At 44.3% G+C, this 71,448-nt stretch overlaps 4 protein-coding genes and 2 pseudogenes across 5 annotated transcripts; 5 read left to right on the top strand and 1 right to left on the bottom strand.

Annotated features, from left to right (window-relative positions):
- The first annotated feature begins 29 nt into the window (after window positions 1-29).
- On the top strand, window positions 30-2,036 carry LOC136488509 (uncharacterized; annotated as a pseudogene).
- Window positions 2,037-24,601: 22,565 nt separating this feature from the next.
- Window positions 24,602-28,784, top strand: LOC136488510 (receptor-like protein EIX2; annotated as a pseudogene).
- Window positions 28,785-29,456: 672 nt separating this feature from the next.
- On the bottom strand, window positions 29,457-33,387 carry LOC136490116 (uncharacterized). The gene is made up of 5 exons (XM_066486597.1): window positions 32,903-33,387; window positions 32,041-32,277; window positions 31,500-31,583; window positions 30,545-30,674; window positions 29,457-30,189 (listed from the first exon to the last, which is right to left on the bottom strand). The coding sequence occupies exons 1-5, from the start codon at window positions 33,232-33,234 to the stop codon at window positions 29,764-29,766; spliced, it is 1,209 nt and encodes a 402-aa protein (XP_066342694.1). The 5' UTR covers window positions 33,235-33,387; the 3' UTR covers window positions 29,457-29,763.
- Window positions 33,388-36,389: 3,002 nt separating this feature from the next.
- On the top strand, window positions 36,390-38,769 carry LOC136490117 (prefoldin subunit 2-like). Of its 2 annotated transcripts, none has more exons than XM_066486598.1 (2): window positions 36,390-36,569; window positions 38,121-38,769. In XM_066486598.1, the coding sequence occupies exon 2, from the start codon at window positions 38,171-38,173 to the stop codon at window positions 38,603-38,605; it is 435 nt and encodes a 144-aa protein (XP_066342695.1). In that variant the 5' UTR covers window positions 36,390-36,569; window positions 38,121-38,170; the 3' UTR covers window positions 38,606-38,769. The 2 variants fall into 2 exon arrangements, with proteins under 2 accessions (XP_066342695.1, XP_066342696.1); XM_066486599.1 differs by having other exon boundaries at window positions 38,151-38,769.
- Window positions 38,770-39,380: 611 nt separating this feature from the next.
- LOC136490118 (uncharacterized) lies at window positions 39,381-45,354 on the top strand. The gene is made up of 6 exons (XM_066486600.1): window positions 39,381-39,716; window positions 40,396-40,896; window positions 41,736-41,875; window positions 42,014-42,134; window positions 42,857-42,997; window positions 44,906-45,354. Exons 1-6 carry the CDS (start codon window positions 39,507-39,509, stop codon window positions 44,993-44,995), a joined length of 1,203 nt encoding a protein of 400 aa, XP_066342697.1. The 5' UTR covers window positions 39,381-39,506; the 3' UTR covers window positions 44,996-45,354.
- Window positions 45,355-50,253: 4,899 nt separating this feature from the next.
- Window positions 50,254-55,142, top strand: LOC136486544 (uncharacterized). Its single transcript, XM_066483460.1, has 11 exons — window positions 50,254-50,365; window positions 50,902-51,106; window positions 51,423-51,544; window positions 51,737-51,845; window positions 51,924-51,963; window positions 52,585-52,674; window positions 52,938-53,037; window positions 53,153-53,292; window positions 53,593-53,695; window positions 53,888-54,420; window positions 54,514-55,142. Exons 2-11 carry the CDS (start codon window positions 50,965-50,967, stop codon window positions 54,782-54,784), a joined length of 1,650 nt encoding a protein of 549 aa, XP_066339557.1. The 5' UTR covers window positions 50,254-50,365; window positions 50,902-50,964; the 3' UTR covers window positions 54,785-55,142.
- Window positions 55,143-71,448: the final 16,306 nt, after the last annotated feature.

The following is a 71,448-nucleotide window of genomic DNA, read 5'->3' on the forward strand; positions in this document are numbered from 1 at the left end:
TCTGTTGAACGACTTCTATCCATCTCCTTTTACAAAATGGTGTCCTATATACTGAAGATGACCATAGATCAAGTGATTGAGGATCCATCTAAACTCATAACCAAGCTAACAGCATGGTTTGACGCGAACCAGCAATACCCACTTGCTTGAGAACACACTTATGTAGATTTCCCTGAACACTGGACATGGCATACTGATGGGAAATTTTGGAAGGAGCGCCAGAACAATCGACCAAAGGTTGGACGGCTAGCTAATGTTGCTCCTAATCAAGGAGAGACATTTTACCTACGAATGTTGCTGCATATAGTCAAAGGATCACAAAGCTATTCTGATATACGCACCATCGTTGGACAGCAGCACCCGACATTTCGTGCAGCATGTGACGCATTGGGTTTACTCGGTGACGACCAGGAGTGGTTCCATGCTATGACTGATGCAGCACATTGGGCATTTCCATATCAGCTAAGGCAGCTATTTGTCACTTTACTACTTTACTACTTTTCTGCGAACTCAAAGACCCCCTAAAATTATTTGAAGAATATGTAAAGGTAATGGGGGAGCACATGGCCTACCGTGCAAAGCAGCTAGCTCCAGAAGCCCCAGATGTAATCATACAGCAACACATCATGTCCTATGTCCTACAGGAGCTACAGGAACTCCTCAGAGATGCTGGATATAGCCTAGAGCACTTCAATTTGCCACAGCCAGACAAAAGTTCTACCGAGCTACTCATAAATAGATTGATAATGGAGGAGCTTTCCTATGCTTCAAATGATACGACCGCTGAAGTAAACCAGCTGATCACTCGGCTCAATTCAGAGCAGAGGCATATCTACGATATTATAGAGCATTCAATCTCAAATGAATCTGGGTATACCTTCTTCATTTATGGATATGGTGGCACTGGTAAGACATTTCTATGGAACACTTTGCTCAGCAGTGTCAGAAATAAAGGCAAGATAGCATTAGCGGTGGCATCTTCTGGCATAGCAGCTTTGTTACTCCCAGGAGGTCAAACACCACACTCGCGTTTCAACCTTCCTTTAGACATCCAAGAACACTCCGTATGTGCCATCAAGAAAAACACACAGTTGGCTGAGCTGATACAACACACATCGCTAATTATATGGAACGAGGCACCTGTCAACCACAAACATTGTTTCCAAGCACTTGACCGCACGCTTAGAGATATCATGTCATCTATCAACAGTGACTCAGCATACAAACAATTTGGTGGTATAACAGTTGTTCTTGGTGGTGATTTCAGGCAGACTCTGCCAATTATCCCAAAGGGCAAAAAAGCACAAGTTTTGGATGCTTCAATCACCAGATCTTATTTATGGCGGAATTGTAGAGTGCTTAGCTTAACTGAAAACATGAGACTTAAATGCCCACAACTCTTAGAATCTGAAAGGAATGAACTGGACAAATTCGCTCAGTGGCTCCTCTCTATTGGTGATGGCACAACTCCTGACAGCATGCCTACTGACCAACCTGACACGTCATGGGTTCAAATTCCGGACAACCTCCTACTACCACCTGACCAAAGGAAACTTGAGAGTTTAATTTCTTTTGTGTATGGCACACCTCCAGAACCATCACAACTAGCAGATTATCTATGCGAACGAGCAATATTAGCCCCAACAAATGAGGTGGCTGCTGCTATAAATGTAGAAATCATTGGTAAGATAACTACCGACGAAATGTCATACTACAGCTCTGACTCCATTGATGATCCGACATCCAACTATTGTACTCTAGAATCCCTTTACCCTCAAGAGTTCCTCAACACCATTAAAATGGGTGGCCTTCCAGATCATCATTTGCAGCTCAAGATTGGGGTTCCTATAATGTTACTAAGAAATTTCAGTCCCTCAAAAGGTTTGTGCAATGGATCCAGACTCATAGTGACACAACTCACACATCGCATCATCGAAGCTCAAATAATTACAGGAAAGGCTAAGGGAACTAAAGCTTACATTCCAAGAGTAATATCCACCTCAGCTGATCCTAAATGGCCCTTTAAGATAAAATAGCGACAGTTCCCGGTCCGTGTATCATATGCGATGATAATTAACAAAAGCCAAGGACAGACACTTAGCAAAGTTGGTGTCTACTTACCAAGCCCGGTGTTCTCTCATGGGCAACTTTATGTTGCATTCTCACGAGTTACATCACCCACAGTCCTGTGTGTGCTTATTGAAAACAACTCTTCTGAACATGAAAATCAAACACACAATGTTGTCTACACTGAGATTTTTAGTGATATATCAACAGCTGCTTACTAAATGCAGGTAATACTACTTCTCCCTCATATCAGGCTCCTTTCTTTGAACTAAACTTTAGAATCCCAATCACGTCATTTACTCTTACTTATGTACTCTAATGTTAGATGTATTCCAATTCTACAAGGTTCTATTGTTACCTCTTTCAATTTTTTGAGGAACTACAATCTGATGTACTGCACTGCAGGTTATGTTCATGCGATACATTATCAAAGCAATAGATAAAATATGGGCAATGGTGTAGAATCTGTAATGATGGGCCATGACAAGGTTGACAAAAGTGGCAAATTATTGATAAATTTGTGTGAATCAAGCTTCAAGTAGGGATGCCACGGTTCACAAATAAACTGATAACACCTCCTACCTCAATATGTTTTCTCCACTCAGTGTCGTTACAATTGCAAAATAAAAAAAAAAGAAGCATAAGCATGAAAAGTTGAATACAGGTATCACAACACAACAACACTAAACACCAAAACTAATCTGTATGCATGGTTGAAATCATTAGCTTCTTTCAATGCCTTTTTATTACTCCGTTTACCATGATGGGAATTTCATACAGTCGTACAGATGGTCAGTAACAATATTCATCCCCTTACCATCATATTCATGCAGTAATTTATTTACAGCCCAAAACCTTTGTATTGTCCTTGCGTGCAGCTATGACCACCTGATTCATTTATCTAATTATATAAACCGTTACCACCTAGGGCTGCAAGAAAATTGGGAGGTATACAAGTTGCACACACCAATCATCTCTGTGACAAAGCAGCAGTGTTTTTGCGGACAAAGAAAACGAAGACAAATGGATGCAAGGATCACCTTCTTACTTTTGAATACCTACATCAGAGTTTTAAGCTTACTTTTGTGTAGCAAAACTGTTATCAGCAGATCATGCCATATTCAATAAAATTGCAAAGTTTAACCTTTGCCAATGTGAATGTTTATAGGCATGTCAAGTACTATCAACAGCATCTTTGCTGCTCTATTAGTTTTCCCTTTGACATGGTCTGTACCAATTTATTGTATGTCCTGACATGAAACAATTGCGATGTCAAGCTCACATTTGATTGCGTTGTAAGGCCGAATATGTATGTTCTGTAAATCTTCCAAAACCTGACATTTGTCAGGTCCATTTCCTACTCAGTGCTTATTATTCATCATTGTATGCTTACCATTGTTTGTGCCTTCTCATGTTTTTTATGCCTTCTACCCCGCGCAGCTCTCATGTTTTTTATACCTTCTACCCCGCGCAGTTGCGTGGGGTTCCTGCTAGTTAGCCTATAACAAGTGTTACTATTTATTACAGTACTATTGTTTTTTTGCTCCGTGGCATGCTTCCAAATGGGATGATTCTAAAACAGAACATGTTTAAGTATAACGTAGTAGGATCTACACAGCTAGACGGAATATCCAATCTATAGGAACAACCTGCTGATGATATAAGATAGGCATTTAATATCCAAAGTGCAGGGCATCTCAATGATGCCAAATGAATAGCTCTCGTTCGCCCCACTACTGCTACATTTGTTTACTGACGTGGTTAGAAAAAAAAAATGTATCTCTGCCTCCAAAAATACCCCATGTTTTTTAGGGCACTTTACCCATTTGTGATTTGTACAACGGCGAAAGCACGTCAACGTCATTGCAGGTTCCCTAGGTCTCAAATGTTGAAATAGAAGTGGGCTGCAATTATATTTTATTTGATCACACATGTCAGGATTTAAGCTTGAGACCTCTGGCCCTCCTACCGTATGAAGTTCCCAAAAATTTGTGCTGATAGAAAAAAAAGTGAACAACTAGTAGACATGCATATGCGACACACACGTACCCACCTTGATACAAAGATATTATGTACATAAAAATTACAAGATTTTTAAAGGTCATTAGATCATTCCTTTTACATCAACAAAAAAGATACACAAAGTGAATCACATCAACCATGATGTCGTGACTAACCGTAGAGCCACACCAACCTGGATGACATGACCGAACCGCTACATCAGTGGCATACGTGAAAATTGTTTTTGAGGCGACACCAGTGTGTTTATTATTTAGTGTAGTCAATGCATTCCAGAAATTTACTTTAGGTGTGCTCCTTTTAATTTTTTTAGTTTAACTAGTAAACATGCCCATGCATTGCTATGAAACATACAACTTATTGCGTAGTCACTTGGATTTGTCCGAGCCAATCTTTTACTATACGAATCTTGCACCAAGAAGCGGGCTACCAGATCAAGCCACGTCGCCCGTTAACCCCATTGTTGCGGGTCGAAACCGCGGCAGGCATGTTGTTCGAGTCGGTGTCAGAGTACGGGTCTCCGGTGGCTCAGGTGGACTCAGGAACACAAGAATCACGCAGAGAAGACGCAACGGTTTATCCTGGTTCAGGCCAATTCGGTCCCTACGTACAGCAGCTGATGATCCTTATACTTAAGAGCACCCAAAATCGGGAGGTTACAACAGAGTGTAAAGGAAGAAGATTTGGTAGGAGGGTTAGCTCAGTGCTAATCCTAAGGTTGCCTTGTCGCCGATGGAGCCTTCCCCCTTATCGGAGAGGAGGAAGATGACAGGATGCGGTGGAGGGGAGGCTCTCGGCACCCCTCTCCGGGTTGCCTTCTCTTTGTCCAGAGCGGAGGCCGATGGAATGGAGTGTCCGGAGTCCAGGAGGGTCCTGCAACGATGCGCCGTGGACCGTGGTGGTGTCTTGGAGCCGAAGAAACCTTGGGCGTCATCTGGCTGTTTTGTTCTGACACTCTGCGTGTCAGGCGGCGTCAGCTTGGACCGGACTCCCCGAGTGAGACCTTCTGGAGTCTTCTTGGTGGCGGAAGAGGTCGGCTCCAGGGGCTGACGAGCGGGCCTGGGAGCCCACGAGCCCCCGGAGGCCATGGGAAGCTTTGTCTTCTTGTGTCACGCCCTGGACATAACCCTGTCGGAGGAGTAGTTGGTAGGGCCACGCCTAGGGAGCGGCGCCGAGGAGCCCTCGAGCATTGGTAGCTCGGGGCCTGTCTTCTTATGCCCGGGCCTTGGCTGACGTCGTGAGCCGGGTAGGAGCCAAGGACCAGGCTTGGTCGTGTCGTAGATTGGGAGCCCAAGGCTCGGGGAAGCCCCTGAGCCCTAGGCGGAGGTTACGGTCGAGTCAGGCTCGGCCAAATCACTTTGCCAGAGGGTGCACGCGAGCGTGCCCGATGGGCATAGCCCCCGAGCCCCTGACGATTCTGATGGGGTCGGTCGGGGGTCTTCTTCCTTCAGGAACCATTGGACCTAAGGCTTAACATATCTGTATGTTAGGATCTCGTCACCCATCAACCATCGGATTGAGTCAGCTCACGACGTGGACCGTTAGATTGCGGATCGGTTTCTCTCCACCCGCTCCTTCAGGGACCCGATATCTCCCTGCTTTTCTCGAATCATCGGCCTGTGGTGGTCACCTCGACGCGAGCGCGGTGCAGCATGAGTTCGGGCCACCTCGCCGATACCGCCGCAGCAAAACCGACGTCCGCCCGAGCACCACATCCACCCCGGCACCGCCGCGTGCCGCCATGGCCATCGCCACCTTCTTCTTCGCAGGCAAGGCAGCGGGGACCCGAGCGTGGCCAGACTGAGTGATATGGTACTTTGATACCCTCGCAAAAAAGTATGGTACTCTGATCCTTTCTCTCATTTGTTTTGATTTAAAAGTTATAGCACTTGCTCACCTTGCAGCACCATCCACCATTGTATTCACGGCTGTAGTTGAAAAAGATATGCCAAAGGCCATAACTAGATACTTCTCATCCCAAGATGTAATATGATCTACATCTCAGCAATTCGGAAAAAGGCTGATATGCTTAATGTAGAAAATTACAATTTCCCCCTAAAGCTACGTGAGTAGCTGTAGAAGTCCTTTTACCAAGTAAGAACCGTAAGTCTGCCACACTACTGCATATTATAACTTCTACACAAATGCAGTGAAATAAACATTGTGGTTTACTTTAGCATAGACAACACGTACAATGTTTGGCTTCTCGATTAATTGGATTTTTAAGATATAACCGTGTGAGCAAATATGAATCTTCATATCTTCTATCATAATCATTAGTAGACAAACCAATCAATTGATTATGGGTCCACAAAAAAGTCATGAAACTCGATATTTTACTATATCAACGCATAAATAGTATGAAAATATCTCGGTACTTTGGAACGGAACAAAAAAATCTATCAAGATTATGTTTTAAATTTGATACAAACTTAATAAGGTATTTTCATATTATTGTCAAAATTAGCTTATATTATGGAATGTTACCATCATCATAAAATAGATTATAGCTTTTAAATTTTGTAGAAATGGTAAACCATAAATAGATATGTACCATTCACGTTGCTGTTTTCATGAATATTTGATAGTTTTTTTTTCTTCCGTTGCAATGAACAGGCGTATTTGTGCTAGTTATATATATTTGTTGATGTCTTTTAGGTAATAAAATCACACAATACATAATTGGAATAAAATATTTTGATTCACCGATTCATCTAAATACAGTAGGGAATACTCACACAGCAATTACAAATGCCAACCCAAACTGGACATATCCAATTAGGATTCTTCTCAGCTTGCAACACATTCTCACCGTACCTGCATCGGTTACAAAGTGAAACAACTAGCATAGTACTTGTAAAAAAAACTATAGTACAGACGAGAAAAGAAAGCGGAGCTCAATTCCGGTTCGGATGCAAGGCATGTAGCCTTTCAACATTTTCCAACTAAGAGCATGGGAACACTTTTAATTGACACAGACCTGTAACATCGTTTCATCCCAAGCATAATTCTGGAATTGCAATTGTTGAATGGAGCAACTGACATAGTCTTCATCGGCCTTCAAAGGTTTTAGGCTCTCTGTTGAGTGTTGTCCCACCAGTACCACCCAAGCACTGCCAGCCCAGTACACGGATTCTTTGTGCGACAGCGTGTGGGACAGGAAAAGTTGACGGACCGGCGGAGACATAGCTAGCGTTTGGTGACACAGGTGTGATAGTAGACGACGTAGCTAGCGTTTGGTGGAGACGACAACAATGGCTGTGATAGTGGGGGCACAGATGGCGATGGATGGCAGTGGCAAGGCAGAGCATGCAGGGGGTTAGGCATGGGTAAGACGTGGCTGCACTGGCATGGCTTGCGGGTGGTACAACTCGGGACAACAGTGATGATGGTGGTGCTTAGGGCGGAAAGGGTGCTGGCTTTGGCGGTGGTGCGTAGGGCCAACATGGCCTCGCCGATAAGGTCGGCTAGAACGGAGGCCAACGCAAGATGAAGTAACTCTCATAAGCCCTTTGCCCCGCCGCGTCCCTTGTCATCTTCACACAGCTCTTGCACATATCGCCCTTGCCCCTGCTAACGACCAGCGCAGACGCCATCACATGTCCCCTAGACGACAACACCGCTCGCACCATCTCCCCCTTCCTGAATGGCCAACGAGCAGCATGGGCCAACCAACCATGGCCATGAAATGAGGTGGGAGAGAAGAGATGGAGGTGACTTGTATGTCAAGTCTCTATGTCAGCATCCTCTTAACATGCCACATCGGTGTGTGGGCATGTGCCTAGACCTGTTTGAATGACCACCGAGACCAAACATAGATTAAGGGCTGAAAAGATGCAATTTGTGAGTAAGAGAGTCAGAACGACACATTCAAACAAGTTTGGAGACCGAAACGACACAATTTGTGAGTACAAGGACCAGATCTGGCGCGGCCTGGAAAGTATAAATATGCATACTAATTAACAAGTAACTGTCGATGCGGGACCCACAGGATACCCCGCAAGGGAGAGAGAAGATCTAGTCCAACTAGGATTCTTCCCATATAATCGTAGTAGTAGAACTATTAGGTAATCCTATTAGAAAATCTCATTGCAAACCGACTAGGACTCTGGCCTCCTGACTATATAAAGGAGGGCAGGGCTCCTGAGAGAAAGGCAGATCATAATCAATCCAACGCAAAGGCTAAGGCCGACTGGACGTAAGGTTATTACTCGATCTACGATCGAGGGCCTGAACCAGGATAAATCGGCTGTCTCTTGCGTAAACCATCGAGTTCGGCATACGCCGAAGCCCGAACATACTGCCCCGGGTACCCCCGTGGCAGGCTATCGGTGGTGAAACATCGACAACTGGCGCGCCAGGTAGGGGCTTTCGGCGACTTTGCTTCCAAGAGCTCGATGGACCTCGACAACATGATTTTCCCGACGGGATCAACTTTCATCTTCGGCTCATGGATCTGCGAGGCAGACAACAACAGCAAGCTTCAAAGCCATCTCCTCGAAGATCCAGATCATCTAAAAGAAGTTCCTATTTCAACAACTACAACGGATCAGCTCACCAGAAGATTCGCGCAGCTCATAGTATCCGAGTCAAATCGGATTTCACGACCACTCGTATCCGATTCGAATCCAAGCTCCAAGACGAAGTTTTATCCGAGTGCTTTCAAGAAACCGAGTTCTTTTTTGGCAAGATTCCAGAGCACAATCCAAAACAACTCGGATTACCCCCAGAATTCTCTCAAGAAGTCGAGTTCTTTTCCATTTGGGCTCGACAACATGGCAAAATCCTATCAAGGACAGGTCGAAAGACTTTTCAATCCAAGATTCGGGATACCACTGACAGGAGCTCAGGAGGGCCTCGTGCTAACGATAACATCGCAGGACTGTATCATCCACTGGCCGGATTCCGTTCCTGAAGGTAGCGGAACCCAACTAGTCGGCACAACAACAACAGCTATTTTACCTTACCAAGAAGGAGACTCGATCTACGACACCGAGGCATCCACTAAAGTTATCAGCGACTCCGACAGTATGAAAACTAACGCCAATAACAGAACGACTCATGCGCGAGAAGTGCTCATGGTTCGACGACCGCGGTCACCATTAAATCCCCAGGAAGCACCCGATGTCAGATCATCAGATGAATCAGAATCCAACATATCACCCTTTGCCCAGGGCTACGACGGAGAAACAGATAGTCAGAAACAAGCTAGAGAAAGAAAAAACAAGTTGAAGCAAGGGCGCCAACACCGTGCTAGGCAGCGCAGGGAAGCTTGGATCAGATACGAGTCAGAATTGGCTGAGTACGACAAAAGAAAATCGCAACGAGAAGTCGAAGGGAGACGCACGGCGAATACGCCTTACGATAAGATTCGAGAAGCATTAGAAGAACTTGGAGCAACTTCGCATCCTGGTGAGAAGTATGAACAGCTCCAGGACTTGCTCCGATCGACAATCCTGAGAATGCATGAAGAGAAAGCTCGATCAAGACTACCCGCCAGATCAACAACCCACCGGCAAGAAGATCTAAATCAAAGGAAATCCGCTTTCGAAAGACTTGGGCCGGGTGGAAGCCATGACAGAGGAAGTAGGAAGGAACATAATCAAGGCCACCAATTTGAACAACTAAAGAAGACTAGGAGCAGGGTTCCTACCCAGACAACCTCGCAAGATTGTTCCCATCAGAATGACAGTTGGCCAGAGGAAGGCGCCGAATCTGAATTCAAAGAAACCAAGGCACACGACAGGTTCCCCTGCTTCGCGAACAGGCTCGCATTGGTGCGATTACCTTACAAATTCAAACCATCTAATCACTCCAAGTATGATGGCAAAACTGAACCAAAGCAATGGCTCAGAATATATTCACAATCGATTGAACTAGCCGGAGGAGACGACGATATCAAAGCCCTTTTCTTCCCCATGGCACTGGAGGCCATGCCCCTCCAATGGTTCGATAAACTAAATCCAGGATCTATCAGAAATTGGGAGGATTTACAGAGAGCTTTTTGTGAGAATTTCGCAGGAATCATTACACACCCAATCACTCATGCAAAACTAAAAGGACTCAAGCAAAGGGGAGGTGAAAGTCTCAGAAACTATTATCGATGATTCGGCGAACTACGAGCTCAAGTGCATGACATAACCGAACGAGAAGTAATTGAAGCTTTCTCTCACGGAATCATGGCTAGATGGCAATTTCAAGACTTCTGCAAAGAAAATCCGAGAAACAATGAAGAATTCAGACGTACAGTAAAAAAGATGATTACTGCAGAAGAAAAAACACGAGAGAGGTTCCCGGACAGAAGCAACCAAGACAGCCAGGACAAGCAAAGTCAACGAAATAGCAGACATCAAGAAAGAAAACGTAGACCAGACAATACTGTGGCAATGGCCGACAAATCAAAGAAGTTTCCCAAACCAAGAAGATATGATGACATTGAAAACATACGTTGCCCATTGCACCCTAGTGGGAGGCACACCATCGGAAATTGCTACACTTTCAATGATCGATACACAAGAAAAGATAGTAAGGAAAACACCAAAGGGGACAATCAGAAAAGAGAAGAAGACAACCACGAGGACAAAGGATTCCAAAAACCTAGGGGAACGGTAACAGTGATTTTTTCAGGGGCTCCGGATTGCAGAAGCAAACATCAAGAAAAACTAGCACTGCGGACCATTATGACAGCAGAACCGGCTACACCAAGATACCTCAATTGGTCACAGTATCCTATCCAATTTACCAGAGAAGACCAATGGACTAGCGTGGGAAACGCAGGCCATTATCCATTGGTTCTGGATCCGACTATTGCTGGTATGACCGTCACCAAAGTACTAATCGATGGAGGAGCTGGGCTTAACATCATCTTTTTAGAAACTCTAAGGAAAATGGGACTACAACTCGCCGGGATGATTACGCCAACAAGCACACCTTTTTACGGAATAGTACCCGGCAAAGCAGCCATGCCACTCGGACAAATTACTTTACCCGTTACCTTTGGAACTCCTTCAAACTACCGAACAGAGTTTATTAAATTTGAAGTCGCCGACTTCGATTCATCATATCATGCAATCCTCGGACGTCCAGCACTGGCCAAATTCATGGCAATACCACATTACCCGTACTTACTACTTAAGATGCCAGGACCCAACGGTATCCTTTCCCTTCGAAGCAATTTAAAGCGCGCTTTTGACTGCGACGTTCAGGCGATCCAAATTGCAGCTAAAGCGCAAACCGACAATGGAAGAAAAGAAATAGCCGCAATCGCTGCAGAAACAAGCCAAGAAGAATTAGAAATACCGGCTAAAAAGCCCAGCATCATCGCACCACCAAAAGAAGCCGACGTCAAGCAAATCGACTTAGGCACAGGCGATACCTCCAAGACAACAACTATCAGTGCTCACCTCTCGGCAAAATAGGAACTCGCGCTCACCAACTTTCTTCGGGACAACAAAGATATCTTCGCTTGGAAGCCAGCCGACATGCCAGGAGTCCCAAGGGAGTTGGCTGAGCACAGAATTGATGTTAACAAAAGCTCCAAACCTGTAAAACAACGGCTATGACGATTCTCACCCGACAAGAAGGCAGCAATTAAAAAGGAAATAACAAAACTAATGGCAGCCGGATTCATCAAGGAGATCCTACATCCAGATTGGCTAGCAAACCCGGTCCTTGTACAGAAGAAAAACACGGACGAGTGGCGTATGTGCGTCGATTACACAGATCTCAACAAACATTGCCCAAAAGATCTGTTCGGGCTACCACGCATTGACCAGATAGTTGACTCGACAGCAGGATCTGCGTTATTATCTTTTCTCGATTGCTATTTAGGATATCACCAGATCGCACTAAAAGAAGAAGACCAGAGCAAGACATCTTTCATCACCCCGTTTGGTGCCTACTGCTACAAGACCATGTCGTTTGGACTAAAGAACGCTGGCGCCACGTACCAAAGAGCTATCCAGACTTGCCTTGGGAATCAAATCGGTGAAAATGTGGAGGCATACGTGGACGATGTGGTGGTGAAAACAAAGAACCCAGACACTCTAATTGAAGATTTAAAGCAAACCTTTGAAAACTTGAAGAAATGGAGATGGAAATTGAACCCAAATAAATGTGTATTTGGAGTTCCCTCAGGACAACTACTCGGATTTTTGGTCAGTCAGCGCGGGATCGAAGCCAGCACCAAGCAAATCCGAGCTATAACAGAAATGGGCCCACCTAGAAGTGTCAAAGATGTGTAGAAACTAACAGGATGCATGGCGGCCCTCAACCGTTTCATATCAAGACTCGGCGAAAAAGGGTTACCTTTCTTTAAACTACTAAAGAAAACAGACAAGTTCGAGTGGACAATAGAGACCGACGAAGCTTTCAAAAAACTTAAAGAATACCTCACTTCATCACCTATCCTGACACCTCCAAAGAAAGATGAAGATATGATGCTATATATCGCGGCAACTCCTACCGTAATCAGCACAACAATAGTCATAGAAAGAGAAGAACAAGGACGCGTGTATAAAGTGCAACGTCCAGTATACTACATCAGCGAAGTACTGTCAGAATCTAAAATCTGGTACCTGCATGTATAAAAACTACTCTACGCTCTACTCATTACCTCACGGAAGCTTCGCCACTATTTCAAAAGCCACAAGATTACCGTAGTGACAGATTTTCCACTCGGAGACATCCTACACAATAAAGACGCCACAGGGCGCATATCCAAATGGGCAGTTGAAATTGGAGCTCTTGACATCAATTTCACCCCATGGAAAGCAATCAAATCTCAAGCCCTCGCCGATTTCGTGGCCGAATGGACAGAGATTCAACAGCCCTTATCAGATACAATCCTCGACCACTGGAAGATGTACTTTGATGGATCACTCAAACTAGGCGGGGCCGGTGCAGGCGTTCTCCTCATTTCTCCAGAAGGAAAACAACTCAAGTACGTCCTTCAGATATTATGGCAAGCTACAAATAACGAAGCAGAATATGAAGCCCTCATCCACGGGCTACGAGTCGCGATTACCCTCGGAATAAAAAGATTACTCGTATACGGCGATTCAGCAGTGGTCATCAACCAAGTCAACAAAGATTGGGACTGCACCAAAGAAAACATGGGTGCTTATTGTGCTGAAATACGGAAACTTGAAAAACACTTCCAAGGATTAGAAATTTTACACGTCCTACGCGATTCCAACATTGCAGCAGATGTCCTTGCCAAGCTCGGATCGGACAGAGCAAAGGTTCCACCCGGCGTATTCATAGAAGAGCTATCAGTTCCCTCTATCAAACAACCCGGTGAAACAACACATGAAATTCAGGCTAAAGGCATTCAGATCTTGATAATCAACACTTCATGGACCCAAGTTTTCATTGACTATATCAAAGAAAATAAACTGCCAGCAGATAAAGCAGAGGCCACACAAGTTGTTCGTAGAAGCAAAAACTACGTTCTAGTAGGGGATAAACTCTACAGAAGAGCAGCAGCATCAGGAGTACTACTAAAATGTGTCTCATTTGAAGAAGGCAAAGAAATCCTAGATGAAATACACTCAGGTTGCTGTGGAAATCATGCCGCTTCAAGGACACTGGTTGGCAAAGCATTTCGCACCGGATTCTACTGGCCAACCGCTTTGAAAGACGCAGAAGAGCTTGTCAAAAAATGCAAAGGTTGCCAAATGTTTGCAAGACAAGCCCACGTACCAGCTCACAATCTTATCTGCATCCCACCCGCTTGGCCTTTTTCCTACTGGGGGCTAGATCAAGTAGGACCCCTGAAAAAAGCGAAAGGCGGCTTCGAATACATCTTCATAGCAATCGACAAATTCACCAAGTGGATTAAATACAAACCACTCGCGAAGTACAGCGCAACCAAAGCAGTCGAGTCATCCAAGACATTATGCACCGCTTCGGCATACCCAATCGAATCATCACAGATCTAGGCTCCCCTTTCACAGCTACAGAATTCAAGGGCTGGGCACAAGACTGTGGTTTCAGTATAGACTATGCGTCTGTTGCACATCCAGAAGCCAACGGATAAGTAGAAAGGGCTAATGGACTCATACTAGCCGGATTAAAGCCAAGATTATATAAAGAACTAGTGGACTATGGGTCCAAATGGATAGAAGAATTACCGAAAGTAGTGTGGGGACTACGAACTCAAATAAGCAGAGCAACAGGCTACTCACCTTTCTTCCTAGTTTACGGGTCAGAGGCCGTACTGCCCGCCGACTTGATCTGGACATCCCCAAAGATAGAGCAATACGATGAAGGAGAAGCGGAACACACAAGAAGATTAGAACTCGACAGCTCAGAAGAAATCAGAGTAAACGCTACCCTCCAATCAGCCAGATACCTACAAGGTTTAAGACGGCATTACAACAAGAGTACCCAACCTCGATCACTACAAGTCAGAGACTTAGCACTAAGAAGGATACAGAAGACCGATGGATGACATAAGCTACTCAGTCCATGGGAAGGCCCGTTCATTGTCACAAAAGTCACCGGACCAGGCACATACAAGTTAATAACCGAAGATGGAAAAGAAGTCAGCAATACATGGCACATCAGCCAGCTAAGAAGATTCTACGCGTAAAAACAACTCAAGAAAAAACAGATATACAAGCCACAAGGGATCTACGTTCACAATCAACGAAAGACAATACTCTTCAACAACATATGTATTAGTTTATACTCATGATCAATAAAGATGATATTCATCCACAGCATGTCTTGTCATGACTTCCAACGAGTTGTTTTCACGAAACAAAAAGCAAAATGGCTGAAAACATGCCTGAGCATTCCGGCCGAGAGCGAAATAGCTGAAAAGACGCTTGAGCCCGCCGATGAGGGTAGCTAAAAGCTAACACCCGAAACAAAAAGCAAAATGGCTGAAAACATGCCTGAGCATCCCAGCTGAGAGCAAAATAGCTGAAAAGACGCTTGAGCCCGCCGATGAGGGTAGCTAAAAGCTAACACCCGAAACAAAAAGCAAAATGGCTGAAAACATGCCTGAGCATTCCGGCCGAGAGCAAAATAGCTGAAAAAACGCTTGAGCCCGCCGATGAGGGTAGCTAAAAGCTAACACCCGAAACAAAAAGCAAAATGGCTGAAAACATGCCTGAGCATCCCGGCTGAGAGCAAAATAGCTGAAAAGACGCTTGAGCCCGCCAATGAGGGTAGCTAAAAGCTAACACCCGAAACAAAAAGCAAAATGACTGAAAACATGCCTAAGCATTCCGGCCGAGAGCAAAATAGCTGAAAAAACGCTTGAGCTCGCCGATGAGGGTAGCTAAAAGCTAACACCCGAAACAAAAAAGTAAAACGGCTGAAAACATGCCTGAGCATCCCGGCCAAGAGCAAAATAGCTGAAAAAACGCTTGAACTCGTCGATGAGGTTAGCTAAAAGCTAACAAAAAGCAAATTGGCTGAGTCGACCGAAATTTTAACTTCAAAAGACCCTCCAGCACTTCGTTCCGAAAAGCAAGAGGCTCAGGGGCTACATCCAGATAGGAATACTTTTTCCTCAGAAAAGCACAAGCGCCACTCAAGAAAGCACTCGGATGCCGAAGTTTGTTGAGGCAACATTCTATACCGAGTCATTTTACATAGCGCAGGCGAAAGGTTGTTAACGCAAAGATCTACATCTAACAAGTCATAGCACGGACAAAGCACTCGACGGATCACAAAGGAGGAAGAAAAGAAAAGTACTCGACAAATCGAGGGGCCTCGTCAGAATAACGCACAGAGTTGTTTTACGGAGCAGAGACGGGAACAAGACAAGGTACTCAGCAAGTCAAGTAACTTCAACCGCACCTAGGCAAAGAATACATCGACAAAAATAAAGAATCTTCATTTAAAAAGGAGTGTAATATTACAAGAGGATGCTCAATCGAGTCAGGCGTTGTCATCAGAAAGGGAAATATCAATATTTAGACTATCTACAACCCTACTGGCTAGATCTTCAACCTCAGGCTCCATCCTTTCAACGGCGTCAAGATATTCTTGGCTTTCAGCTTCTTCTGCTATCTTGGAGAGAGGCGCCTCTGGAGCAAGGACCCGGACCTGGGCCAGCACATTCTTGGTACATACTTGGGCACACCTCTTCACGAACTCTTAGAAACGAGTCGGAATCCAGGGAATGAACTGCGCCCAAGATTGCCCGTCATCCGCTGGAGTCCGGAGGACATCGGCTACTGAACGAAAAGATTTCCACAAAGCATTCCAATTCTCAGTAGCCGTCGCCAGCTTCCCGGACAAGCCTTCAATAGTTTTTTGGGCCTGCACAAGATCTCTGTCAGCTCCACGCCTAATCAGCCTAGCAAGGGCGAGTTCTTCCTCAGCATGAGTAATTACCTCCTCAGCTCTATTATGACTAGAACGGACAAGGGCCCTCATTTCATCAATACTCTCCGAGAGCTTCTGCTTCTCAACTCGGAGAGCTAGACAGAACACCCAAGAACAAGTCAGCGGAAAAAGAAGTCAAAATACAAGAAGAAACAGACAGAACCCGCGGCACCTTTGCATTCATTCTTCGTAGACTCCACCGCAGCATCTCTCTGCTTCTCCGTCTCCACTACCCGGGCGCGAAGGGCTTTCTCCTCCTTTTGGTGCATTTGACGCTCCGTCTCCAACTCAGCCCGGAGGAGGTCAAGATCGGCTTTCAGAGCGTCCACCTCCGAAGACAACTTCCTCTCATTTTCAGATGAGAAAAAGAAGCCAGAATGATCACGAGAAAAAGACTAAGCAAAAAGAGGCAAAGAGAAACAAAGCGTAAGGATAGAAGAAAAAACAAGCATGCAAAAGAGGAGCGGCAGTAAAACCTACCTGGAGCTTTTCACCAAAAGAAGTCGCGAGGGTCGACAAGCTCCCCCAGGCTGCGGTCAGCTCCAATAACCGATGAGTGGCATCGAACTGTTGCACCACGTCACCGGACAAGGAGGGGCCACCGGAGGCAAGAGAAGGGGAAAGAGAGGCCGGCTAGGGCGAAGAAGGAACGACCAAAGCAACCTCCAGGGAAGCCAGAGCCAAACCCTCAGAAGGACCCGGCGCGACAGCCACAGTTACCTCCAGAGCAACCAAGTCCACGACTCCGCCAGGTAGCTCTGAAACCCCCGTCGTGACTTCATCAACAGAATGTCGTGAGTCTTGAGGCTCAGAACTCGTTGGCACGGCGGGAGGCAGAGAAGAAGTCGATGAAGAAATTAGAGAAGATGAAACACTGAAAAGTGACAAAAGGAAGCACCAATGAGAACCAGAGGAAGGAAGATAAAAGCCAAAAAGATAAAGCTAGAATCTACTCACCCGACTACTTTTTTCTTCGCGAAGCCAAGAGAAAGCCTCGTAGGGGGAACCACGACGGCGAAGACGTCCCCGCCACCCAGCAACGGGAGCGGGACAGCCGACAACGGAGCCACGGAAGAAGCCGGGGCTGGAGCCATAGAAGAACTCCGCACCGAAGGAGCGGTACAGCTTGGGACAGAGGCAACCAAAGAACTCGACACCGAAGCTTCAGAAGAAGTCGGCGCGGGAGCCTCGGAAGAACTCACACCCGACCTCCGATTACTTCAAAAAATCCAAGACTAAAATTCAAAACAAAGAGGAGAAATTCAATGCAACAAGAATATGAAAAACAACTCACCGCCGCATGATGAGGGGGACTTCATCATCCTCTTCTTCCTCAGCCAACGAAACTAGAGCACTTGCTGAAAAGGAGATGAAAAGTACTCAGTTCAAGAGAGAAACATGAAAATAAAAGAACAAAGAGTATTAAATGTGCTCACCTAAGAGCATGCTAGCAACAACTGGAGTACCTGAGGGAGTACTTGGTTTGCGAGGCTTCTTGGAGATAGGCAAGTCAGATGAAGACCCGTCCATTCACCCCCTCTTCGGGACACTACGAGGACCACGAGGGACTAGACAAGGAACATACTCTTCATATACATCAACAAATCTGAAAGAAACCCTAGGAAGGGCTGTAAAGGTTTGAGACTTACTAATTGCAGAAGTACCAGCTAGACGATCCCTAGTCTCCGCCACGACAGGGAGAACATCAAGGGGGATCAGATCGACAAAGTTCCACCCAAGCTCCTGCGAAAAAAGATAAAACACCGAGACAAGGAAAAGCTAAGCAAGAACGGATGCAGCAAGAGTACATAAAGAACTCAAATAAAAAAGATAGACAACTCACAGCTGGGGGCGGGTTGATGGCCGAGAACTTAGAGACGGCAGGAGGAATGACGCTCACTCCTTTTAGCATCTTCTGGAGGCGCTCGAGTACCTCCTCACCGGTCAGCTCAAGAGCTGGGACCATGCGTGAAGGATCCTCGGCCCCAGAATACTCAAAGCCGAGATGTTCCCGCTCTTTTAAGGGCTGAACCCGGCGACGAAGGAAGCTTGAAACAATACCAAAGCCGGTCAAACCCTGTTGTTTCAGCATGCTAATCCTATCAAGGAGTGGCTGGATCGCTTGAATCTCAGCAGGTGACTCAAGCTTCTTGTCCCATCGGTCATTCACCATAGGACCGGATCCGGAGTGAACGACAAGAGAAGGGATCAAATTGGCAGCGTAAAACCACTCAGCACGCCAATCTTTGATAGAATCGACCAGGTCATAATCAAAAAACTTAATTTTGAGACCCTGGCGAAACTGAATCCCGCAACCGCCGAGGGCACTGGTTTCTTCACGGCGGGGTTGAGGTTTCAGACGAAAGAAAAAGCGAAAAAGAGATAGAGAAGGAGGGATCCCAAGGAAGGCTTCACAAAGGTGAACAAAAACAGAAAGATGGAGAACGACATTGGGGGTTAGATGGTTCAGACTAACCCCGAAATAACCAAGAAACTGATGAAGGAAGGCGGAAGCAGGAAGACAAAGTCCAGCGCGGACAAAGAAAACAAAAAGGACAATCTCACCAGGACCCGGAGCCGGAACCCGATGCTCGCCCGGAACTCTCCATTCAGCGATGACTTTGCTTTGGATCAAGCCATCACTAACGAGCTTGCGCAGCTGGTCTTCGCTTGTTGTTGGAGCCGGCCAAACCTTCTGAGCTGCCCTCATGGCCACGAACTCCTGGTTTTCAATCAAAGACAGGGATGACTCCTCGTCCACGAAGGTCGCCTGAGACTTGCTTGCGGTTTTCTTCTTTCCCATGAACTGGCAGAAGCAAAAAAGGCACTAAGGAAGATGAAGCTAGAATGATGGTGCTCGGGTGATGGCGACAATGATGGCGGCGGATTTCTGAGAACTAGGGTTTAAAGGCAAGAGCTGGGCGACAAGGGAAAGGAAGATAAAAGGTCTTTAAATAGATTTCTCAGTGATACAAACAGCCCACAAGGCATGTTAAAGCACAGTGTGGGAACGCAACGGTCCATTTACCGACGCAGCTAAAACGACGGAGGGCACGAATCCTCACAACGGTAAAAACCAACGGGCAGATTTCAGACTTATCCGTCCAACGCCACGGCAGGATTATCAGATTGATACAAGAACAACCCGTCAAACCAAGAAGAAAGAAAGAAGAAAGAAAGGGCTACCTCACGAGGAACAAAAGAACCCGGTTATGTAAGAAAGAACTCGGTAGTCTCATGAACGACAGGGATCACAACAGAAAAGTCAAAGACAACTCAGAAGACAAGATTCGTTACATTACAAGCGACTTCAAAAATAGAAGATTACAAATCTTACAAGACCCAACGAACTCAGCACCACGAAAAGCAAAGTAGCAAAGAGGAACACGGACACGACTAGGCTCTGGAACGACTACGTGTCCCAAATTGCTACTCGGAAGGACAAACCGCCATCAGTTACACTGTTTTCTTCAAAGAACGGGCGCAGTGCATCCAAGGCGGAAATCGACAGCACGGCAGGGCAACATGGAGCATAGAAGGCCGGCAGGCATCTGTCTACCCAAGACTGATGTGATGCTGGATATGGTGTTGATCTGCATCGGATGGTCTCAAGATAGGCGACGAGGATCAACCCAGAACTGCCGGATGAAGGAACGAAGCCCACATCACAAGACTTCCTCCAACTACCACCACGCACATCCTGACACAATGCTGTCGCGGGATCAGCCTACCTCTAATCCCTATCACAAGACTTCCTCCAGCTACGACAAGACACACAGAAACTACAAAACATGCCCGGGGGCTGCTCTACTTCACAAACTGCCATGTTCATGACCACCAAGGTTTCAACAGAATATCCAATGAATGAAAACAAGCACTTCGGGACAGTATTTATAGACCAAAAGATCGGCGCACATGGACTAGGAGTACCAACGAAATAGGCCTAACAAAGGACACAGTGAAAAGACAGGACACAATAATGGACGACTCAGGCGAGAGGAAGCAGTACTCGAAGACGGGCATATTCGGAAGAATATACCAGCACAGTACAACCCGTGAACAAAAGGCATTTACACTCAACCACCACCATACAACTACATCTGACAACAGCAAGACTATCAAAGAATACACCAAAACCACGCATCCGAGTTCTTCCTGAACAAAACAACACGGATATACGCTCGGGGGCTCGGCCAGCATCATAGCTTAAACAACACTGAGCTAGGGAGCTCGGCCTTCATTTTCAACTACTCCCGGAGGCTCGGAACCAAAGACAAAGGACCAAGAATACAAGAAACTCAAGACTACAACGACGACACATCAAGACTCTTCATCCGACTTCTTTTCTAAAGAGAAGAACTCGGAGAAAGCACGGGGCTGCGGAAGACCCTCCAACTTTTGCAAACAAAAGCAAGAGGCTCGAGGGCTACACTCAGTGAGTGTAATTTTTACAAAAAATTGCACCCACCCAAGAAGAACCCGGACATAAGCTCGGAGGCTGCTTGCCGCAAAACTACTCGGATGATGACATAATCCAAGTCTCGGGGACTACTTCAGAACACAAATTTTCAAACAACATAAAGGATCAAGACCCTCCAACTTTTTGTTCCAAATAGCAAGAGGCTCGGGGGCTACACTCAGTGAGTGCGCTTCCTCAACGCAGACCACTTCAAGACATTACGGCAAAAAGAACCCGGAACAAGCCATGTTCGAGTTCTTTTTGATAAAATTTCAACGAACAATCAGAGCAACTTCAAGACAAGATCCTCCAGCTCCTTGTTCCAAATAGCAAGAGGCTCAGGGGCTACACTCAGTGAGTGCACTTTTTCTTCAAAAAAGCGCACGTCACCAAAAGGCTTCCTCAACGCAGACCACTTCAAGACATTACGGCAAAAAGAACCCGGAACAAGCTATGTTCGAGTTCTTTTTGATAAAATTTCAACGAACAATCAGAGTGACTTCAAGACAAGATCCTCCAGCTCCTTGTTCCAAATAGCAAGAGGCTCGGGGGCTACAACCAGATGGATGCACTTTTTCTTCAAAAAGCACTCACCACCCAAAGATCCCAAGAAGCGCTACAAGGTTTCACTCCAGAAAACACTCGGATGACATTTTGTTCCTACTCAACAAGACTTGAAGGAGCAAAGCGAGTTTTTCAGAGCTCAACCATGAAGTGCTCGGGGGCTTGTCGATGCGGGACCCACAGGATACCCCGCAAGGGAGAGAGAAGATCTAGTCCAACTAGGATTCTTCCCATATAATCGTAGTAGTAGAACTATTAGGTAATCCTATTAGGAAATCTCATTGCAAACCGACTAGGACTCTGGCCTCCTGACTATATAAAGGAGGGCAGGGCTCCTGAGAGAAAGGCAGATCATAATCAATCCAACGCAAAGGCTAAGGCCGACTGGACGTAAGGTTATTACTCGATCTACGATCGAGGGCCTGAACCAGGATAAATCGGCTGTCTCTTGCGTAAACCATCGAGTTCGGCATACGCCGAAGCCCGAACATACTGCCCCGGGTACCCCCGTGGTAGGCTATCGGTGGTGAAACATCGACAGTAACTGCATTGGATCCAGTCCATTGTTTAGCTTCTTCCTGTTTTTCTACTATATAAATTACTTACAATAGCAACAAAGCCTCTAGTCACAACCACCTCTCCCAGCCACCCTCCCTCTCCCCCTCCCCCCTCTAGCCCTAGCACCGCTGTCGCCAGCGGCGGATCCACAGGGGGGGCTGTGGGGCTCCAGCCCCCCCTAATTTCTTGATTTCAAGCCTAATCATTGTAGCAAAAGCTTGATTTCACCATTAAAGCTTCATGCAAATCAACATCTCCATTGTTTTAGCCTCCCCTTATCCCGCATCGTGCATCCGCCACTGGCTGCCGCCGAAGGTCCGGGTGGCGGCTAGGAGGGCGGCCACGAGGCCTATTTGCCAGAGTGCCGATGGTGGGGAGTTGAGGGCGGCCACATCTAAGAGCGGCTGGGGCCCGGTTAGGCGTGGCCTGCCTGCCCGCGGTGGCAGTGACTAGTCCGCGGCTGCTCACGGTGGCAGACGTTGGGCCCACGCCTACACGTGTGGTGGTGGCCAGTTGTGGTCTGCCCGCGGTGGCCAGCCAGGGCCTAGTGCCTGCACTTGGGGCAGTTGGTGGCGGATGCTAGGGCCAGCCAGGGCCCGCGCAATGGTGGTCGGGTGACACCCTGCTTGGGATGGCCCCGATTTGTGGTCGCTTGCCCGTCTTCAGGACAGTGGTCGCCTATCTGCATGGAGGAGGAGGTAACGATGAGGCGTGTGCGACGTCATCCCTTTGGGTAGCAGCGGGTGTGGCGGAGGATGGTGGCGGTCTAAGCGTCCACGACCAGTCCTCGGCAAGGAGAAGGTGAGTCCAACGAAGATGGTTTCGTAGGCAACTGTGTCCTAGGAGCGGCGACAACCTGGGAGTCTGATCGACCTCCTCGCTCGGCGGCTGCTGCAACCCTAGGGGCGGTGGCGGCCTGAGCATTGGTGAAGATCTCGGCGAGGAGGAGGTAGATTCCGTTGGCAGCGGCGGCCCTAGGGGCGGCAGAGGCCTGGGAGTTCAAGTGGAAGGGGACATTCTCGGCAGCAGCGACAAAGGACTCCAGCGGAGGTGACGACCATGATCCCAATGACAACGGTTGCCCTATGGCCGGCGGAGGCCTTGGAATCCAGCGAAGCGGAAGCGGATCTTATCGGCTTGTGTCTGATTGTCTGGTTCTAACTAGACGACGATGAATGAAGGTGGGCTAACCGGTGATAGATGGCGTCACCTCACTTGAAGCGGACAAAGATGGCACCAGCGGAGGTTCACAGCATTGGCGACTAGGGGCGTTGGCGACTTGACGACTTCCACTCACCGAATCTAGCTGTTTCAGGAGATGATGTCGGTAATCAGGGATGTGCCGAGGTCGTAGTTTTTCCTTTTTTTTGGTCGTTTGTTCTCCTCTTTATTGAGGTCTGAGTTTAAGTACTCTTGTATCCTTTCGGGTGTGTATATCCTTCGTGGATATAGAGGCCAGATTGATAAATCAATTATCTAAAAAAATGCAGAAGCCATAGGCTACAAACAAAACCTAACAAGAGATGCATGTTCCAAAATTAGAAGGAGAAAATTATCAATACATGAATTCTAAATTATACTAGAAGCATACTCCGCTCGTCGCTGCGGAGATCGCGAATAAATTTTAGTGAATTGTGTGATATAGTGACGTGGACAAATAAATGCATATTAGTGGCTCAGGTGGCTTGCTGACTTGGATAGCTCACATGAATAGAAATGTATCATAATTGCATATGCTACTGGCTGCTGATGTGGATGACTTACATATCGTGATTGACTTCTAACAGGGTTTAGGATTATAAGAGATATAGATAGATTCCCACTTTAACTGGCAAGGCCGTGCCTTTGAATATAAATAAAAAGGGAATACTGTGCCATTATATATGCCTTCCTATTCGCAGAACCACTAGGGAACCGTCCTTTCTTAGTTGTACATATACATACTGCAATTACAAATGCCACAGCAAACTGGACATATCCAGTTGGGATTCATTTCAGCTTGTTACACATTCTCACCGTACCTGCATCGGTTATAAAGTGAAACAACATGCTGTCCAGTACACACACGCAGAGAGAAAAATAAGAAAACAGAGCTCAATTCCCATTCAGATGCATGTAGCCTTTCAACATTTTTCTACTATATACTAAGATAAGAGTAAGGGACACTGGATGCTTTTTAATTGGCACATACCTTCAACTTCGTTTAATCGCAAGTATGATTCTCGAATTGCAATTCTTGAATGGAGCGACTCCTGGCACGGTCTTCATCGGCCTTCAAAGCCCTCCCTGTTGAGTGTTGTCCACACCCCCCCCCCCCCCCCCCCCCCCCCCCCCCCCCAGTACACGGATCCAATAAGTAGGGTCTTTGTGCAACAGTGTGTGGGGCAGGACGACGTTGACGGACCGGCGGCGGCGACTGGACGACGACCGTGACGTGGCCGCAGACTGAAGCAGCTATCTAGCTTATATAATCACGATCGATCAGATGGAGATGGCCACACCAGCGCATCCACGTCTCGTTTCGATCTCACAGAGTACTCCTCATGTGTCTCTTTCAACAATAACAAACCAATAATCATCAACATGCCCATGCATCCCTCCGTCGTCTTGCTTCTCCTTCTCGCAGCCACCGCGGCCACCTCGCAGTCGCAAGCACTGCGGCTTCCGCCAGCTGCTCATGACACTGGTGCCGCCTGCATACCCCAGCGAGAGGGACTCCCTGCTGGCTTTCAAGCGAGGCATCACCGGCGACCCGGCTGGGCGCCTTGCCTCGTGGAACCAAAGACTGCTGCAGCTGGAGAGGCGTCCGGTGCAGCAACCGGACCGGCCATGTCATCAGCCTCCGTCTTGGCAACGGCATGTACACTGATGATCAACGGCTTCATCCCAACCGCACGGCTTTGTCGGGCCAGATAAGTCCCTCCTTGCTCTCCTTGCATCATCTTCAGAGCCTTGATCTCAGCGGAAACAACCTTTCTGGGCCAGCCGGACGTCTGCCGGAGTTCTTGGGCCTTTTTAACAACTTGAGATATCTGAACCTCTCTGGCATGCCCTTGGCCGGGAGGATGCCACCACAGCTCGGCAATCTCTCAAACTTACACTACCTTGACCTCTCAACTAATACTTATTATGTCTTCCCATGGGGTATTCCAGAATTGTACTCCACGGATATCTCTTGGTTATCAAATTTGCCTCTGATATACCTCAACATGGGCGCCGGCAGGATATATAGCTGATTCGGCTCACGTGGTCAACACGATTCCATCTTTGAAGGTGCTTAGTCTTTCTGATTGTTCGCTTACAAGTGCAAACCAATCTCTCTTGCTTCTTAATCTTACAGACCTTGTGGAGCTCAGTCTCTCTGCAAACCATTTTGATCACCCAGTTGCATCATGTTGGCTCTGGAATTTGACGAGCCTCAAGCATCTTGAGCTTGCAGCAACTTCTTTATACGGTCAAATTCCTGATGCGTTGGGTGGTATGACGTCGCTCCAAGCCCTTGATTTTAGTTATAACGAAGGAAACATAGATGTCGTGACAGCAAACATGACAAATCTATGCAAACTGGAAAGCATAGACTTGACGTACAATTTTTGTTGGCAAAATTTGCTACCGGACATGCCAAGTGACCCCTCTTTGCTAGCGGACATGCAAAATTTGGCGATTTGCTGATGGACACTCTAGTTCCTTACAAATTTGCTGATGGACACCAGACCGAATAAAATATTCATTTTTGGGCTTTCGAGGAGAGAGAAGCACGGGAAATGTCCTTTCTGCCCCTGGCTGTTTCTTCTACCTTGGTCTCCTTCCTCTGGCCACGGCGGCGCGGGGCCCACGCACGGTAAAACTGTGATCACTGGGCTTGACTTCAGCTGATGTGGCATTTGACGGCTACGTGGCGCGATAGGATTGGCTCATATAGGTGATGTGGCCTCACCTTTGACTGGTTGACCGGTGGTCAACATAGGATCTGAACTGCCCATCTCAGATTGGACGGTCGTGGTTCGCTGCCTTTGTGTCCAGGAAGACAGACGCAACGGCGATGGCTCGGCTTGGAGCTCCGGCGAGGACAGGGGACGGTGCTGTGGTTTTCAATCGAGCCCTTTGAGGGGTTGGGCGGACGTGCCATGCCACTGCGGTTCCAATGGAGGAAACGGGGTGGCGAAAGGAGGTGTGCACGGGGAGATCGATGATCTCGAGCTGTGGTCGGCCATGGCGGCGGCGGCGATTCGAGGCACTAGAGCAAGAGAGGAGGCTCGAGGAGGGGAGGCGTGGTGGTGGCGTGCGATCGCGGTGCCGGTGCTTCCCTTAAATAGGGCGGAGAGGGGAAGGATGGCCAGGTCGCGGAACTTAAAAGCCGGTCGTCAATGGCGACCGCGGTGGCAAGTGTGGTCGCTGCGGTGCGGGAGGGAGCTCGGGAGGGCGAGGCAGACGCGGCGAGCAGAGAGGAGTCCGAGGGCGCTCTTTATAGGGGCGGAGGAGAGGAGGAGAGAGCCGGGTCGCGAGCTTCACGTGCAGGCCGTCAATGGCGCCTCAACTCTGACACGGCACGTGCGGGATGAACAGATCGAGCGAGGGCGGGTGCGGCTGGCGGGTGTAGGCTCGGTCCACACGGGTGCGGTGGACGTGGGGAGGAAGCCTGGGTGGCCGCGCCGCCCCAGCAGCAGCAGCCACGGTGGCCATGCCGGTGGTGGCCCTGCTTGGCCATGGTGTTGCTTGGATGGGGAGGGAGGAGGGAGGAGGGAGGACGCGGTGCGGCTCGGAGGAGGGGCGCAGCCGCCGTCGACGGTGGCGCTGTGGGGCTGAGGTGCTGCTCGGAGAGGGAGAAGGGAGGACGCGGTGCTGCTCGGAGCAGATGGGGAAGAAGAAAGAGGTGTAGAAGAAAGGGCAGGGACAAATTGGACATTTTACCGCCCTTCTCTCTCCACAGCACCTAGAAATTAATATTTTATTGGATGGGGTGTCCACCAATAAATTTATAAGGAACCATAGTGTCCACCAGCAAATCGCCAAATTTTGCATGTCCGCTAGCAAAGAGGGGTCACTTTGCATGTCCTGTAGCAAATTTTGCCATTTTTGTTACGGCAACATAAGAGATTTCTTCCAAAGGTTGCCACAATGTTACCCAAGCAAGCTGAAGGAACTGTATCTAGGGTTCAACAATTTCAGTGGAGTACTACCAAATTGGATAGGGAGATGGACCACCTTACGCGTTCTTGATCTCTCTGGTAACAATTTCAGTGGACCTGTGCCTTCTGAGCTCGGTGCACTCAATAATTTGGAGTACCTGGACCTCAGCGACAATAATCTCGATGGTGTAATCACCCATCAACATTTTGCTGGCCTAAAAAAATTGAAGCATATTGACTTGTCACTTAACTCGTTGAAGATCGCAGTGGGCCCTGAGTGGCTACCTCCCTTCAGACTCGAGAGTGCATATTTTGCATCTTGCCAGATGGGTCCTCTATTCCCTACCTGGTTACAGTCCCAGGTTAATATTCTTGAGCTAGACATGTCCAACACATCTATATTTGACAGGCTTCCTGACTGGTTTGCTACAACCTTTTCAAAGGCAACATCATTGTACTTTTCGAACAATGGAATCAATAATGGCACATTGCCAACAAATTTGGAAAATATAATATCATTACGGTATCTCAAGTTGGATTCAAACAAGCTAACAGGTCCAATACCTCTGTTGCCTATATATCTCAAAGTATTGGATATCTCCATGAACCATTTGTCAGGGCAACTACCATCAAACATTTGCGATCTGAATGTAGACGAATTGAATTTAGCCAACAATCATTTGCAGGGAAAACTGATGGTGTGTAATCAGCAAAGGAGGGCCAGCACACTAATATTAGGTAACAATATACTATCTGGAAAGCTACAACTGATTTTAGAAACATACACAGAACTGCAGGTCCTTGATCTACAATGGAACAATTTCACAGGAAACATTCCAGCCACTATTACCAGTCTTGGAGGCCTAATTCATCTTAATTTGGCAGGCAATAGTATATCAGGTACCTTATCCCATGATTTGTCAAATTTAAGGGGGATGAAAACAGGGTATCCTACACCTGACGATAACTATGCAACAGTTATTAAAATGTCTATGACCATGAAGGGGCAAGAACGTTACTACTATAGTTCAGCATTTTATGACACGGCGTTCATTGACTTGTAGTCAAATCAATTGACCGGTGGAATTCCAGAACAAATAGCCTCTCTATATGCAGTTGTAAATTTGAATCTATTAAGGAATAATTTGACTGGAAAAATTCCAAAAAGGATTGGGGTTATGCAATCGCTACAATCGCTCGACCTCTCAAGAAACAATCTTTATGGAGAAATCCCACAAAGTCTGTCAAATATGACATATTTAAGCTCCATGGACTTGTTGCACAACAATCTCACGGGAAGAATCCCATCAGGGGCGCAGCTTGACACCCTTTACGCACAGAATCCTCTTATATATGATGGCAACGTTGGTCTTTGTGGATATCCTCTTCACAAGAATTGCACCTACGACAACAGAGAACCAAAGCATGGCGATCAAAACAGAGAAGAACATGTGGTACTTACATTTTCCTTTGGACTTGGCATAGGATATGTGGTTGGTCTCTGGGTGGTGTTCTGTCTCATCTTATTCAAAAAATCATGGAGGATTGCTCAGTTTCGTCTATTGGACAAAGCATTTGACAAGGTCTATGTGTTTGCCGTTGTTACATGGGCAAGATGGGCCAAACAGCCAACTACACATTAAGCTAATTGGTAAGATTGGGCAAAGCGACCACGCGACCACATATAAACTACAAATAAAGGTGTCCAGTCTTGTGTTTGGTTATTGTTTCTTTGAAGTCATACATCTTGAATGTTTTTCAATTCCTGTTATGTATGTGTGTACTGGCCATGCAAAGGAAATGATTGCTGTCAATATGACCAGGTTTAATTTCAACTAGTCTGTCAATGTGACCATGTTTAATATGATGAGCAATTGGCTACTTCCTCACGATGTATAAAATAATGATTTTGCAATGTGACCTATTTCAACTAGTCTGTAATGATATTGGCTCACCTCAGCCTAGCGGACTAGTCTGTCAATGTGACCATGTTTAATATGATGAGCAATTGGCTACTTCCTCACGATGTATAAAATAATGATTTTGCAATGTGACCTATTTCAACTAGTCTGTAATGATATTGGCTCACCTCAGCCTAGCGGTCCTAATTGTTTTCCAAGTTTGAAATGGTTGATTGGTTTGCACCTGATACATTGCCCACCTCAGCAGCTGGGACAACTCTGATCTGCTCCAATGGCAGTTATGCTATGAGAAAGTTAAGGGTTTATCATCAATACATCTGAACCGGAACAATAGATCCATGAGACAGGTATTTCTAGGTTTAAACCAGAAAAAAATCAGCTGAAAATGAACATCTTCACTCCAATAACATGAATTGTACATTAAACTGCAGGCTACCGCAACACCTCACATCAGAGAGACTAGCACAACAAATCCACAATCAACTATTGGCACTAATGCCACAAATACAGCCGATTTCATTACACATGACTGCAGACATAGTTCTTAGGCTCTAACATAGCCCTGCAAAAGACTGCCGCAACGACCACCTGCCGAAACTGAACATCTTCAGTGAAAAGAGCCAGAACTTCGTCACAAAAGGGGCTGAGCCTACAGTAGGGCACCAAAAGAGATCCATGATCCTGATCACTGTTCATGGGCTCATGGCATGTTGAGCCGAGACCGCAGCCTGCTTGCGATGCAGTCAGGGCTTCGTTTAACGTACTTCCTCTTCCTTGACATTGGCTTAGAAGATGGAGTGACACACCCAGCATCCTTGTTGGCTTGATCATCCTGGCAATCAGATGTCACCACGGACTCACTTCTGCTATCATCTTTGTCACCATGAGAACTCTTCTTCACTTGGCGGCGAGTTGCTTTGTTCAGCTTAGCTCTGCTGCTCGTTTCTCCATCCTCTGGGATCTCATTGGCATCCAGGCCATCATGATCAGAAATGCATGAGGTTTCAGATTTAGCAGACAGCAACTCCTTTTTGTCAGCTGAGCTTGAATCCTCTGAGTTAACTGATGAGGCTCGATGTGTTGCAATTAAAAAGTGTGCCACAGATTTGTACCCAAGTCCAACCACCTGCATGAAGGAAGATGCAGGATTGTCAGAATTATTGAATCATTGACAAATTGGTATTGTCAGAATTATTGAATCATTGACAAATTGGTATATGCATACTACCAACATTAGATCCAAATATGCATACAAACTACATTGGATCCAGTCCATTACCTAGCTTTTTCCTAACATAAATTAACTACAATAACAACAAAGTCTCTAGCCACAACCAAGTAGGTTAGACATAGACTACACACAGAACCTAACAAGAGACGCATGATCCAGAAACAAAGGAGATATTATTTTAAGTTGTTTCCGCTTCAGTTAGCAGTTTGTGCATTTCAAAGGTAATAGGGAATATTGCTACTAAATATACCTTCCTATACGCAGCACCAGTAGGGAACCATCCTTTCTTAGTTCTGCATATACTGCAATTACAGATGCCACGGCAAACTGGACATATCCAGTTAGGATTCTTTTTAACTTCTAACACATTCTCACCATACCTGCATCAGCAACAAAGTGTCAACCAGAAACAAACTAACTATCCTTGCATGGAGAACAGAAAACAGAGCGCAATTTGCATTCAGATGCATGTAGTGTTTCAACATTTTTCAACTAAGTGTAGGGAACACATGGAATGCTTTTAATTAGCACAGAACTGCAGCTGAAAATTTCTCGCAAAATTAAGTCAGTTAAGTACTTTCTATATATATTGCAACCCAAATCCTAGAGAGGTGTGTACAAAAATAATCAAAGAAAAAACGTACAGCTTCAGCATTAGTAAATTTGTTTTAATTTGTGAAACGTAAATTGGAAAGTCTCTGTTATATTTTTGTAAGCACAAATAAGTCCATCTAGGTTTGTCCTAAATCAGAAAAAAAAAACTTTGACTAACAATGTCTATTAACATATAGCTTTTCAAATGAAAAGAGTTAAGATATGTAGTTTTTTATTGTAAGTCTAAATAACGTCAGTCTTGTGTGGGCAATCTATATAAAACATTAGATATCAATTGTCCAAGTAAAAAGGGTTTGACTTAAGATAAACCTAGATAGATTTAAATTTGTAAGCGAAAGAAGTATACTGCTAAACTTCTATAGCAAAAATTGTCCTTTTGTTTTCAGGTGTATATGCTATATGCAGAACAGGGAATTCATTGCAAGTCACAAATTGTGTCTAACACATATCCTTAATAAGAAAATGACAGAGATGACACAGCTCATGAATGTACAATTGATAATTCTATGCTTAATTTTGTCTAGCAGCAGAGCAGGTCAACATTTAACCATAATAATGAGAAAATACTATTAGTATAAAGAAATGCTCACCTCATGTACAAACAATCTCCACAAAACTGCCCTTGGACAATCTGGCATTTACAGCAGCTTGTATGATGACCAAGAGTTTTCTGTCTGTAACATGGAAGCATTATGCCATTATACCAAAGGTGAAGGAAATTAATACAGAAAATATGCTACAAGATTATATACATCAGGCATCCTCCAGATCATTAACCATAAAAACCTCTGAACAAGGAAATTAACTTGCCATTTATACCAACATAGAAAAAACGAACTTGAGCATATATTAAAATTCGCCTCTACACTTCAGTGTGCACATTGATGTTTATATAACATTCACAAACAACATCATATTAGAAAAGAGGTAGTAAAAAAATATTTAACAGTGCACTAGCAGAAGATTGTCATTGTATTAAGACCACCACCACCTCTCCCATGTCAAAATATGGGAACTGCATTATTGTTACTGTTATTAAAGTAGTAAATGTTTTGTTCATTACAACATATGGCAAAGGCAACTTATTCAAACATAGAGAATTCCCAAATAGTTATTCCAGTAGAGACTTACCGGCACTGATGACAGGTTTGACCCCTCACTTGATCATAGATGCGCTTTCCATCCTTGCCATAGCCATCGACAAAGAGAGTCCAAGGAGTGCTGCATGTACCCAAGAGCTTGTCGTGCTCTTCAGTATATATTTCTTCCTTGGCTCCTATCTCTATTACTGCTGTTTTGCCATCTTCAGAGTGTTTCTCTTTCTTTGGCTCAGTTTCACAATAGATTACTGGTTCCACGTCCTTCAACCTTAAAAAACAAACAAAAAAAGGTTTTAAGAAGATTACTGCTAAGATCCAATGAGATACGATTGCAGGACGAGGACATCTACATCCAGTGTTTATTAAACCTATTTTATTTATTTAACATGTGGCAAACAAATTTGGAGCAGAAAACATAACTGACAATTTTGTACTGCCTCGTGGAAAGGCATTAGGAGTTAACGCCATTAGGACAAGATTGCGCACATGTTATTGACATGACAGTATCGTTATGGGAAAAAAGAAAGGACAGCCACATCCATTCAGATCCATACACACTGAAACTACAATACAAGCACCAGATGAAATAGACAGCGATACTTATACTGAAACGTGTTGAGCTAAGGTGTAAAGGGGTGGAAAGAATAGTAAAACATTCCACAAACAGGAACTGCAGGTAGATCCGTTCAGATGACGAAAAATAAACGACTGTCAATCATCGCTATACTAGATTCATGAAGACACAGGACGCGCTGAATAAAAAGAACAGATGTTTGCACATTCCACAGACTCGCGACCCCAGCCGTTCCGGAGGCAAGAACCCGCAGGCATCACAAGAAAGTAATAATCAGGACACGCATCCACCACCGCAAAGAAGACGATTCGGTCCGTACCTGAGCGACCTCCGCGAGGGCGTCGGCGGCGCGGGCTTCACCCTGGCCGCGTCAACGGACCCTGGCTCCACGGGCTTCCGGCGCCGCCGCCCACTGCCCGAGGTGGCGGCAGACTGGCTGAGGGTGTGCGCGAGGTCGAGGATGCCGAGCTTCTGCATCCGCTCCATGTTCTCCCGGATCCTCGCGGCCCTCTCGCGCTCGTAGTCCCCCATCACCTCCTCCGGCTCGGCCGGCGCGGCCAGCGGGGACGCCGGGTTCTTCGGCGGCCGGCCCCGCCGTCTCGGGGCCGTCGCCGGCGACAGGTCCGCGGGGCCGGAAACGGCGGCTGCCATGGCTCTCCGGGAACGGCGGGAGGCGAGGAACGGGGATTGGGATTGGGGGATTTCTCCGGTGCGGGCCGTGCGGCGGGGTTTATAGGGAAGGGAACCGCGCCGGCGCGCCCAATAGGAAGGAGGCGGAGGGGAGGGGAAGCGGCAAGCACAACGGTCACATGTGCGGGGGGCGTGGTGGGTTTATGGGCGAGCTGCGGCGAGTCGACCGCCGCCACCCGCCGCGCTTCATCCTGTGCGGTTGACTCGTGGGACCAGGGGCACCGACGTCCGCCGGGGCCACTTGTCGGTGGAAGGGAGTAGGACGCTCGTGACCGCGTCGGGGTGCACGTGGCGGCGGGTACGGGGGCGTCGGGGCGCGCGCGGTGACGGGACGGGAGCGCGGGATCGACCAGCGGGTTTCCCGCGCAATTCCTCCGCTCACTGACAGGAGCGTGCCTGGGTTCTGGGTAGGTCAATGACAGGTGGGGTCGGCGCGGAGTGGCTCTAGGAAGGGTGGTGGTCGTGCGAGGCGGGAACTGGGGAGAGAGAGCGCTCGGCGCTCGAGAGTACCAGACCTGCTGTTCGTCACGCCACGGCCCAACGGGCTACAGCCTACCGAGAAGAGAGGGAGTGGCTTAGCTGGGCTAGCTGGCTGCAGCTGAGTAGGAGCAGTAGGCTGCGGCATGTCTTTTTTTTTTTTTTTTGGAAATCGTCGATTGGATTGGGACGGCCAATGGAAATGTAGTTGCTGTTCACCAGAGCCGTTTTTCTCTCTCCTCCTTTCCTCTCTCACTAACACAACCGGAGCCGGAGAAGCTCGTTTTTCTGGCTCCGGAGCCGCGGAAATCCCGTGAAATCCCGTTACACTGCAGGAGCCGGAGCCCAGCCAAACGGGGCCTAAATCCCGTGAAATCGAAAGCGAATGGACTGACTTATGGACGGGCAAAGAGAGACGTTGAAATCGAACGTTTGAATTTCGATTTCGAATGAGAAGATTGCTTCTTCACCGTTTCCGTTTGTGTTGGTGGCCTCGAATCGTGGTTGGGATTTTGGGAACTTGGGGGATGTTCGGTGGAATTGCAATTGCAATGTCACATCATCGTTACAGAGTGCCGAGATGGATAATCATATATTGGTCCTACTCGTTTTGCTCAAACCTGGCTTATGCTTATGTTTATACTGATTTGTTATGAGAGAAGAAAAATATTGTTCGTTCACTGAAAAGTACTGCTGGTACTGCAGAATAGGGCGATTTAGTTCATTTTATGTTCTGTGTGCACGTAGGTACTCCCTATTCTCGTACACTCTAATTTCTATGTATCAAATCGAGTTTTCGTGTTGCATATTTGTTTGATAGGGCGAATCTATAGAGGCCCCAAGTGAGGGTCTAGACCATCGCTCAATTTCAAAGTCTAGTTCTATATTCGGTTTTTTACTCCCCTTCGGACGTGGTTCATCCTCATCCACCCATCTGCGGACCTAGGCCTACTCTGCGCTGTGCGCCCCCGCTTGCGGGACGGACTCCGCCCACGCCGCTTGCCGACGCCACCCCTGCTTGGACTTGCGCTTCCTATCGCGACCACGCTCCATCCGCATGCTGCGCCCACTGCCGAGGTCCGTGGCGCCGACGTGCTCCCCACCGGCGACCTCCATGCACTACGTGGCATCAAGCCCCGCCCCGGCGTCGAGCTCCACAACAACAAGCTCCATTCGTCCAAGCAGCAAGGTGACATTGCGCGGAAAAAAATGTTGCAAGCGTATGTTTCAAGTGTTTCAGAGGTATGTTGCAAATGTTTCGTATGGATATTGCAAAAGTAGAATATGATGTTGCACATGCTGCGATGGTTGTGCATGGATGTTGCATTTTATCTGTTTTTCCAGGCGTATGTTTCAAGTGTGTTTACCTGGATGTTGCATATGTTTTACATATATGTTGTAAGTGTTTTATCTGGATGTTGCTTATGTGTTGCAATGGTTTTTAAGTATTTCATATGTTTTTTGCAAGTGTTTGAGACACATGTTTCAAACGTTTTATCTGTCTTCGGACCTATGTTACAAGTGTTGTGTCTGAATGTTTCGAAAGTAGATTTGGTGTTGCATCTTTCTCATCGCCTTCTGCTGCCTCGCATTAGTGTCTCCTTTTCACCTTCTGCTACCTTGCATCCTTCTCAGACAGCGGCAGGGGCCGATGGAGGGGGCGCATCGAGGGACGGCGCGTGGACGCGAGCGCATGCTCTCGCCTTCTATTACGCGGGCACCTTTTGTTATGCGGACAGGTAGTGCTTCGGTCCCTTTAGTTTTTCTGTTACGTGGGATGCTGAGATGGGACTATCCTATTGGTGGGCGGTGACGGCAGCCCACGCTTCGATTGGCTGAGCTGCGTTCAAACGTGTTGCTAGCGCCAGATGTCCAAGCGCTAGTGCCTCTTTTACTAGTAGTGCCACAATCAACCCAACTAAAAATAAATTTAAGCTAGTTTTATATTTTTATGATCTAAAAAAATTCTACAAAATTTCTAAGATTAAACCATATTTTGGGTTTTAGGTTCATATTTTTAAAAAATTAGGTAGTTTTCTTGGAAATTTATTTCCATTTTTTTTTGGGTAAAGTCTATTTGATCCGACTATCAACGTAGTTTGTTTCATCTCCCTCTTGGCTGACAAGGCGCTTTATAGGTATTGTTCTCCTAAACAATTATTTAGCACGTTTACACACCGTTTAGATGCTATATTGTGATACACTGTTTTCATTTAATTGGTCAATTTGTCAATTTAAATGGCTCTGCTCGTTTCATCATCCGTTTTGTCCAAATAATGGCATAAGTAACCAACTTTTTAGGGTTTAGTGCTCGTAAAACTTCTGACATCATGTCATATTTAGATTACGCCACCTTGAAAACCATTTAAGGAGGAAAAAACAACTAGTTTCAATAGTTATTAAGAGTCAAAACATCGACTTTTCTAGTCTGCGGAGGTAAATTGGACCACAACCATAATCAACGGAGGTTAATATTTTTTCTCGTATATGGATGTTTGACAATTGACATAGGCCTGCTGTTATTAACTGCTGGGCTTTTTTTTGTTTGTTGGGCCGTCAGCTATGAATCAAAGGCTCAGAGCTAACCTTCTTAACAGCCCAGTCTACCTCAAGTGGCCCAACACGAAGCCACCTTCGACGGTTCGACCTCTTCCGCACTTCCCCATCCCACCCTCGACGGCCGCCGACGACCGCCCGAGTCCTTCCGCTGTTCCGCGCCGCCTAGGCGTGTCCCGCCACTTGAAGGAGTTCTTCTCCTCCGACTCTGCCTCAGGGCTTCCCTCTCCATCCCCGAGCTTGGCTCGCTGCTTCTTTCCCTTGTAAGCAAGCCGTTGGTTGGATCGATTGCCTTGACAGTGAGCGAGTTCCGTTCTATAGGATCTATTTCGCTATCCCGAGCACCCAAACTGTGATCTTTTTTTTTCCTGAGCTGTCCATCCATGATCTAGCTTGTTACGGATTTGTGTGCTGCGGCCGTATTAGTGTAGCAGTTTATTTTCAAATTTTTTTCGGCGGCTCAACTGACCCCGTCCCCGAGTTAGGTTGGGTATATTCGGCGGCTACAGTTAGATTTTCTTCTTTCAACTGTTGCTAATTTTTTCAGCGCTTCAATAGTGTAGCAATTTTGCCACCAGCCGAATCCTCATATCTTATGTCCTATGCCTTGTCCAACTAGCATGAAGGGAACTACTGAAGGTGAATTATAAGGGTAAATTGTGCTCTTCTTTTTTTCGGTGTGATCTTACCATCAGCAAGAGGCAAAGGTTAACGTATTGAATCCCATGTTTCCTTCTTACTGAAACCATTCTGAAAAAAAATCAGGGGTCTATACACTTGTTTCTTGCTGTAAGTCTGAAACCATTCTTGGAATTTTGGGGGGCCCTATATTTCTTTCTTACTGAACAACCATGCTGAGAAATCTGCGTGCCCAAATTAACTATTGACATGTCCCACTTGCATCTTGAATCCCGTATTGAGGTGACGCTAATTCTTGTGTTTGGGAGGAAACATCTTTTTATCCAAATCATCGTGTGTTGCATCACAAGTAACGCAGAATGGTGCTAGTAGATGGTAGGCTATTGAATGGCTCTGCTATGCAAGTTCTTTCTCTCTTTGCCAGTTGGTTATAGTATTTTCCTTACTATTTTCATGATCTATTTATTTGCTCACTTAACTTGAAATATGTTATTCTATTTCTGGGATCTGCTGAACTCATTAAATGTTGATGTTAGTGAACTTTCCTTTCCGGTATGTTATTCTTTTCATCATTTCCATGAGAGTAAGGAGCATGAAGTCTGCGTTTGCAATAATTCATATACCGTTATAGTCATAAAAAGGGTGACAGCTTGGATGTGCATCGCTAACTAATACCATATTCCTCCTTGGAGTCTTAAATAAAGCTGTCTACTTACTCAGTGAATAGGCAAGACTATATTTAATTTGCATGGCCAAATATAGCTTACGAGAAATCAGGCAAATCGTGATATTATGAGATGTACGTAAGAAAGATTACTCAGTAGTTCATGAGTTAATTTGCCTTGGAACCTGGTGTCGCACACATTAATTCGGGCAGCATAGCGCACAAAAGCTACAGACCCCCCCCCCCCCCCCCTGGGGCTCATTTTTGCTTTTGTTTACTGTTTGTTTGACCATATTGATTGCTGGGTAATGTGTATTTAGTCTCACAGAAATGTGTTTCTCTGTGTCGATATGTTTACCTTTGCAATGTAACATTATATCTTCGTCTTTTCTTTATTTAGTTCTCTTCATACTCTTTAATGCTATAGGAGCTCGTTTATTGTGTGTCTCAGATGCTGTGATGAACTCTGGGCTGGTGCCCTGTGGTTAAAAGATGTCTTTTCTCTGAGCAGGTTCTTGTTATTCGTGATTTCATACAACAGTTATCTGCATCGCACGGGAAATGGCAAGCAAAGCAGGTGGTGATGGCAAAGAAGCCATAAACGAGCAAGTAATTGCCAACACTTATGCCAACATGCGTACCGAAATGAACCAGCTCTACACCAAGATCACAGAGCTGGAGATGGAGGTCAGCGAGCACTCCCTTGTGATCGGCGCGATCGAGCCACTGGACCCCTCGAGGCGCTGCTACAGGATGATTGGCGGCGTCCTGGTCGAAAGGACCATCAAGGAGGTCCTGCCTGCTGTGAAGCGCAACAAGGAAGGCCTCGAAGAGGTGATTGCTCGCATGCACGAGGCACTGGAGAGGAAGAAGAAGGAGATCACCGAGTTCGAGCTCAAGTACAAGATCAGGATCCGGAAGGCTGACAATGACGCCGAGGACGAAGGCGGCAAGAAGGAAGGCACTGCGCAGGGAGTCCTTGTTGGTCCTGCCTGACAGTAAAACTTAATTAGAGTGACCTGCATGGTACTACTGCTTTATGGTGCCCAGGCTGCTCTTTGCTAGATGTGTGTGTTTTGGGGCGACATGCTTCTGTAGAACCAGCAATTTTGTGTAAAAGATGAGGACCAATGTGAATGTGAACTGAAATAGTTTGGCAAGCTGAGTCATGGTTTGTTTCTTTATCTGTTCTTCGGGTGCTGTGGCAATCCATGTATTTCTGTTTGTTGATGACTCATTGCAAATTTCCCAGGATCACAAGTTCTGTCCGGGACTCCTTTTATTATCTTCTCAAGATAATTGTGGATTAGTAATATGTTTGACTTCATTTCAACTGATGCTGAAATATTACTGATAATTGAGCTGTTTCAATGGTATACCAGCTTGCTGTTACTTGAGACGGCCCTGTTCGCTTGAACTTATCACCCTGGCTTATCGGCCATGGTACAGTATTTTTCTCCCACAACAAATCAACCAACGGTATTTTTCAGCCTGACTTAGTTTTGCTAGCTGCCTAGCTCCAGTATGGTAGGAAACAGCTACAGGTTTCCTGAGCTTTGAGAATTGTTACTTGGGAATATTTCCTAAACAAGACCTAAAAATTGAGAAACGTAACATGATTTTGTGGAATCATCAAAAACTGATTTAAATCTACTCTGTTTTCAAATTTGAAACTGGCCCAAAAATTCTTGTAATTTGTTTAGGAGCAGGAGCAATTTCCCCCTGACCTATGATCCGACGGTGGCGATTTAGCGCTCGGCCAACCTCGGCCCCTGCCACAACGGCCTCACTTCACCTGTTCACCAGCTGCCCTTCCCCGCGGCGCCGCCGCAATCCCCACGGGCCCCAAAACCCTAAGGTCTCCTAGCCATTCCCCAACGAAACCCCAGACCACGAGATGGCCCCCGGTGGCGAGGGTAAGCCAAACACGGGCGGCGGCAGCGGTGGCGCCAAGGGTGGTGGGAGGAAGCGCAAGTTCCTTCCCCACGGCAAGCCGGTGCGGAAGGGGGCCTACCCGCTGCGCCCCGGCGTGCAGGGCTTCTTCATCACCTGCGACGGCGGCCGCGAGCGCCAGGCCACCCGCGAGGCGCTCTCCCTCCTTGACTCCGTAAGCTGCTCCTCACTAGTCCTCTTCTGTCTTCTCCGTGCGTGTCATTGGCCCGCGTGTAGAGTGTACTAGTGCGGCCTTTCGTTGCGACGCTCGCTCGCTAGGTGTTCGTTAAATTCCCCGCGCCTGCCTGGTCTGGTGGAGGGCGGTGTGCCGGTGTGAATCACAGCGGACTCGTCGCCAGTTTAGCTGGTGATTTTCCTGCTGATGAGTTCGCGCTGTCGCTTAATCTTGCTTGTCATCAGGTGTGTGTGGGCGTAATCGCTGTGCTGTGCTTGGTGTTCCTGTGGCTGCACATATTGCATGTTTTGTTGTGCACCTTTTCGATTAACTGGCCAAAAGCCTAAAATGTGGAAAGCAGCTAATATTGTAGATTGGTACTCTTAGCTCCCTGAATTTTAGATTGTGTGTTGGTTGCAATTGGATACCTGGTCGTGGCATTAGTAGGGTTTTATGTGCACAAGTCCACACAGACGATTATACCTGGTTTATACAACAGTTGTAAGTTGTGCAATGTGATGGAACTGCTGGCCATTATGCCTTGTTATTGCAAGTTTACTTACCATGCTTTCTGTCCAGGGAAATGATGTTATTTTGCTTGTTGCTTTACTTTGTACGATCAATCTTGCTAATATGCTTTTGGCTCATTATGATGTGTACTGCGTTCTTGTTTCTGAAGTTCTATGAAGGCCTAGTGGATGGGAAAGGATCGGATGAGAAGCCTAAAAACATTCCAGACAAGCCACTGAACAAAAAGATAAAGTTTGAGGACTCTGATTCCTCAGATGATGAGGATGAAGACCACTCTGGTGAGGAAGCTGACAATGGGAATGGGAATGGTGTGGAGAAAGGTAAAACCACTCCATCCGAGAAGCAACAGGGGGTGCTTGATGCCTCTGATACTGCGAGCAAGGACAATACCGCTCCGTCTGAGAAGCAACAGGAGGTGATTGATACCACTGATACCACGAGCAAGGATAATGAGGAACAAGCAGTCACTGCTGATGAACCAAGAGAAAAGAAGCAACGTGTCGAAGACCCTCCAGTTTCTGAGCAGACTGTACAAAAAGAGACTGCTGATGAACCAAAGGAGTCCACTAATAAACCAAAAGAGTCCAGTGAAAAAAATATTGACGATTTGATTGACGAAGACCTGAAAGAAATAGGGGACAGGAAAAAGGTATGTTTGCTTTCTGGTGTAGTTATACAGCAAGATATCTGCTACAGTGCTCCTCTCTGTTATGGTATAGTGCATATAATTTATACCAAATAATAAACTGAAGTTTCTAGCATTTTCTGTAGGAAGAAGACAAGAAATACTCCATAGTTGAGGATTGATCAGTGCCATTTATCTTCTCTAAATTTTGTTCTTATTAAGCAGGGGCTTTAGCATAGGAACTTAGGCATGCTCTTAAATTAGTGTAGACTTGTCCACATCCTTTCACTGTTATCATACAAATTTATACTGTAGATCGAACTCCCATAGTGACCCTTAGAATACTGCAATCATATATTCTCCTGCTTAATAATCTTTTCTGGCTCAGATTCGAAATTTTAATTTAGGTTGTACAGGATAAATTTTTTCAGGCATGAACTAACTTTGGAGGTTGATTATTGTTATATATAACTAATCACTTGATAGTTGATACTAGATTTAATCTTGTTGCAACATCGCTGGGTGTTCATGTTAAGTAGTTCAGTACACTTACGCTTAAACAATTTGTTGTGGGATGAAGATCATGTAGGAAATCTATACTAATGAAGTGGTGAAAATTGGTATTATATGCACCTTTTTAGCAACTGTTTGTTTGAACCCTGAGCTGAGGCATCATCCCAGGTCTTATCTGCTTGTGCATTTCATTTGTTTAGTTCTATTGGAAAATTTTCTGGCAACTGCTTTATATTATATGCAAAAACAACACATATTGACTAAGCTATGTATCTGTTTTCTTAAAAAAAATTCCACTACGGTTTATGGCATTATATTCTAACTTATATGACTTTTTGTATTATGAACAGAGGCTCTTTGCAAGCCTTGAGTCTGGCTGCAATGGATGCATATTCATTCAAATGCATAAAAGAGCAGGAGACCCTGGTCCAGTTGAGATTGTACAAAACATGATGTCATCTGCTGCTTTGACTCGCAAACATATGTCAAGGTTCAGATTTGGTGCTATTGCAGCCCATCTTCCCTTGTCATCGTTAATTCTCATTTTTAAAGATGCAGTTTTTCTTTGCTGATACAGATTATTGAGATGCTTTTGCACTTATAAACTCCCCATCTGAATGCATACTAGATTTATTCTGCGAGTTTTGCCTGCTGAGGTGTCATGCTATGCATCCGAAGAGGAAATAACAAAGGCAATTAGTCCCCTTGTTGAAAAATACTTCCCAAAAGAATGCCCTTCAGGCCATAAGGCAAGTTGCCTACCTCATTGCTTCATCATTTTTCTTGTAATCCTTTTGTTAGGGACGAATGGTCTGGTGACAGCTGAAACATTTGCTGACTGAGTTTTTCCTACAGCGCCTCACAGTCAGTGTCTTTATTACTTTGTTGAAGTCCTAGAATTAATATAGGAACATTATTTCAAATGTCATTATCTTTTTAGTCAGAAGTTTTTGGCTCTCTACTTGAAAATAATGTCTAATATTTTTGTTTCATGTCCTACCATTAAATGTTCTGTTCATTGTACTAAAAAGATCGTAGGGTTTTTTCGGGTAGGCTAAGATGGATTTGGACTTTGAATGATATATAGATTATCCCATGGTAGCCAGGCCTGAAGTTTGCAAAAAAGACTATTTTACTTTTCTTGGTACTGACTATTAATTTTTGTGGAGGTTGTGTGTTAGATCATATATGTTCGTGTTATGAATGGATTAGGTACAGTTTTGATTTTGCGATGACAGTGCTACTCTTAGATAAGTTTGATTTAGTTCAGTGAATCAGTTTATAAGTGTCATGCTCCTTAATATGAATCACCCGGCAATTATACTCCTGTGTTTTCTCATCCAAGGAAGTGTGTGAAACATAACCAGACAAACTATAACGTCCATACATATATTCTGAACAAGTATTTTGTTCTCTTTGTTCATTACCTGGAATTGGACATGGTTCCTAACTCGGAACTTTAATCATACAGTTTGCAGTGTTATATGAAGCAAGGTCAAACACAGGAATTGATAGAATGAAAATCATAAATGCAGTAGCGAAATCTGTACCACAACCTCATAAAGTTGACCTGAGCAACCCAGACAAGACTATTGTTGTCCAGATTGCAAAGGTAAATGCTTTTATTTGTAATATGCTTGTGGACTGATACATTGTGCCTTTTTTCTAGTTATACCTGCTGTGGTGATGTGCATGTGGTAATAGAGGGAATAATGACTGAACATTTATTAAATAAAGAGAGAACATGTCAAACTCTGCAGTTACTTATTTTACTTCATGTTTCCTAATTAATTTTTGAATTTCAAATATTGCCTTCATATCCTTGTATAGCATAGTTTCTACAGCTCAGGTTTTATTTGAGTTTTGAGATTATTCTCTTGAAATAACTAATTCCATTATATTATTTGGGGTTTACAAACTCCCAAGGTATTTTTCCTGGTGCCCTTGTTTTATCTGTATATGTTGGTGGCATGGTGTTCAGAGTTAAGATCCTACTTGCCATTTCTACTCTATTCATATAAATTGGTCAATAATAGCAGGCTAAAGGGTTTAGTGATGAGCTTTTCCAGCTACTATAGAGCTGCTTTTCCATTCAGCAGATTATTAAAAGACAAAAGAAAAGAGCATCTTGCTTCCTGGCTGCTGCACACGCACATGACCATACCCACCGCAAAGTTGCTATCGCCTTGCAATTACTCTCCAGTGCAGCAAGCTCTGGCAGCCATGTAGGCTGAGACTCGCATTGTGCTCCTCCAAAAACCGTCCAAAACTGCTGGTAGCGATCATGCACATGTGCCCCAGCATCGATGCGCGCCCATGTCCTAGAGGTACCCGCTGGGCACGACGTCCTGTTCTGCATCGCTGAGTTTGCACTGCACGGGCAGTGCGGAGCCCTTGCACTGCTGGGCCTGTGTGTGACTGGGCACATCATGCTCCACGAGCTGGCGCTGGTGCATGGCTGCAGGTTCATGTGAGGAGCTTGTCGAGCAGACAGACAACGACGAGGCAGCGCTTGCCTTTGTCTGGAGGACCAGATTAGTGCTGCTAAAATAACATTGCTGCTAATGCAGCTACTACTGATATTGCAGGCAATTGCGGCGCTATTTGAAACCTTGAAATTAGTGAGTGAACTTTGTCCTTTTAGACTTGAGTTCGAAGGCATGATAAGCTCCAACCATTTTTCTCCAAATTTACATGACAGTTAAAGCTTTGGGACCAACACTATTACGCTTTTGAATTAGTTGCTATGTCACATCTTATTTAGTTGTAGTTGCAACTAATTTTGGTCCCACATAGATCCCATTTAATGCACCCGCGCTGATCTGATTTAATTGATAGCACAATCTGTTGTGCATGTGGCAACCATTCCTGTGGTATTTACAATGCCTAGTAGATAGGGGAACTCATCCTCTACCTTATGTTCCTTTTCTCCTCATGGTTGCTTTAGAATTGCCACATTAGTGTGATGTGTACCCATTCTTACTTGAAATGTTGACTCGCAGGTTGCTTTAGTTTGTCATTTAGAAATGACCAAATGTTGCTCCTGGATGTTTATGCAGGCAGCAATCTGCACTGTCACTTATATATCGCATTTGTAGGTGCTGGACATGTGTGCCTCTGGCAAGTAAAAATGATAGATGCATCACTACAAGCAAATGATCAAATTTTAATACAGATTGACTAACTTGTATGTTCCTAAGTGTCCCAAGATCACTTGGTACATCATGCTTTTATGTTTTATCCCATTATTAGTATTTTCGTGCTTTCTGTTCTGTGTGTTTCATCCTGTCATATCATTATGTTAGGCCAACACTCTCACGGTGCAACTGGTCAGCACAACACGCCATAGAAGCGGTTGGCTGAGCCAGCCCGGGTTCGAGTCACGGCACCAACTTCTTAAGATGAAAATCAGGGGGACATCTCTCCCCCTGGTCAAATCTTTATATCATTATGTTAGCATGAATTTTCATAAAGCTGAGTGCAAGTTCTGATGGGCTATCATTGTTTGACACTCGAGCAGGCCATATGCATGATTGGAGTCGTGGAAAGGTACAAAGAGCTCTCAAAGTTCAACCTAAGGCAGCTGACTTCACCGGAGTCGGAGAAGTAGCCTTTGGGCCGGTGACGAAATCTTCCAGGCTACACGTGGACCAACTTAAATCAGCTGCAGCGACTTTAGGTGGTTGGGCGCTAGCGAATTAAGTTATGACCGGCTGAACCTCACTGTCTGAAAGATTCAGATGTACCAATTTTTAATGCTTCATTCATATAGGTCAAGATATATAGAGGCATATGATGATGCGTTTGCCACCACTAGTGGTTAGTGGTTGGTTGCTAGTCGATTCATCTTCATGCTTCCCTGGTTAGAGTTATGAAATTTTTGAGGCTATATAGAAAGGTCAGACGATCTTCATGCTTGCCTGAACAATTTTATAGCTTGAATAAATTTGTGTGCAAGGTTCTCTAATCTCTATGCATGGGACCTGGAATTCAAGGAAAATGAGGATCTGTCATTTTCTTTGATCCGAACTTAGGAAGAAGTTTCTGCTATTTCTTTCTTCTGTTTGTGACAGAAAAAATGTCAATCCTTTCGGTGGGTTTTTGTTCTTGTTTCCTCAAAAAAAAGGTCAAGGATTGACAGGTAGACGGATGGCCGTGCTGCCGCCGGATGGATTTGGCCCGCACGGAGAGTCAAAGCGTCAAGAAGCTCCGACCCGCCAGCTGAAACCTACCACCTGTAACGGCGGCTGCCGGCTGGGATGGGATTGATGGCCGGCTGATGTTCTGGTCCATGTGGTTGTTAATTAGGCAGCCAGCAACGTCGCCGTGTTCGCTTGACATATAAGCCATACTTTTTCAGTTAATGAACAGTATTTTTTTCACAGTAAATCAACGGTATTTTCGCTTGCTGGGTCCGTTTGCTTCTTCCAGGCTTCCAGCGTTGCAAAGGTCAGCCGGCGCAGCACGCCGAGATTGGTTGGCAAGAGCAGAACGCGTGATTCATTAAGTGAAAGACTCTAACCGAATAGTTAGAGATGCCACAAGTAAAGATCATAGATCCTAATTGGCTGCAAGTTGAATAAGCAGAGCTTGAGAACAAAGGATGGATGGATGAATCTCCTCTGCGTCGTGGAGGCGGTCGTCTACCTGGGCTCAAAGTCAGACTTCACAAACAACAGGCCCGACCGCCCAAAATAATAAACTGGATTGGATGCAGCTAATAGTGTTTCATTCAAGGACAATTAAGGCGTATTTTATTTACAACAAGACATCAAAATTTTGTATGTTTTGATCAAATACTTAGCGGCAACTATCGACGTGGGAAGGCTGAGAGATATATTGTTTGGTCTCCAAACATGCCAATTCGTAGCGTTGTCACTTGCCAATAGCCAATAGGGAAATGGTAGTTTATTTGGACGGGAAACCATATAGGCCCGTTCGGCTTACCCCATTTTCGACTTGTTCGGTTTCTTTTTTCAGCCGGAACAGTATTTTTCTCTCACAACAATTCAGGCAGAACAGTGTTTTTCAACCAGTTTCAGCCAAAATTCTGCCAGCCGAACGGGCCCTTCGTGATGAGAAAAAAAACATGAATGTTAAACACCACAAGGGTGTTTTAGCACATACAAACACATGATTTTTTTCGTGTCTCTGACATGAGGCTCCGACCGCTCCTCCCCTCCGCGCTCCCGTCCTCCCCTCCGCGTGCTCTCTCTCTCTCTCTCTCACCGGCGACGGGACCGGCGAGCTCCTCCCGGTGCCCGCGCCTCGTCGTGCCCAGGCGACGGCGCCGCGCGCAGCCTCCGGCCAGACCGGACCTCCGCCGTCGCCCTCAGACTGGACCTTCGCTACCGCCTCCGCCGCCCTCAAGTCGGACCTCCGCCACCGCCCCCGCGGCATGGCCGTGCCGTGCCCGCTTCGCCGCGATTTGTTGCTTGTGATCTGTGCCGACACAGCCGCGATGTGTCCTTGTCCTTTCATAGAAAAAAATTATTTCATGTTATCTGTGCCAACGAAAAAGATAAACAGTGCCGCGGGCGACGCGACGGGCGGCTGAAGGTAGAAGATGAACAGTGAGCAACGACCGGCTAAAGGTAGAAGATGAACAGTGCACATGGGCTGCTAGAGGTAGAAGATGAATAGTGCCAGAAAATTTAGGTGTGGAGTTGGGGTAAAACACCCAAGTGTCAAACAGACAGACTCAAAGAAAAAGAAAGAATAAAATGAAGTTGAACTCATACCATCATCTAGTATTGATGATGGAGTCAGCTAATGAAGTTGAACTACTACAACCCTGATCATATAGCTTGTTAAGATTACTTAGAGCCTTCTTTTTATAGCTTGTGTTGGCTTCAGCTTCTCATTTTGTGGCACTGTAGCAATAGCTTCCACGAGCAATGATGCTACACCTACAATACATAAATAAACAGTGCGTGCCAATATTCAGAGAAGTCGATCCTACTGTGATGTGAACTGTGCCAAAGAGAGCCTTCCTTGTTAACAGGAATACAATACAACGACGTATGTAACGCTATCGGTAGTCCTCAAAATAATTGACCCATCATCAGTTGGTGGGACCGGGAATCCCCGTCATCTCTCTTGATAGTCTTCTAGCGTATCCTTTTGATTTCGACGTGAGCTCGCGAGACTAGGCAAAGCATCCCCCCACCCAACCAACCCCCAGCGTGAATTGTGCCTCAATCAGCAAGCAACGAAACCGGGGTGCCATACAAAAACGTAGACAACACGAGTGGCACTGGCATATATTATATACTTATATAGCATAATAAAACAAACCAAAGGAAAAACATGTTTGGTACGTAGGACTTCATTAGGTCGTCTCTGCTCTGGGAACGGAGGAGATAGCTGAAAGTATCGTTGACTGATTTGTAAGACATGACTGAAAATACTATTGACTAATTTGTTGTGAGAGAAAAATAATGTTCATTAGCTAAAAAAGAGCGACTTATAAGCCAAGGGAACAGGATGAGAGGCAGAGAAAAAGCTCGTGAAGTTAAAATAGTGGATCTATCTATCGACTCTCGATTGATTTTGATTTGAGAGAAAAAGATAAAAATAAAACTCCTTACTTCAACATAGCTACAATGTACAGAGAAGCCAAAGCTCCGCTCAATAGGACCTAAGTATTATTATTATTATTATTATTATTATTATTATTATTATTATTATTATTATTATTATTATTATTATTATTATTATTATTATTATTATTATTATTATTATTATTATTATTATTATTATTATTATTATTTGCTGTTTATTTGGTACGGTTGATTTTCTCTGTCATGGTACTTCTAGTTCTGGTTTTCTTTCTAAAGAAATTCTCTCCGCACTATTAGCTCTTGCTCTAGGTTTTTACAAAAAGTGAAGCAAAACTAGCCAGGAAGCTAGGCGGGGACAACAATGTTAGGTGTAGGGATAAAAATGGACAGAAAACCCCTCTCCTATTTCAGTTTTCATATTTTTTGATCGACGGAAATGGGATTGGATTCGGAATAGCCAGGATCTGAAACGGAATCGGTACGTGGACATTAGAAAACAGAGAAATACGGACAGAGAGCCAGAAAATTAAATTAGAATCACATAATCTAATATTCTCAAGTACTCCCTCCGGTTCTCTAAAGCAGGTCGTTTTGAGGTTGTCTTAAGTCAAACATTTTAAACTTTGACTATAAATAACTTCTTTTGGGTTGAGTTTGAAAATATAAAAGTAATGTAAGTAGATTCGTCTCGAAATGTAGCTTCATAAAAGTATATATTGACTATATTTTATAAATATTTTATAGCAAAAAGTTACAGTCAAAGTCATTTCTTAAAGACTGTGTCGAACCGGAGGGAGTATGCATGTATAAAGTCACAAAATATATATATATATATATATATATATATATATATATATATATATAGTTCCGGCTGATTATTATAACACTGTTCATATAAACCGTGGTTTCGTGAGCTGGCCAGCTAGCCCGCCACCGGCCAGCCGATATATATATATATATATATTCTTTTTTTTCCGGCTGATTGTTGTAACACTGTTCATATAAACCGTGGTTTCGTGAGCTGGCCAGCTAGCCCGCCACCGGCCAGCCGATATATATATATATATATATATATATATATATATATATATATATATATATATATATATATAGGGAGAGGCTATTCAGTAGCCAGCTACAGAATAAGTTATTCTGTAGCCACCTCCATTTACCATAATTTTATATACTAATTTACGATAATATCAATATATATTTACTATAGTTGGGTTACTATAACACATAGGGATATTTACCATAACGTTATAGTAAACCACTTAGTAAGGAGTTACTATAATCTTATAAATTAACATAGTAATTATAGTAACTCAAGATGGCTACAGAATAAGTTATTTTGTAGCCAGCTATAGAGTAGTTGTTCTATATATATATATATATATATATATATATATATATATATATATATATATATATATATATATATATATATATATTGTTTGAGTGGACAACTGGGCATTATTTGGTACTAGTACATCAAAGAGCCAGCTGATTGATTATTAAAGAACGAGACATTGATTACTACTAGATCTCAATACAGCCCGGACGTCACCGGCTCAGTCGGCTTGTGGTGTTGTTACGTCTGCGCCAAGAACGGAGAGGAACACCACGGAACTGAAACAAACCTAACCAGGAGTCCTGCTACTAGCACACAGCAAATCGCCAACTCCTGTAGTCCTGTGTTGTCAAAAAAAAAAAAAAAAACTCCTGTAGTCCTGTAGCCGAGTATACTCCAATTGGCCACCATTCCCGTCGGTGGCCGGCCGGCACGGTGAACTGAGCCCTCGTTTAGTTTCACCTTACCTTCTAAAAAGTTGTTATAGTACCTGTCACATCGAATATTTGCAGTCCGTATATGGAGTATTAAATGTAGACGAAAAGAAAAACTAATTTCACAGTTTGGTGGGAAATTATGAGACGAATGTTTTAAGCCTAATTAGTCCATATTTAAACACTATTTGTCAAATAAAAACGAACATACTACAGTAACCCAAAATCCAAATTCCTAGAACTAAACTGGCTGAACACAAGAGAGCACGGCTGTCCTTTTTTTTTCTTCTTCTCTGCAGCGGCTGCGACGGTTGCGGCATCTCCGTTCGCCTGCTATTTCAAGCTGACTTATCAGTATTTTTCTTCTCTAACTAATTAGCCGTACAAATCAAAACACCAGCCGAACCGAGTACACCCCACGGGACACGCGGGCCCCACGCGAGCAGCCGATCAGCATCAACAACAGACTAGTCCTCCCCCCCTCCCCCGCCGTCTTATTCTACTGCTACTACTTGTCTCATCTCTCGGTCAATCCTCCCCCGTCGCTCGTCTCCGGTTGGTCAGCCAGCCAGCCAGCCAGTCTCCGTCTCCCGCCCCGGCTTCCTCCTGCATCCCCGACGTCCCCGCCTGCGGTGAGCGATTCCCGCCCTCGCCCAACTCACTGCGGATCTTTCGGTCGGCCGGCCGGCCGAAATACACCCGTTCTTGAGCGCCGCTCTCTTCTCCCCTGCTCTGTTCTGCATCTGAGCTGAGCCCTGCCTCTACTTCCCTTCCGCGCGGATTGCTTCTTTTTTTTTTGAAGGTCGAGCGGATTGCTTCTCTCTTTTTCTTCCGCCGCAGCCTGCGCCCGTCCGGTCAGACGTGGTTATATTCTTCCGGGCTAAGATTCCCCAGGCTCCACGGCCGCCTTTCCTCCCCGGAGGCGGAGGATCATACGCGTACGCGTACACGCACGAGCATCAGCATAAAGCTCTCGTTTTCTTTCGTATCCGGGACCCCGAAATCCCGAACCTTTTTTTTTTCGGCGGGGAACAAAACAAAGGGGGGAGGGCGGGGCATTAGTTTCTGCGCCTCACATGCTCGATCGATCGATCTGGCGATTTCAATTTCTTTGTTCTTCCGAGAAGTTCCTCGTCTTCATACAGTCGTGGCCTCGTGGGCGTGCTAGGTGGGTGGGCGGAGGAGGAGGAGGAGGTGGAGGTTCCTGGTAGCGCACGCCCGCCCGCCGGCCATGGAGAAGAGGAAGCGGGTCCTGGAGCTGCGGGACCGGCTGGACCGGACGCTGGCGATGCCCGACCTCGCGGAGGAGGCCTCGCTCAGGGCGCTGGTCAAGAAGCAGATCCTGGCGTCGTCCCTGTCCGGCTCCGATCAAGGTGCTTGCTTTGCTCTGCTTACTTCCTCTCTGCTCTGCTCACGTGGTTGATCTATTTCTGAGTGAACATGAGCTTATTAATGGCAGTGATGATTGTACCCCCTTTTTTTTTCTTATCGATCAATGATCCATTCGAGTTTTTTATGGTTTGGTCCGTAAATATCCATCCTAATACTACTACTACTAGAGAAGGTGTTAAAAAGGGGTTGCTACCTGAAGGCTTTGATTGTGGTAGCATATTTGCTGGCCCTATATGTACATGGATGAATGCCTGCTCGCTGTTTCTTGACTAGTGCTTTTTGTGTGTCCTCTTTTAGGCGACATCGATCTCATTGCTGAAACGCGGGCCAGAGAAGTCTCCGAGTTTCTTGAAATGCTGAATACTTCGAGGGATGGGCGACCTTCAAAGGTTCGTGGGGTGCCACAGAAGGAGTGGAAGGTATGCCCCACCGTTTCCCATAATGCAACATTTCACTTCTGTTTGTGATTTCTATATCTTAGATGGTATGTTGCTTCAAAATCGTCTAGCCTGTTCCTCTCCAATTTTGGGGATTGATTAGTTCCTCTTTTAGGTTTCTAAGTAAATGCTTATGAGTGACTGCAGTGATCTTTAACTACTTTTTGTTGGCAGGTGAAGCAAGATACAGACCAATTAAGAGTTATGTACCGTGAGGGTCCAGATGGGACCCCGTTTCACACCCTGCTTGCTGAAGGCTTTGCTGATGGACCTATTGACGTTTGTAAGTAATTTTAACCGTCAGCCAGTCAGATGCTACAGGTTCACATACTCGCAATAAAGCACACTTTTTTTTTCATAGGTACATGTGTGTCGTGGGAATCAGCTCTATACAAAAAATGGTGAGCACAATGTTTTCCTCAAGTTTTGTTAAAAATTTCACATTCTCAGAAAACTACACATGGTATTCTCTAATTATGTTCAACTTTATGTTGCAGAATTAACGTTTGTACATTAAAACATATAGTTTTTTTTTTGTTAATTATGGCATTTAGGAAACAAACCATCTAAATGTTGCAGTTCCAGACATAGATTTATCATTTTTAGTAGACTCTCTAAGCACAAAGTGAACTCACAGGCTTAACCTTTTTCCCCTCACTGTAGCCACATGGTCCACACCACCATACGTCCATACCCACTTCTAGTTAGGACCTGAAGGTGTACTGGTACAACATCTATTTATAGTATTCGATAAAGAGAGCCTAAAGTTCTCTGTTGCCAATAATTATGGACTGAGGTTGATCCCCCACTGACTAAATTGAGGGGTCATGCTAGGGCTTATTAGCTATGCTATTGTTATGACAGTTCCAGTCTCCAACCGTTTCCTTATATGTTTAGGCATCTTGATTCCTTTTCTGATGTTCAACATGCACCTGTGTCGTAATTAAGTATTTTGAGTCAACCTGGGAAAAATAACACAAAAATATAGTCTTTCATGTACTGATGAGGTTGTTTTTCTCCAGGTTTCCACAATACAACCTTCCAACTTTTAGAATTGATCAGTCAGGCTGCTTGAAAAAGGTCCGAATTGGTGAAGAGATTTGTATGGTCAGGTTGGTTGCAGACTACTTGCTTGTTACAGTTTTACTTATACTTAGGAACTAAGCCTAGCTTAGTTGGTGGAGGGCATAGATGTTTTCCCAGACCACCTAAGTTCAAGTCATTGAGGCAAATTTGGGTGCCCATTTCTTCTTCTTAATTCTTAATGAAAAGCCACCAAATTCCTCCTCGGTTGGTCAAGTCTTTTTAGAGTTTTACTTATACTTCAATTTATGGTGGTTGTAGCTAATATGTTTATTCGCTATTTGGAAGAAAGGGTGAAGGTTCCATGGCCAGTTTCAGAGAGAGAGGCTCTTCTACATTATTTTGAATTGGAATATCTTAAAGAAGATGTCGTCATTGTGATAATGAAAACTGTGCGTACATTTTCTTCTGCATTTTTAAGTTCTTTTCTGGGAAACTCTCCCTACAACCTTGATGAATTGTTGCTATATGCCCTAGTTTATTGAGTGCTTATTGACTTGTTTGCAGTTATCAGACTTGGATGGCATAGATGTACGAACTCATGGATTTAGTAGGGATGGAATTCCTGAAGCTGGTGACACGGTTCGAATAGATGTGTTTGGAGGCTTTGTATTGCAAAGGATTACAAAAGAAAGAAGCTTTTTCAGGTGAAGCATATTATAGACCACTCCCTTGGCTATGGAAGGAACCATGCATCTTTAGCTTGAGTATAATTTTACTAGCTTAAGTGAAGTAATAGTAATCAAATGCAATTATTTTGTTTATCAATTTGTTTTTATAAGCCATCTAATTTCACCTTACTGCTTGAACACTATTCACTAAAATTTTCTTTTAGGAATATACTGGTAATGCATTTTTAAGTATTTCTTTTTTCATTCTAGCAATATTCATTTCTCAGCTTTAAAAATATACTGTGTTCATTTTTCTTTAATTAAATCCTTTATCAGGGCAATAGCTAATATGGATATTAAGCTAGATTTTGTTCCACCATGGTTGATCAACTTCATATCAAGGCAACTAATTGGCAGTGGGCATAAGCTGTATCAGAAGGTTAGTGGCTGGTAATATTTTGCACATTTCATGCTATGTTCTCTACATAGATTCCCCTGGACCACAGTGTGTGGTGGGGTGGTAAATCAGTGCATAGGGAAATATTGCATGCTAATTGATGAGCATGACAGCATGAGATTCTAAATAAACACTAATAACCTGCTGAAGCACTTCTATTGGAATGTCATGCAGGCAGTCAGTACTGTGGCCACTCATGATGATGACTACAGGAAAGCTTTGAGAGGCCCACTCTATGTCAGGATCCGTGAATACCAGGATTCTGATGACAAGGCAAAGGTGACCGCAGCAGAGGAAAATGCTACTGAGGTGCCCCCTGCTAATGCCACTATACAAAATCATTTGTCACTAACAAATACCATATCGAATAGTGAGATTATTGAGGAGGAGACTGAACAGAACACATCCATCAATGTGGATAATCTTCCTACTAGCCATCCGTGTGAACCAGTTGAGCAAGCACAACAGGTCGAAAATAAACCTTATATCAGTCCTGAGGTAGAGCGTGCATTGTGCATATTGGACACTGCTATTGCAGCTCTCAAAGGCGATAAGGCTGGAAATGTTACCACGCTACAAAATTTGCTCAGTTATGATGCAACTTTGGAAGAGAGTACTGCTGGTTTGAGAACTTCACAAACAAACATTCTTAATGCAGACAATCTTCTGAACGGCCATCCTATTACCACAGTGCCACAAGACTCCAGGTCAGCATGAAAGATTATTGATTTCTTTTGTGGTACATTTACATTTCAGTTAGTGGACCATTTGTGATCCAACCTATGTTGTCCTTGATGTAGAGATACCCGACAAGCACATTCATTGGCCAGTGAGAAAATTAGCAATAGTGCAGAAGACGCCATTGACAAAAATTCTCTGAAAAATTCGACAGCTTCTACCGTAACAAAGACTATGTCAATGACATTGCGAAGTGCAATAAGGGTGCATGGTGAAGAGAGCCTAGACACTAATGGCTTCCATCAGAATGGTTCCGGCAACAACAAAGAGTCAAAAACAGCAAGGAAGACCAAGAGATGGCTCTGCTGCTTAACCCCTACCACCATTGGATGATGGGACCCATCATAAGACTTCATTCAAAGCTAAGTTGCTGATTTTTTAGTGTACAATAGCAGATAGTAAATTATAGAAATTTAGCGCTTCATCGGTTACACGATGTGGGTTCAGATGACAAGTCAGGAGGCTGCTTCTTGCTGTCGTAGCTCGTAGATAATATCTTGATAAATGTAAAGTTGTATTGTTGTAAACAATATGTAATTCTTTTCATGAGGGCCCTGATTTGGGTTCCGGGTATGTAAGTACAGATACTACTGTCGACACGCAGGGTAAGATTAGTTCCTTCCAGTTAGAGAAGGAATTGCAGTGACATTCAGTGAACTCTCGGAGATGTGCATCATAATTTTCCAGCCAACATTGTGAGTTTGTGGTATTTGTCGTGGGCAGTAGTCTCTATGGTGATTCGAAAAAAAAAAGTCTCTACAGTATCAAGCCAATGTGTTTGGATGTTGATGTCAGGCAAATTAAGTAAACCTGCAGTTTTTTTAGTAGTAACTAAGACAAAGTTGGCTAGAAAGGCTACTTCAAATGTTTGGTTTGGTAGGTACTGCAATTCTCCAAACAAGTTCATATATGCTACTTTCGTATACTCAATACTAATAGGCTAATAGCACAATTTGGGTCAACTTTTTATTCTGTTCTAATACCGAAATGGTCATTTTAAGTACTTATACCAGAATGATCTTTAAAATGCAAAATTGACCATCAGTGTACCCTGCAACATCAACAACATTGCGAGTGTTGCGAGCGCGGCGGTGGCTCCGTTGCGACATCAACTCTGAAGCCATTGGGTCCCGTGGTTCCTGGCGAAGGTGAGGGGAGATGCCAGGAATGGTGAGCACATTACTCAATACAACGGTTTCCAAAGAATACTTTGTTCCCAGCGGAGACCACTGCTGTAAGAGCAAGGTCAATAATAGAGGCAAGTGCTTGGCTATAAGTAAGTTATAAGAGCCAAGTTATACAATAGGTGTCTCCTATTTGTCTTTAAAAAAAATTATCTTTCCTATTCCTCTTCACAACACTTGCTACTTGGACCCACTAATGCATATTCTTTCGTGTCCAGCTTGGTGCTTGCATGAGATCTAAGCTCTCATCTCTCTTCTCTCCTCCACGTCAGCAAGGGGCGGATCCAACGGTGGGGCGGGAGGGGGGGGGGGGGGGGGGCTCAAGACCCCCCTACCCATACCGAAACAGTGGAACCTCCTGTGGAGCCCTCATGAATTTTTAAGTAAAGTTCTATAGTGTAGGGGAGCTGAGACTTAAGATCGAGCAGCAGTGTTGTTCAGACCCCTGAAATATTTCCTGGATCCACCGCTGACGTCAGCATTAGCTTCGCTATAAGCCCATTATTGTACTTGCTCTAAGGTGTTCTCTGTGCCTGAATACTTTGTGTAGAATCTGTGGCAGCAACCTTGAAGCGTTCTCTGATGATTCCATCTAACCACGAGGTCTCGAAAGTAAGGGGCTAAAAATTAGCCCATCAAAATGGAATTAACATGGGCTAATGGACTCCAAACCACCATTAGCTCTTATTAGCCCAGAATTAGCACTCATTTAGCCTTTCTATTTGGTATTAACAATATGGGCTAATTGTTAGCCCATTGGACCCAAACATGCCCTAACACTAATGCAGAATCACGACCAGACTAACTGATTCTAGTTTTGTGGTACCATAGTTTTCAGAAACTGTCATCTAAACGTGCCCTAAGAGAGGTGGGGGGGGGGGGGGGGGGGGGCTAACAATGAGCCCTTGTTTTTAAGAAAGGCTAAATGTGCGCTAATTTTGGGATAATAAATTGGTGGCTAGAGTCCATTAGCTCTTACTAGCCTAAAATTAGCCCATGTTTTTTTACAAAGTGAGCTAATTTTTTATTGCCAGCTTTTTTTAGTGCGCCTATTTATTGCCAACTGCATGGGTGACAGGAATTTATTGTGTCACCACTTCCTCCTGACTTTGTTATGTATTGCTTTTATTTTGTTGGCCCAACGACAGGCCCATGATGAAAAACTAGTGAAGGAAAAAATCTATTCTACCTTTGTTAACTAGTGACGTGGTTTGGTTTTCTTTCTTAAACTTTAACTAGATATCTCACCCCTTAAACTCCTAAAACCATATTCAAGTTACCTCCCGGTCCTAGTTCGAAGGTGGTTTCGTCCTTTTTAGTTAAAAATCTAATAAGTACTTGATAAGGTTTTAAAATCATGGAAAATGTCTATATGATCCTAAAAGTTCGATAAAAAGTTCTAGATATAGATTGAGATACAAAAATCCAAATAAAATATTTGGAGCTCATGAAAATATTTCTAAAGGCTTTAGAAAATAGATTTAGCTCTAGAAAAATAAGAAAAATGTTAAAAAAGTTTAAGGAAGTCCCCAAAACATTATAATTGATTTCTAAATGGGTTTTGAAAACTCTCAATAATAAAAAAACATAAAGCACAACCAACACACATGCAACATCATTAAGAAAGTGTTTTTTGAATTTATGACAAAAACATAAAACATTTGTTTCAAAAAAACCAAAAACATAAAACACAACCAGTATGAATGCAACATACTTAAGAAAAACAAAAGGCACAACCAAATTTTAGAAAAGCAAATTTGGGCCTTTTTTGGTCTCTTGTTTTGCCTATATTTTCATGATGATTTTTTCCCAAAAAGATGCATGTTATAACTTCAGAAAGTGGTTTTCAAATTTATGATAAACTATCCCAACTAAATATATTCATCATCATCAGCACTAAACAAAATATGTTTGAGATTAAAAAAATGTTGTAGCATTTACTATAAATAAAAATGTTTTAGCCTAATGGAAAAAATTCAAAAAAAAATGTTGTAGCATTTACTATAAAAATGTCTTAGTCTAATGGGAAAAATTTCTATCTTGACAAGAAAAATATTCATCTTAATGTTTAAAAAAAATCAAATTTAGGACTTATGAGGAAATATTTCATCTTACTACGTAAAAAACTTCTAGCTTCTGAAAATTGTAGCTTAAGTAATTTTTTTCTAGAAATATATCTATTCTGTTGGATAAATGTGAAAGATCGATGTTCCCTCGATAAGATTAAATGGTTTGTAGGCTTGTAGCTTCAAGGCATAAGGCCGGGTTATTCTGACCTGGGTCAACGTAATCCCAGTCCACAGCTTCCCTAAAGCTAAATGGGTCAACCCATTAGTAGAAGTCATCAAACATGTACTGGCTTTCCTAAAAAAAAATCAAACATGTACTGGCCACTAGAGTAGAATTGCTCTCCTTCCACGGCAACATGTTTGTTTGTTTCTTTGGAGCAAAATTCATCGTGAGTCCCTAAATTTGGGTGGGGTGTCATCCAGATCCCTAAACTTCTAAAGTGATATATGTCGGTCCCTAAACATGGTAGACAGTGTCATTCAGGTCTCTAAACTTTTAGGATGATCACCGCAGGTTCCTAGCTAAACTTGGCTGGCGGTGTCATCCCAGTCCCTGAACTTTTAAGGTGATCACCGTAGGCTCCTAAACTTGGCAAGTGGTATCATACCTGTCCAAATATGGTCTCACCTACTCTATGAGCTGGCGTGGCATGCTGACTGTACGTTAGACATGGATCCAACATATGTCAATTAATCAATCATTATTTATATAATATTTATCATGAAAATATAAATTATATAAAATAATTTACATAAGCCCAAAATAAATTAAAGTATTAAAATAATTTACTACAACAAATATATTAGGTTTAAACTAAAATAGTAAAATTAATTTAGTATTTATGTATCATTAATAGTATTAAAATAATATTAAAATTCCTATAGTATTAAAAGTTTTCTCTATTAAAAGTTACTTGTAATTTTAGTATTATTTTAAAAATTTTAATAATATATTATAAAAGTACTTTTCTATGTTATTAATACTATAATACTATTACTTTTAATAGTAGTATTATAGTATTAGAACTTTTAATAGTATTATAGTATTAAAAGTTTTAATAATAATGTTATAGTATTAATAACAAGTTACTTCTATAATATTACTATTAAAATTTTTAAAATAATACTAAAATTAGAAGTAACTTTTAATAGAGAAAACTTTTAATACTATAGGTAGCTTTTAATATTATTACATTTGGAGAGGGATGACACCGCTTGTCAAGTTTAGGGACCTACGGTGATCACCTTGGAAGTTTAGGGACCGGGATGACACCGCCAGCTAAGTTTAGGGACCTGCGGTGATCACCTTAAAAGTTTAGGGACCTGGATGACATCGTCTGTCAAGTTTAGGAACCCACAGATATCACTTTAGAAGTTGAGGGACCTGTATGACACTGCCGGTCAAGTTCAGGGACCGGTGGTGAATTTTGCTCTTTCCTTTGGATAAAAGTTTAGTCCTATCACATCAAATCTTTGATACTAATTTAGAGTATTAAACATAGGCTAATTACAAAACTAATTGCATAGTTTGAGACTAATTTACGAGATGAATCTATTAAACCTAATTAGTTCATTATAATTTGACAGTGTGGTGCTACATTAAACATGTGCTAATCATAGATTAATTAGGCTTAACAGATTCATCTTGCTAATTAGTCTATTCCTGTGCAATTAGTTTTATAATTAGCTCATGTTTAGTTCTCCTAGTTAGTATCAAATGACCGATGTGGTATGGACTAAACTTTAGTGCTGGATCCATTGCTGCGGTTTCCAAAGAATCTTTGGTCTTTCTTTGGTTTATTATTAAGGGAAGGAACGAAGTTGTTTCGTTTTTTCGATAAAGTGTCGTCAAGTTCGTAGGTGGGTTTGTATTTGCCGTCAAGTAGATTCGATTCTAGAGGCTAGATGCCGAGATGCGAGACGGTGGTCCTTGAGACCTTAAACATGGCTGGACCTGGATTGCTTGCAAGATAGATGACCAGGAAGAAAACCGACGACGACTCCTGTACCAGTCATGTTTCTACTACTTTCTATACTGCGAGAAAAGCATCGTCTTGACGTTGACGAGTTGACCGGGGTGAAGAAGGGTGCACTCGATCGGTTCCACACACACGCATGACATGTCTATTCCAACTTGCGATCCTTTTTTGGTAAAATACTAGATAAATGTCCGTGGTTTATTATCATCAAGCGAAAAGGAAGGTAAAGTGTAGTCAAGTTCGTTGGCGGGTGGGGTTGTCTTTGTATCGCCGCGAGACAGTGGTCCTTGGATCCATCCATGTCCAGTGGCCCATTGGATATGTAGCTGCGGCCAATACAAACTGGCCAAACACGGCTGGACCTGGACTGCTAGCTTGCTAGACGACCAGGAAGGAAACCGACGTACGACTCCTGTACCAGGTGGGGTTGGGATTTGGTGATTAAAATTTAGGAGGTGTGTTGGGAAGATGTTGTATAGGGTGTTCGGATACTAAAAACAAATTACATAATTCGTTAGTACTCCACTAGACGAATTTTTAAGGCTAATTCATCTGTCATTAGCACATACTTACTGTAGCACCACATTGTCAAATCATGAACTAATTAGGCTTAAAAGATTCGTCTCGTAAATTAGTCGTAAACTATGTAATTAATCTATATTTAATACTCTATGCACGTATCTAAACATTCGATGAGACAACGACTAAAATTTAGGAGCAGGCAACCGAACACCACCCCAGTCATGTTTCTACTACTTTCTATAGTGCGAGTAAAGCATCGTCTTGACGTTGACGAGTTGACCGGGGTCAAGAAGGGTGCACTCGATCGGTTCCACACAAATGCATGACATGTCTATTCTAACTTGCGATCCTTTTTTAGGTAAAATATAACATCAATTGCTTCTACGTGGCTTCTAAGGCCATTCACACTCCGGACTTCAGCCGTGCTAGCTATTTTAGGGCCTCTTTCTTGATGTTTTGGCAAGGCTCCGTGCTATTTTCTTTCTTTCCTTTTTTGTTTCTTGAATTTTGTGAACTCTGTTGTACCCCTTTTTATCGACTTTTAATTTAAATTCCTGCATGGGCTTAGCCACTCCAGTTTCTTAAAAAAAACAATGGCAAACGTGAGGACCTTAAAAGCTACAATTAATCCCAACAATTGAGGACAGCATGACACAAACCAAATACTTCCGTAAAATAAATAAACAGATCCCATTTTATTTAAAAAAATCAAACAAACGAGAATTCCATTGTTCAAAGTTGTGGTGCTAAGTGCAGGCCACCTAGAGAGCCGCCTCTTGCAAGTGGATGGAGTTGCCTGCTTGTCCTCAACATGTTTTTGTTTATGCCCACAACAAAGAAATACTCAGCCTGTTCGCTTATTGGTTTCAGCCAGGGCATATCAGTCATGGTACAATGTTTTTCTCTTACAATAAACCAGCACCAGCCGGGCTTATCAGTTCAGAACCAACCAGCGAACAGGCTGACTGACCAAACTCTGCCAGCTAGATGCCCTCTCCTAGGTCCGAAGTCCTAACAGGACTCGCCCCTCTCGCACGTCTCCGACCTACAACGCCGTCACCGCCTTCCACCACCGCTGATCCCCCTCCCTTCCCCTCCGGTAAAGATGGCAATGGGGACCCGCGACCCGATACCTGACGGGTATTTACTCCATTAGGGTCTAAATATGGACTAAACACACTACCCACGGGTACGTAAATGGACCAAACCCTTCACCCATCGGGTACGTGGGTATGGGTATGTTCCAGCAGTCCCCATAACCGTTTACCCATGGGTGAAAAATACCCGGCCATCTGAAAGAGATCAATGCTCCGTGGTTAGACTACAGATTCTGAAAAGTAATGCAGGTAGAGAGAAACAAATATGCTTGCCAGTAACCTTGGTCATATTTGGTGCAAAAACCATAGCAATGTTGCGAGCATTCATCTTGTTGTAGCTTTCATTTTCCACCACATCTGCCATGAGATTGATGGCCCATTCAAGCAATGCTGCTTCAACAGGAGGTAGGGTACTTGCAAGATGGCTACACTCTTCTTCAGTGTTGCAGTGCATCACTTGTTCTGGAGTCAATGAGTCCAATACTCCACTTGGAAGTTCCCGAAACCATGTCTATAATTAGTAACTTCTACATTAATCATGACTAATGTAGAGGAGAAACTAAATGGAAAGGAATCTTAATTTGCAGAAGATATTATTATATGCTATTATTTGTTTAATTTTATGTGCTCTGGTTAGTGGTGGTTGCTGTTGAATTATTGATTTTCATGTGTGTGAATAAATTGTTGGCAGGTACGGGTGACCTGACGGGTATGATTTACCTGACCGGGTACGGGTCTGGGGAAAATTTCCCACACCCATAACGGGTATGGGTATTCTGACGGTACCAAATTTTTATGGCGGGGATGGGTCTGGGGTGGCCATACCCGATGGGGATTTACCCATTGCCACCCTTACCCTCCGGCATATTGCCGGAGGCCGGAGGTTGTGGGGATCCATCGTTTTTATAAGTTTTTCTAGTAGATTGAGTCCTTAGGGTTAGGGTTTCTCCATGCCAAATTCGTTGGTACTGGAGATTTGTCTCCTTCTCCGCTTCGGCGACGGCGAAGGGGAAGGGTGGAATTGTTTTATCCATGGCGGCTCTGCTGAAGATGAGGGCGACAACTACGGCGTCAGCAACTTCACCGGCTTGATGACATAGAGACCTTTCTTTCCGTACAACGACATCAAGGTGGAGATGATGTTGTCGCCATGGAATAATTTTCTCCAGTCTCTTCTCCATTTTGTTGTGGTTCGATCTGGCCACGATGAAGGACAAGGGAAAATAATTTTCAGATTAGTCTTCCTCATTCTACGGTGGCAGAAAGAAGAAGAAGGAAGACATCAGAAAGAAGAAGTTTCTCAAGTCCGTCTACATAAGTGTTGGCCGTCGTTCGTTGGGCATATGTTCTCAGGCCTTTTGTCGAGTTTTTGTCTGTGCGGTCATCCATATTGAAAAGCGTCGTACATGTTTGGTTTTGAGATCTGGGGCTATTCACAATGTGTGTACAATTTAGATGAAAATCAATTTCTGGATGTTTATATAATCCAGAGTGCTTGTACCGTGTTGATGTATCCATCTATAATCTAACGTAATTCTTCTTTCATCGCAAAAAAAGTCCTAAGAGCCTGTTTGGAACGCAGGAATGTAAAATAAAGGAATAGTGAAAAATGCAGGAATAGAATAGAGCAAAAAGCAGAAAACTACAGAATTTAAAAACACAGGAATAGAAACTTTGGGTGTTTGGATTGCAGAAAAACAAAAATGTCACATGTACCCAAAGAAGCAAGGTTCCATGCTTGAGAACTTAAGAAAACATTGTAGTAATTTTTCCTTTAGGTTTCTTTGGATACTTTTATTCCTATGTTTTGTGAAGCAAAGGTTACCCTTTCCTTTGGAAAGGAATGCAGGTTTTCTTTGTTCAACAGCATGTTGAAAAAACTTTCCTATGGAATTCATTCTTTTACTTTTCCTTTGGAAATCCTCCATTCCAAACAGGCTAAGTCCTAACAGCTTCCTAGCTCAGATTAGATGCATTGTATACAAATATGCAACCTACCCCCCTCCGCCTGAGGGAAGTGTGCCCCTGTAACCTTCTCATGGCGGAAGCGATGACAATTTTCCGCATTACAATTGTTGTGATATAACAAGTTTCCTCTCATCCTCTAGCTTGGCTTCCATGGCAGTGTTGGGTCGAAGTAGAACTCGCCCTTAGAATCGATGACCTGGTCATTAAAAAATCCGGCTATAGACTCTTGAATTGCTTTGATTTGGTCTTGCCGTATGACCTTTTCCTCCAATCATCGAGCCTACAGGTTTGAATTAAAGGAAAATAAATTAATATATGTACACACACACACACACACACACACACATATATATATATATATATATATATATAAAGACATAGTAACACAATCAATAATAATAATTAAATGAATATATAGTATATTTTTAACGTACTTTGAGTCTCTCTGTAGGAGTTCTTTGGGAGATCACCTTGATAAACTTGCAAACATAGTAACCACAGTAGTTGTTCCCCTGTTCCTGCCTCAGACACTACTTTACGAGAAAAAGATTTGTCATCCAATCTGGTGATCCGGTGAAAGCTATATGTTTAATTAATAAAGATGATGCGATTTAGGGGACTTACTTTTAAAGGAATTACATTCAGTGGCGCTTTGCATTTTCCCATGTGTTGCTTCTCAATAAAGGTTTTCCAAACACTGCCCAATAAAAAATTTGCCACGTCATCAGATATAGTTAATCATCATGTTTGTGTGTATATATAGTTGCAAGAGATACTGAAATTACCTCTGGATAATATCTATCATATCTTGGTAGTCTTGTTGTGGTTTTCTCATCGAGTCATAGATTATCAAGTGACTTTTCACCAGATCGATGTCCATCAATATCCAGTGATTGCTGCATGTGTTTATAGGATATAACGCATAACACTCATTAATTAACTAGAATCAACATATGAGCCATTAAGGATGATCGACATTATTAACACTCACTTGAAGTTGTAGGGAAAGAGTATATCCTTCTTGTGGCGTTGGTTCACTAAAAAGTTCATGAGGTTACTCTCTGACTCAGACTTCCAATTAGGCTCTGGAGTAACTGGGTCTTTGAATACTATATGGGGATCAACAAAACCAATTTCATTGCAGCCTTCCTTTCTGAGTTCTGTCATTGTAAATCTGCATATATATAGTGCTTGTTAGGATAATTTATATGCATATACACACATATGATGAGTTTAATAATAGATCGAAAGAATTATTACTTACAGGCAATAGCAGCTAATGATAACTTTGTCCAGAGAGGTCAAGTTGCATAGTTGATGAAATTCTGCAAAGTCAACATACATAACATCATCGCCACGGAACCAATGTTCGTCTCTAATTCTGACACCAACGCAGAAGTCTCCACCGGTAGATGCCTGCATGTACCACTTGTTTAGCACGTACATTTGCGTCCCCAGATCAGATAAGGCTTGAGGATTATATAGACTCTGGCCTAGTACAAATTTTTTCTTCCAAATATCAACCTCCGCCGCACTCTCAATGTTTCCATCACCAAACATCTAGTAAAGGTCGAGACCAGTCTCTTCAATAAATTCACCAAGGTGATCCAAATCGACATCCGGAGGTATGTTTGCCTGATGCATTAATCCTAAATTCGAACCATATTCATTACCAACAACTAGCGGGGGGACTGATTGGTGCGATTGTTGTCCGAGTTGTGCAACTCCTTTCCCTGCCCGCTTCTTTTTCTGTGCCGCCTCAATTGACTTGGTGAGAGTGCTGTCATAGTCTGTTAACGTTGATTTGGACGGCTTACGAGATTCCCGCTGTTGTTGTTGGTAGGAAGCCACCTTTTTTCTTAGAATATCTGGAGCTACGAAGAAGTACGGTTTCTCCGGGTTTCTCCTTGCTTCTTGACCCTTTTTAAGTTTGTCATAGAATCTGGACATATCTTTTTTATATGCATCAGTTACTTCTTCCTTCTCTTCAGATATTATTTTGGGAATAGCCCTTGGTTTCACGGTGGCTTTCTTTGCTGGTGGGGACTGGTTCTTTGTTTGTGGGGCCAGCCTCTTGCTAGTACTTGGCTTCTTGGTAGGTGGGGGCGGGGGAGGCGTTGGAGACCTCCTTGGAGGTGGTGGCAGCGGCGTTGGAGACCTCCTTGGAGGTGGCGGCTGCGGTGTTGGAGACCTCCTTGGAGATGGTGTGGATGCAGCCTCGCCTTCCAACACATTGTCATCGTACAGAGCACTATGATGACCTGGCGATTGAACAATTGGACTTAGGTTGGGGGAGGATCTGCTACAAAAAAGGAATGACATATTATTATGAGCAGATTGTTAATTATTTAAGCCAATATAAATTAATGATGTAGTGTTTTCATCCGCACCTATGGTGAGGTAGTTCAGGAGGAGGTGGAGGCGACATCCCAGGAATGATGATGTAGCGCTTGCGCCATAGAATGAATGTCTTCTCTGCTTCTCCTAGAGTCTTCTCACCATCACCTCCAGGAATGTCAAGAGGCAAATCACTAAAACCTTTTTCAGCTTTATCTACCGAGATGGTAGCATATCCTTCTTGGATTATATTCCCATGAATCCTTGGTGTCTTGGTTCGGTCGATAGGATTAACAAGACCGATAGCCACCTTGATTGTGGAATTCCCCTTCGGAATGTGTAGCTCACACGATGTACAAGGTTTAGTGACGTCATCCACAGGGAAGCGAAGTCCTGTGTCCCCTTGATTTGGTATCTCCGTGGAAGCGCAGCTGCTTTTCAACTGAACAGATTGGCTAATGTTGATTCCTGGCTCTGATGCCTGCTTGCTTGCACTCACTGCTATTTGCACTTGCCTTTTGATTTCCTCCTGCATTCTCGCTTCAAGGTTTTTTCCCGCTCCTGTGCTTCACGCACCGCTTCCTCCAACCTCTGGAGCCGCTGTGCCTCTTCTTCCTTCTTTCTCTGGTGGCTTCTGTAGGAAGGTCTGTCCTGAGGGAATCCATGCTCCCATGAGACACTTCCTTTGCCTTTAGTTCGGCCACCGTGTTCAATAGTCCTGATGGCGTATGTTAGTTCATCCTTCTCTCTGTTGGGCCTGAACGCACCACTAGCAGTAGCTCTCTGAGCATAAAACAATCTTTTTGCTGCTTCTTGTAGTCTTGCGCCATAAACGCACTTCCCTGTCTCCTGGTCCAGTGTTCCCCCATGAGCGAAAAACCAATTCTTTGCACGCTCTCCCCACTCGAGTGATTCTGGTGTGATACCCTTGGCAAGAAGGTCTGCTTCCATTTTGTTCCACTTCTTAATGGCAGTCGGGTAGCCATCTGATCCCAAGTTATGGTGGTATGTCTTCTGTTGGGCATTACGTTGGTTCTTTATCACCCAACTCACACCCTCTTCCGACGTCTTGTACTGTACAAACTCATCCCAATAGGGCCTCTGCTTTGAGATCGGGCTTGGGACAGTGAAATCTGGTGCTATGTTCTTCTTGACATACGTCGTGTATAGGTGTTTCTTCCAAGTCTGAAACTAGGTGGCCATCTTCTTCATTGCCCAATCCCTATCTCGCTCCTTCAATTCATCATCATCTATTATATCATCATAATCATCTGTTTGGAGCGTGAAATGTACCAAGACATCTTTCCAAATTAATGTCTTGTCATGATCGGAGACAAAACTGATATGAGGAGCATTGGTCTTCTTCTTCCATTCGCGGGTACTGATCGGGAGCCGGTCCCGTACAAGGTAACCACAGTGGTGCACGAATTTTGTTTTATTTGGCCCCCCGGTTCGCCTGTATCCACATTGAACCCCGAGATGATGAAGCGGCCCTCCAATGGCTTTTTGGGACCTCGAACATTTTTACTCTTCGTTGTAGTTGTTGATGTCGATCCAGAGGGCTACAAAACATAAACATTATTTTTAATGTCATGAGCACACATAAGACATATGATAATATATATAGCTAATAATAAAAAATATATATCTGGCCAATATGTTGTTGCTCATTTTGTTCAAGAGCTAAGTACTGACTCCCATCATCTGCATCCTCTTGCACGTTATTTTTAGCACCATCATCGCCGGCAACTTGAGTGCCAGTGTTGATCAAATTCATCATCAACTCCTCCTCATCCATGTTTCTCGGGTTGGCCATCTAGCTTCAAAAAACAAAACCAATATATAGTACGTCAAATCTTTGCTTACATGCGTAAAATCTACAAACAATATGCATTATTAAATCTTGCCCCTCGGTCACGGACGCAATTCGCCACACTAGGGCGAACTACGTCGGTACTAGGGCGAATTAGGGCTATACATAAACGGCCGAGGGCAAATTACGTCGGTGACTAGGGCGAACCACGTCGGTGACATCAACAACGTGGTTCGCCCTAGTCACCGACGCAATTCACCCTAGTGTGATTTTTTAGCGTTAACGATAATGATAATACGAATGTTGATCGACTAGGCCGTGAGAGAGGGCGGTGTGACGAGAGTGGCGGTGCTCCACTCCGCCGTATATATGTTTGTACACATGGGTGAACGAGGGCGGCTATGCTCCGCCGTATAAACCCTAAACCCTAGGGCGAACGAGGGCGGTGGTGCTCCGCCGTATAAACCCTAAACCCTAGGGCGAACGAGGGCGGCGGTGCTCCGCCATATACATAGAAACGCATGGCGCTTATATACCAGGGGCCGTATACATATGCCAGCCACCAGCCGGGAGTACTCGGTCGAAATGGTTCACTAATTTGTATAATGTTGGTAAGTCATATAATCGTTGCCGTCGTAGAACGAATTAATTAGCAACAACATTATACGACGGTCGCGGTCGCGTTGTAGAATCGTTGCGGTCGCGTTGTAGAATCGTTAATTAGCAACAACATTATACGACGGTCACATTGTAGAATCGTTGCGGTCGAAGACGAACTTAAAATTTTAACAACATTATACACGTACGAATTAATTAGCCATAAAATTTTAACAACACACATACTGCATTGTTCAAGATCGCCAAATCACGAACAAACTTACGAACCACCAAGCACGCACATACGATGGTCGTGGAGAATCGTTGCCGTCGTAGAACGTACGTACCTCGGGAATGGAGGAGAGGAAACCGCGCGTGTTGGCGGCCTCGTCGTCACGCCGTGTCAACGCGGTGTGGCCCGCGCGTCGGGCCGGGGCGGGCAGCAGCTGGCGCCGCGAGGTCATCGGCGCGCGGGGTGCGTGGGGACCGCGGACGCGCGCGAGGCGGTGGCGACGACCGGCGTCGGGCGGGGTGGCGGCGGCGTCCTCGGTGTGGCGGGCCGGGTGGCGTGGGCGCAGGGGGAGAGGAATCGGCGAAGAACGCAAGGAAGAAGATGGTACTGGCATATATATGGCACACCCCTTTACTCCCGGTGCCAGCCCCCCACCGGGAGTAAAGGTCCTTTACTCCCTTTGCCAGCCCCCCACCGGGAGTAAAGGTCCTTTACTCCCGGTGCATGTTACCAACCAGGAGTAAAGGGTTTTTTTTGGCGGGCCACGAAACTGCAGCCCACCTTTACTCCCGGGTGGGCTTCCCACCCGGGAGTAAAGGTGGGCTGCAGTTTCGTTTTTCACCTGTTTTAAGCAAATTTTTTTAATAGAAATACAATAGTCTTGTTAAATACATAATAAATTAAATAAAAGGCATAAAATTATTTTGTTAAAAATATGGATTTTTTTTCTTTATTGCACATAGGAAAAATCTATAACCTAACTTTTTTTATTTTTTGTTATAATTATAAAACATAATGTAACTAATATTTATTATTTCATTAATGCAAAAATGTAGTGTTTAATTAAAATTATTAAAACTATTGGTTTTAGACAGGAAATTTGTTTTCACATCATTTTAACGTTAATACACTCAATATCCTAATTTAACTTTTCGAGAGAGAAATCCCACCAAATCAAACATTGATTTAATTTGAAACACGACATAATAAACATCTAAATTCACAATTATTACATAATATCTCAAACACACACTACATTAAATCACTATATCATCAAGTGGGCACAGCAGTGAACTTCTTCTTTACATATGTCCCTTGGTTATGATCGCGTCGTAACCATGGAGTGTCCACATCATTTACCAAGATGCTAGGGTCTTTGTTCACTTTGAAGGGCGGAATTCGGTCATCCTTTTCATAATCTTCTGACATATCCGACTTGTCCTCAATTCCCACGATGACTCTTTTCCCTGAAAGAACTATGTGACACTTTGGCTCTTTGGTTGAGTCATTATCATTTTTCCCTCTTTTTGGTTTGGTAGACATATCATTGACATAGAACACCTGATTCACATCCTTGGCAAGGACGAATGGTTCGTCTTTGTACCCAATATTACTAAGGTCTACTGTTGTCATTCCATACTCGTTGTCTATGTTACCCCGCCTCCGGTCACCTTGACCCATTGGCACTAGAACAATGGGATCTTCAAAGTAGGTGCATATTCTAGTTCCCATATTTCATCTATGCGTCCATAATATGTCTGCTTATTCCCATTCGAGTCTGTGGCATCTATGCGGACACCACTGTTTTGGTTGGTACAACTTTTATCTTGGGCTACTGTGTAGAATATGTTCCCATTTATCTCGTACCCTTTGTATGTGACGATATGCCATGATGGTTGCATAGCCAATAAATACAGTTGCTCATGGATGCTCTCATCACCTTGACATTTTTTTCGCAACCAACCGCCGAAAGTTTCCATGTGCTTACGCATAATCCAAGCTTCAGTCTTCCCTGGAAACTCGGATCGTAAGAGATCCTTGTGTGTCTCAATATACGGATCTACCAAAGAGGAGTTCTGTAGAACTATGTAGTGTGCTTTATTGAAATAATCATCCTCCGTACCAATATATGTTTTCCTCCCTAGTGTCCCCTTTCCGCTTAGTCTCCCCTCATATCTCGATTCAGGAACACCAATCGAGTCAAGGTTGGGAATAAAGTCAACATAGAACTCAATGACCTCTTCTGTTCCATAGCCCTTGGCGATGCTTCCTTTTGGGCGAGCACAGTTGTGAACATATTTCTTCAGGACTCCCATAAATCTCTCTAAGGGGAACATGTTGTGTAGGAACATAGGACCGAGAATGAAAATCTCCTTGACTAGGTGAACTAGGAGGTGTGTCATGATATCAAAGAAGGAAGGAGGGAACACTAACTCAAAGCTGATGAGACATTGAACCACATCATTCTGTAGTTTAGCTAGATCAGTTGGATCAATTGCCTTCTGAGAAATTGCATTGAGGAATGCACATAGCTTCACGGTGGCTAGACGTACATTTGGAGGTAGAATTCCTCTTAATGCAACTAGAAGTAATTGCGTCATGAGAACGTGACAGTCATGGGACTTTAAGTTATAGAATTTCTTCTCTGGCACATTTATAATACCCTTTATATTCGAGGAGAATCCATATGGTACCTTGATGTTGTTTAAGCATTCAAACATGATTTCCTTCTCTTTGCTTAGAGTGTAGCTGGCAGGACGTAGGTAATGGCGTCCATCATCTGTCTTCTCTGGATGTAGGTTGTCTCTTTCTCTCAAACAACGCAGGTCCTGTCGTGCTTCAAATGTGTCCTTAGGCTTTCCATACACACCCATGAAGCCTAGAAGGTTCACACAAAGATTCTTCGTCAGGTGCATCACATCGATCGAGTTGCGGACCTCTAGGACTTGCCAATAGGGTAGGTCCCAAAATATGGACTTCTTCTTCCACATGGGTGCGTGACCGTTAGCGTCGTTCAGAACAAGTTGGCTGCCATGTCCTTTTCCAAAGACGACTTTCACATCATTGACCATATCGAGTACATCCTCACTGGTTCGGTTGCGAGGCTTGGTCAGGTGGTCTGCCTTCCCTTTAAAATGCTTGCCTTTCTTTCTTACGGGGTGATTTGCAGGAAGAAATCGACGATGGCCAAGGTACACGACCTTTCGACATTTTTTCAAGAATACACCTCTAATATCACCGAAGCAGTGTGTGCATGCATTATATCCCTTGTTTGACTATCCTAAAAGATTACTTAGAGCAGTCCAATCATTGATTGTTACGAACAACAATGCTCGCAGATCAAAATGTTCCTGTTTGTACTCATCCCACACACGTACACCTTCTTTATTCCACAAAATGAGAAGTTCATCAATAAGTG

The sequence above is a fragment of the Miscanthus floridulus genome, chromosome 10, assembly GCF_019320115.1.
Source record: "Miscanthus floridulus cultivar M001 chromosome 10, ASM1932011v1, whole genome shotgun sequence".
In the NCBI taxonomy this organism is placed as follows: Eukaryota; Viridiplantae; Streptophyta; class Magnoliopsida; order Poales; family Poaceae; genus Miscanthus; species Miscanthus floridulus.

Excerpts from the sequence above, each read along its gene's own strand:
- LOC136490118 (XM_066486600.1), top strand. The coding sequence starts at position 39,507 with ATGGCCCCCGGTGGCGAGGGTAAGCCAAACACGGGCGGCGGCAGCGGT. Across the intron at positions 42,135-42,856 it reads AATGCCCTTCAGGCCATAAG|TTTGCAGTGTTATATGAAGC; the intron begins GCAAGTTGCCTA and ends TTAATCATACAG. Across the intron at positions 42,998-44,905 it reads TTGTTGTCCAGATTGCAAAG|GCCATATGCATGATTGGAGT; the intron begins GTAAATGCTTTT and ends ACACTCGAGCAG.
- LOC136486544 (XM_066483460.1), top strand. The coding sequence starts at position 50,965 with ATGGAGAAGAGGAAGCGGGTCCTGGAGCTGCGGGACCGGCTGGACCGG. Across the intron at positions 51,545-51,736 it reads TGCCACAGAAGGAGTGGAAG|GTGAAGCAAGATACAGACCA; the intron begins GTATGCCCCACC and ends TTTTGTTGGCAG. Across the intron at positions 53,293-53,592 it reads AAAGAAAGAAGCTTTTTCAG|GGCAATAGCTAATATGGATA; the intron begins GTGAAGCATATT and ends ATCCTTTATCAG.
- LOC136490116 (XM_066486597.1), bottom strand. The coding sequence starts at position 33,234 with ATGGCAGCCGCCGTTTCCGGCCCCGCGGACCTGTCGCCGGCGACGGCC. Across the intron at positions 30,675-31,499 it reads GGAGATTGTTTGTACATGAG|GTATGGTGAGAATGTGTTAG; the intron begins GTGAGCATTTCT and ends TTGCTGATGCAG. Across the intron at positions 30,190-30,544 it reads CTGGTGCTGCGTATAGGAAG|GTGGTTGGACTTGGGTACAA; the intron begins GTATATTTAGTA and ends TCCTTCATGCAG.
- LOC136490117 (XM_066486598.1), top strand. The coding sequence starts at position 38,171 with ATGGCAAGCAAAGCAGGTGGTGATGGCAAAGAAGCCATAAACGAGCAA.